The sequence below is a fragment of the Meles meles genome, chromosome X, assembly GCF_922984935.1.
Source record: "Meles meles chromosome X, mMelMel3.1 paternal haplotype, whole genome shotgun sequence".
NCBI lineage: Eukaryota > Metazoa > Chordata > Mammalia > Carnivora > Mustelidae > Meles > Meles meles.
This window is the reverse complement of record NC_060087.1, coordinates 26,019,769-26,091,857: the sequence shown is the minus strand read 5'-3', so window position 1 is coordinate 26,091,857 and position 72,089 is coordinate 26,019,769. Positions and strand designations below refer to the sequence as shown.

At 39.2% G+C, this 72,089-nt stretch overlaps 1 pseudogene; it reads right to left on the bottom strand.

Annotated features, from left to right (window-relative positions):
* Window positions 1-34,735: 34,735 nt before the first annotated feature.
* LOC123934576 lies at window positions 34,736-60,147 on the bottom strand (annotated as a pseudogene).
* Between the last annotated feature and the right edge of the window lie 11,942 nt (window positions 60,148-72,089).

Below are 72,089 nucleotides of genomic sequence, written 5' to 3'. Positions count from 1 at the left end.
CAGGTGTCCCTCACTGTTTTAAACTTTAGACACAAAACTCTAAGTGGTTATGTAAAATGTGAAAATTCTGATTCTTCTTTATATTTACCTTACCTACCTATGTATCTATCTTTGTATCTATTTATCTATCTTCATATCTACCTATCATCTATCATCTATCTATTTATTACTATTCTTGTTTACTTTGAATCTACTGTTTGACCACAAGAATACTTAACGCCATAGGGTTGCAAACAAACACTGTGCCCAAAGCAAGCTTGAAAAATTCGAAATTGTAATGAAATTACTCAGGAAACAAATATGTGTAAGTGAGTACACATGTGTCAGGGATGACAGCACACTGGAGAACACTGAGTTTCCCTTCTTAACTTCCATGTGGAATAAAATGTATATTAAAAATATATACATGCTGTGGTGATGAGCACTGGGTTTTAATACACAACTAATGAATCATTGAACACTACATCAAAAACTAACAGTGTACTAATGTTGGCTAAGTGAACATAATAATAAAAAAAAAATATATAGGGCGCCTGGGTGGCTCAGTGGGTTAAGCCGCTGCCTTCGGCTCAGGTCATGATCTCGGGGTCCTGGGATCGAGTCCCGCATCGGGCTCTCTGCTCAGCGGGGGGTCTGCTTCCCTCTCTCTCTCTGCCTACCTCTCTCTCTACTTGTGATCTCTCTCTGTCAAATAAATAAATAAAATCTTTAAAAAAAAAAAAAGTATATACGTGCTACATTGAAGCGAACGCATATATTACTGAAACTCAGCAGTATCCACAGCAATTGCTTAAAACTTAGGGACACCAAAGGCTTTGCCATTGTTTACAATTGCTGGCACACGGTGATAATAAAAAGCAGGTTGGTTTTAGTCGGCTGTATCACTGTTTGGGTTCTTTATAGATCTGCACTCCCTTTCGCCTACACTCAGGGTGAGCTGCTCCCACAACCCTGCCCTTGTTATGCCACTGCTATCCAGGTACCCGGCCTGTGCCCAATAAGTAACTGCTTGATCGAATGGACCCGAATAAACCCAGCTAGAGCATTCAATTGCTTCATATGGTTGAATGAAAAAATAAATATTAAAAATAAGAAATATATAGGTTGCTAAGTATATCAGCTCCACTGGTTTAATCAGAATGAAAAACGAATATGACAAATGCATGCAGTAAATTGGCAGCATCAAAATACAAGTCATATCTAGTTAAAACTAATCATTAGGATTCAATTTTTGAAGTATCCTGTACTTCACTGTAGCATTGGCCAGGGTCACCATCAAGTGAACTATAAGTTATCAAAGTTTATTACTTCATTCGCAAAATAACTATGAAATGGCAGCTTAGGCAATTTGGACAAGTGGCATTTTGCTCAAAGACATTTTCTTTTTCAAAGACATTTTGACTCAGCTTCTTCGGTTACCTTAGCTTAGAAGGGTAGATAACAGGGTTATAAATATGGAAGGCAAAATGAGGTAGAGATGCAGTGTTCAAATTAGTCATGCCACTCTTGGCTTCTTCCTTCTTCCCTCCATATTGTTTAATTTAAGGACAGCAATATGTTCTAGGAACAGAAAAACAGGGTGATACTATTGTGAGCACTTGCAGCCAGTGAATAATGGTTGTTTAGGGTTCATTCCATTTGAATACACAGAGAGGTTATCACCCATATTGTTTGATCACTTTCAGTGAGTTTGCCCCAGTTGCTAGCTTAAATTCCAGAACTGGCCCTATTTATGCTGGGGTTATGAAAAAAAATTACAGATACACAGGATACTCATGAGAAAGTGTTCTGGTTAGTAGTTTGTAAAGAGAAGTAGTAAGCAGAATTTCTGGAACAGCTCTGTAGAGGGATTGACCCAGGTGTCATACACAGCTTCATGCTTCCCCTTGACCCTTCTTTCTCTGCATAGGGAACAGGAGTAATAACACCATTTTTATTTTTAGCAACTTAACCAGCAATGTCAGAAGCCTGCAGAGAAGCTTAGGCAATAACGGTATTTGTGTCAAGGCAACATTAAGGGGTAAAGTTCCAAGTAAACACAAATGAATAACATATATTTATATAGCTAATATATTAGATTAATAAATAAAATTATACATGTTGTCTATGGTACCATCATCTTGTAGTGCTCATGGATTCCAGGTTATGTGGCCTTTGTTGAAGGCAGAGGGTGGAGGGTGCGTTTTTAAGGGCAAGGCCTGGGAGAGGCTAACATTACTTCTAACAACATCCCACTAGCCATTGCTGAATCACACAGCCACAACGTAGACTAAGAAACATAGCCTATTCCTAAGGCCAGAAATACAAAAAAGAAATGGGAGTTGTTAAAAATAATTATGGGTCTTGGCCCTGTAAGTTTATCACCTGATTTCCTGGTTTTCAATTTTACAAAATATACACTGATTTCTTACTATGGAAGACAAAGTTGTCAATCAAAAACAATTTTCCCCTTAATTACCACTACCTCCAATATTGTCTCTCCTTTCACACTTCCCTTTTTTTCCAGTCCTCTAAAAAAAAAAATTGTGGTCCTAAGGCCAGAAATACAAAAAAAAAAAAAAAGGGAATTGTTAAAAATAATTATGGGTCTTGGCCCTGTAAGTTTATCACCTGATTTCCTAGTTTCCAATTTTACATAATATACCCTGATTTCTTACTATGGAAGACAAAGTTGTCAATCAAAATTTTCTCCTTATTACCACTACCTCCAATACCGCCTCTCCTTTCACACTTCCCTTTTCTTCCAGTCCTCTAAAAAAAAGTTGTGGCTTCTAAAAAATTGCTGGCTAAATATGTATTTAATATGGACATATTTATGATGAAATAAATAGTGTTTATTGATGAGTCACAAAGCATACTTTGATATTTCTTCTGTTGTACCTACTTCTGTTTCCCCTGGAGTTCATAATTACTGTATTTTCTTTGTTTTTTTAGCGTAATATGGACTACTTGCTGATTTATCTCTAAACTCATAACAGAAGTTTAATTTCTTCTCAGTACTTTCAAATACATCAAGCAAATTACCAGTATCATTTTTTAGAGTGTGGAGAGCTAGCCCTTCTGGAATGTTCCGTCTTCCTACTCCAATTTGGAGTGATTGTTCCATAGGTCTGCACAATACCATCCTGAAACAATCCTTCACTATTTTCCTGGAAAATCACCTTACATCCTTCCTGTGTGAGATCCCCTGTTTCCTGCATCAAATATCTTTTTTTCCTGTCTTATTTCCTTATCTTGGTGAAGCATCGTCTATTAGCTTCCAGAGAAGTTGCCTTTAAAGTACATTTTTAGACACTGCTTATCTGAAAATGCCTTTATTCTCCCTTCCTCCTCAATTAGTAGATTGGCAAGTTAGAGAATTCTAGTTAGGAAATCACTTTCCCTCAGAATTTTGCATGTAATTCTCCACTGTCTCCCAAATTGTAGTTCTGCTTTCACAAAGTCAGATGCCATTCTCACCTTCAATCTATGTCATGCTACCGGTTTGTTTTCTTTTTTCTGTTTTGTTTTTTTTGTTGTTGTTGTTTTTAGCTCTGAGGGTTGTTAGAACCTTTTCTTTTCCCATGGCATTCTGAAATCTTGTACTCATGTATCACAGTGTGGGTAATTTTATACCTATAGTATTTGGGCATTCATCTGGAAACCTGCATCCTTCAGTTTTGCAGATGTATTCTCATATTTTTTTATTTTATTTTTTTTTTAAAGATTTATTTATCTGACAGATAGAGATCACAAGTAGGCAGAGAGGCAGGCAGAGAGAGAGGAGGAAGCAGGCTCCCAGCTAAGCAGAGAGCCCGATGCGGGGCTCGATCCCAGCACCCCGGGATCATGACCTGAGCTGAAGGCAGAGGCTTTAACCCGCTGAGCCACCCAGGCGCCCCTCTCATATTTTTTTAAAGATTTTTTTTATTTATTCATTTGACAGATAAAGATCACAAGTAGGCAGAGAGGCAGGCAGAGAGAGAGGAGGAAGCAGGCTCCCTGCCAAGCAGAGAGCCCGATGTGGGGCTCAATCCCAAGGCTCTGGGATCATGACCTGAGTCGAAGACAGAGGCTTAACCCACTGAGCCACCCAGGCGCCCCTCTCATATTTTTATTTTTATATTTCCCTTACTCTGTTCACTCTGTTTCAGTGGTTCTCTCTTTCTTTTTATAAGATGTCAGATATCCTTAAGTAACTTTGCAATTTTCTTTTCTCTCCTCTTTTCTATCTGTTTTCTTCTGGTTCAATGTCATGGAGAATGATCTCAACATTGTCTTCCAACATTTCTACTGAACATTTTTCTTCTTTTCTTTCTTTTTCCCCTACAAAATATTTTTCTTTACTTCAACTATCTACATTTCATTTCCAGGGGCTCTTTGTTATGCTCTGAATTATAAAAATGTCATCCTGCTCTTGTTCTGTGGAAGCCAACTTCTCCTATGTATCTGAGGAGGCTACTTACAGGTATTTAAGAAGTCTTCTTATGCTCCCTCCCTTGTAACCATTTGTTTTTGGTCCATGGCTTTTATGTTTGTGGCTTCCCTCGAATGTTTAGTAATTCTTGGCTGATGATTATATATACAACATACTGGCACTGAAGTGGTGGCTGATGGCTCTGCATGTATGGGTAGAGGTGGGCTTGTCTCTATGCTGATTTGGTACATTTTACTTTCACCACCAGTGACTTTTCAGCCAGATCTTCACAGTGTAATCACCTGAGTGCCTTTAAAAGTCATAATTCACAAGGTATTATATTCAGATACACTAATTTCATTGTTTTGGAAGGAAGCCTGAGTATTGGAATTTTAAAAAGCTCCCCAGAGGGGAACCTGGGTGGCTTAGCTGGTTGAGCATCCAACCACTGCTTTTGGTTCAGGTCATGATCTCAGCATCGAGGCCCACATCAGGCTCCACACTCAGTGGAGTCGGCTTCTCTCCCTCTGCCCCTCTCCACCCCACTCGAATAAATTTTTTTTAAATGAAAACTCTCTTAATTATATATAATTATATATAGTTATATATTAATATATAATAATTATGGGTTATAATTATATATAATATAATATATAATTATATATAATAATATATAATGTATAGTTATATATTAATTAATTATATATAATTAATATAGCAACCACCAACCTGTTCTCTCTTTTTTCGATTCCACATGTAAGTGAGATCATACAGTACTTGTCTTTCTCTGTCTGACTTATCTCTCTCTGCATAATGCCCTTAAGGTCCATCCATGTTGTTGCAAACACATATATGAAAACTTTGTTTCCAATACTGCTATTATAAATGACACAGTAATAATAAAGCTGCATATATGACATTTAACACATGTCATAAAATGTATGCTTTCCACTAATCTCATTTAACATCTAAATGTTCTTAATAGAGATAGAACAACATTCTTTCTTAAGACTATATATTTATTTAGAGAGAGTGTACGAGCAGGGGGAGGGGCAAAGAGAGGGAGAGAATCTCCAGCAGACTCTGGGCTGAGCATGGATCCCCAATGCAGGGTTCAATCCCACACCCCTGAAGTCAAGGCCTGAGCAGAAACCAAGAGTCGGATGATTAATTCACTGAGCCACCCAGGAATTCCCCACTTTTTAAAAAATCACTATGGCTGTAGCACGGTGAATAGACTGTGGAAGGTAAGACTGTAAGCAGAGAAATGAGTAGGAGGCTACTGCACTAGTCCAGGTAAGAGAATGAGGGTAACCTGGTCTGAAGTGATGGCAGAGGCCCAAGTTGGACATTTTATTTGAAATAAATTAATTGGCCAACAATGCCATTAGATACACAAAACAAGACTTAAGAAGTGAAATATGTATCAGAAACTCATATTTGGAAGCCATTGGCAGATAGATAGACACTGACCCTGGACATTGGATGGAGCACTATGGGGTACTAATTGGGCACCCATGGGTTGAGATTGGAAGAGGCCTTAAGGCTGCACTCCGAGAAAGGACAACATTTGTTCTATGGGGAACAGAGAATAAGTTATCTAAGGAGAATAGAAGGAAAGAGTCAGAGAAGTAGAAATAAAATCAGGAGAACATATTGTCATGATCTCCAAGGAAATTGTGCTTGAAAAAGGAGGAAATAACCAACTGACATTTATTTTTCATTTCCAAAAAAATACTAAGAAAAAGTCCTCTTCTGCACTTTATTCAAGGCTTTCACAGTCCACTTAACTTTTTTTTATGTCACTTTTTTGGGGGAGTTGCAACTCTGATTTAAACATGTGGTGATTCAAGTAATTGTGTCTCCCAATGAGAATGTAAACTCCATGAAGGCAACAGTAACAGATCCAGTAGGTATAGTAATTGAGGTCATTGGTTACCTCACCAGAGGGAAGAGATGAGGGGCTGATAGCCAGATGGAATGGGTAGAGAAGATGATAGATGAGAACGTGGGAAGCAAGTACAGATAATAGTCCTGAAAAGTTTGGCCATGAAGGAGGAGAGAGATGGGGCAGTAACTGGAAAGTGAAGTGGGACTGGATGAGGCAGAGAGTTATTTGCACCACCAAAAAATGTTCTGACTGTGATACATGATTCATAGAGCTAACTGCTCTGTCCTGGAAATTCTTTTTTTTTTTTTTTTTTACAAAGTAGGAAGAACCTGACTGTTTATGTGAGCACTGGAAATTCTGCCACTCTGAGCATCTCCTTTGCATCCTATATAACAATTAAAATGGTAGAAGACATGGAAGACTAAATTTGCATCCTTTCCCTGTGGTGACAGTGCAACTAGATGTAGTTAACTGTTAGAGGTCTGGGGACAGCGTGTGTGTAATTGTCTCTGGAGGGGTATGCTAAGGACACTGGGGCTAGTCCAGTTACTCCCACTATCCTAAAATCTAACCATCCAAAAGCCCCAAATGCTTTTTTTATTCACTTGTAATGGATAGACTGTAAGTAAATATATTTGAGATCATCCTAAATTTTCTAATAATCTTACAATGTTAAAAGTCCTCACTTGAATTTTGAGTAAATTTAAAGGTAATTGATTACTTTCATGTGAAGAGTTTCCTTTTGAGCATCAAGCTGAAATCAGGATTATAAGTACATGGAGGAAGAAAGGAGACAGTGTGAGTTTTTTCTCTTTCCACAGGAGTATCTGACTAATTTTGAAGCTAAAATCTATGTTTCTGTGTTCTGATGACCGTAGTTGTTAAACATTCGGTAGGGAGCAAAGCTGCAGGAAATGATCTCTGGAAGGGTAAGAATAACTGAATGTAGTTAATCCCTCATGAGTGTGAAGTCTGTGCCTGCTCATTGTAAATTTAGCAGGGAGGAGCCCACTGCAAAAACATTTGACCTGTTTAGAATGAACTGGATTCTGTCTTTGAGGCTCATGAGAACTTTATATTCCCAAAATGTGTATCATCTTTAGCTCTTTTTTGAGTTCATTCACCTCCACCACTTTTTCAAAGGATATATTCTTCAAACATTTTCCTCTGCAATTACTCACGACTAGCAAATTCTTGGTGAAGAGAAAAATAGCTATATGCTCAGACTGGTTTCAACTTCACTTAAATTATTTTCCGAATTGCTTATGTATCCTGTCAACCATGACTGTTCCCCTTCAGAAACCATTATTATTATACTTTTTGCTCTCTGGAGATGGAGATATTAAAGCTACAGATACTATTAGAACAATTTTGACAAAAGTATTCAGCCTTCATTCCCAGATTTGCCAACAGTGAATCTGAATTTGATCATTTTCTTTCTTTACTTTTCTGCTGTTGTATGCTTCAAAGACTTGGAGATTATGCTACTTGTTACCCGGACGTCCTTGAATAAGCTACGCTAATGAACCCTGTTCTCTAAAAATTAAAGATAATAATATCGACCTCATGGAATTTCTAAGTGAAAAAACTGTGTCTAAAATAATTATATCTTGGCTCCTGAAACATATCAAGAATTTCCTAAACATTTAGCTCAAGATGGATTATTTCCTGGAAAATAATAAACATGCTTAACTGTGTTATTGATCCTAAAATAATATATGCTCACTGTGGAAAACTTGATAAATAAAAAACCATAAATTAAGACTGTCTGTTATATGATTAACTACATATGTTAATCATGATTAACTACATATGTTAATATGCAGTTATATTTGTTAATAACTACATATGTTAATCATGATTAACAGATGGGTGTGTTAAATGGAAAAAAAAAGTAGGTGAAATCCTGAGCCCTACAACCTAGCACTGAAGTGGTCAAGCAACCATGTTATAGCCAGATATATGTGTCTGGTATAAAAATAGGCATATGCTGCGATAAGGTGATAAAGTTAGCCCTTTAAAATTTCTACATTTTATCTATATGTATATTTCTGTATCTTTAAATACATCTACATCTTCATCTGCATCTTCAGGGATAATATGGTTTAAAGTGCCAGGCAAATCTTTCGGTGAAGACTGAAGGTTTTCTCCTGGTAGGAGTACTGATTTTTTCAACTTGCGTCCCGTGTATTCTTTGCAGCCCCATGCAAGGCATATTCTCTCCTCTGTTCTGGACAATTCAGAGAAATGAAAGGGCTACCTTACTGCAGCCTTTCTGTCTAAAGGTGCTTTTGAAGAGATTGGGATTACCAAGGATGCAGTGTTAAGGGGGTTAACTACCGGGGACTTCAAGCTTGCTGTGATATCAAGAGACTATCATCGGGAAGCAGGTCTCCGCACGGTAGGCAGTGCCACTTCCCACATCCAGTGGGTTTGTTTTGACCAGTAGGAATTTCACAGGCTCCAGCTGTACGGGGGAACCTCGAGACTCAATAATTTACTTGGGGACAGCTGACTCGAGACATCGATCATTTGGGTCTCCAGAGATATCTGCCACTCATTTTGTTGTATGATCCCAAGCAGGTTATGTTACCTCTCTGAGCTGCAGTTTCCTGAAATCGAGACTCTTGCTTGCAAGCAATGGCAATTTAATGTAAAGTTGTATAAATAAAAAGGAAATGTATTGCCACTAGGATAATGGGAGGATAACTAACATCTCTTGAGAACTCTGTTTGCTGAAGCTTATTCTAAGTATAATTACTTTTTAATCTGCCCACAGTTTTATACAGCAGGTTCTACATTATTTTGTTTTTACATATAAGGAAACTGAGGCACAGAGGCAGTGCCCCAAAATATGCAGTTGTTAAGTATGAAGCTGGGACTCAAATTGATAGATGATAAATAGCTGTTGAATAAATACATGAGCTGCCAGAAAGTAACCAGCGTGAATAGATTGGTTGTCTGGAAGTAATAAAATATTTGTGAAGCTAAAAGCATGGTTCTATTTCCATATGATCCACTTTTGTTTCTGTTTCATGGTAACAGCAACATCCTTCTCCTCGCCTAACTTTGGTTTCTGGCCACCTGACAAGCCAATGTACAAAGAGGTTGTATCATGACTGGGATTACCACGTGAAGCAGGTTCTACAGATAAAGAATGAATAGCCCAATCTTATATATGAGAAACCCAGCAAAGAAATCACTCAATTTCTGTGTATCTACCATTGGAAATGCATTTGGAGGGGCACCTGGGTAGCCCAGTCAGTTAAACATTCAACTCTTGATTTCAGCTTGTGTCATGATGAGTCATGAAATCGAGCCCTGCATTGGAATCCATGCTGAGCATGGAGTCTGCTTAAGATTCTCTCTCTCTCTCCCTCTCCCCTTCCCCCACTCTCTTTCCCTCTCTCTACCAACAAACACAAAAACAAACTAAAAAAAAAACCAAAATCATTTGGGGTTCAAGGTCTTTCAATAATGACAAAAATATGTGTTGAGTTAAAAATAGCCAGGAAGACCAGCCTCTACCTGTAAAGAGATCTCTGTGTTTCATCCAACGTATTCTTGCCTGTTTACACTTTGCCTTCTTTCAAAAACAATTTGAAGCATATAACACAATTTTTAAGGTTCCAAGTCTTCTCTAAAAAGCCCACCTGTGGATGCCACACTTAGAATAGAAGATAACAGGAAGTTATCATAAAGCTAAGCTAAAATGTGTACATACTAAAAGTAGGAAAGAGATAATAGTCAATAATAACTACAGTAAAAGCATAGATTAAATTACCACAAGGGGACAGATGAACTTCCTTAGCTAAATTATAATAATTAACAACAGTATAGAATTCCCTGTGATTCAGTAGTGCAAAAATTCACTGAACAACTACTATGTATTAAATATGTTCCATCCATCAACAATTTCACCATTTTTCCTGAAGTGTCTTTTATGTGCCAGGTCCATTTCTAGGAGCAAGGGACACAACAGTGAACTGAACACATAAGATGCCTTGTCCTCATTGATCTTATATTTTTTGTGATGGAAGCAGGAAAGAAGTTACATAAGGAAGGTACACAGTATGCTAGATAGCATTAATTCTCCCAATAGTCGTCACAAGTGAGAGTTACTACCTCAAGTTTAAGAAGAACAACATATAAACTAGGTCAGCTACAATTTTTCATTTTTTCCCATTCTGTCAATGTGATGACTAAATAACATATTCCATCGGGGGGGGGGGGGGCTGGGGCTCTACAGAACTGTGGTGGGTCATGATGATGCAGCACCTTTGACCCACCCACTATAGACAACCTATGGCCCAGAGAGTTTAGCTAATGCCCAAATGTACAACAGCAAGCCTGAAAACGAGTCTTCCAGGAGCTGGGCAGAAGATAAGAGAATCTTTAAATGAAGGAGTGGTAAAAGTATCAAAGGGATGGAAAAATTTCTGCTAGATTTGGCAAGCAGGAGAATGTGAATATTTTATGAAAGCCAGGTTCAGTTGTGTGGCGGAGGCGGAAACCAGAATGCGGTAGCCTGAATAGTGAAAGAAACGTCTATGAAACTAGCTCAAATAGAATACAGGACTCAACAAAGAGAATTATGGAGTGTTTAAAAAAAAGAGTAAATGTAATTATGACCAGAGGAATGATGGAGCCCTCAGAGAAAGAGCAGACATGGAACAACTGTGAGGAATCAAATAATCAGAGAAGGGAGAGAAAAACATCAAGAAGCAAGGAACCAAGGAGGCAAAGAGGCACAAGTAGGTCAATGAAGAGTCTGTACTGTGCTTTGATTTGACTCTAGGGTAGAGAATATATTTGGGATTAGAAACCAGTAAGATTGGGAATGTGGGCTAGGAATAGGTCATGAAGCTTCTAAGATACCACAGAAATCTTACTTTATTTTATTTTCAAGAATTATTTATTTTTAGAGAGAGGTACAGAGAGAGAATGCAAGTGGGGGGAGGGAAAGAGGGAGAGGAGGAGAATCTTCAAGCAGATCCCAGGACCAAGATTGTGACCTGAGCTGAAATCAGGAGCTGGTCACTTAACCGACTGAGTCACGCCGGTGCCTTGATACCACAGAAATTTTCACAGAATTATCAAATTTAGTTTTGAAGCATTAGACATTGTGGCAAATTCTGTTTTGAAAATATTATCATTAAAAAATGAAATGGATCAGGTTTGTAGTAATAAATGTTTTTGTTAATGTGGCTCAGTGGGTTGGGCCGCTGCCTTCGGCTCGGGTCATGATCTCGGGGTCCTGGGATCGAGTCCCACATCGGGCTCTCTGCTCGGCAGCGAGCCTGCTTCCCTCTCTCTCTCTCTGCCTGCCTCTCTGTCTGCTTGTGGTCTCTCTCTGTCAAATAAATAAATAAAATCTTTAAAAAAAAAATTATCAAAAAAAAATAATCAGATTTCAACAGAGAATTGATGGATTTTAAAGCATTTTGACAGGGCACGTGAAGTATCTGCTGGGGTTAGAAGAACAAATTGTGCTACCTATCATAACAAGATGTTACCATGTGTTTCTGTAATTCTTACTGCCAATTTTTATTTCAAATCTATAGTATTTTAACACACACTATTCCTGAAACTCCTTGGAACTTAAGCGGGAGGTGGACTTATTTATATTGGAAATGTCAGCTATACAGCATTCAGTAGGATACCCCCACCCCCGAAAGGGCATTGAGAGCTAATTAACTCATCAAGCGAAGCTCACTGAATAGTAAACCAGGACCCATATCTTATTCAGTATTTCATCTTAGTCGGGATTCCACCTTGATCTACCAATGCCATTGACCCTCAGTACCTGAAAAGTGCAGCACTCAACTGAGCAACTGCTAGATTTTTCTTACAAAGTCTAGAAAGTTCGGTAACTTTTTCATATTCTTTCAAACACACTGTGGCTTTACCCAATTTTAGTTTTTTCACTGAAGAAAAGATCACTACAAACATAGGTCATAATGTTCACTTGAAGGGTACTTAAGACCTCAGAATTCTTCCCAACAACTCTCCTGATGTTACTACAATGGCAAATGCTGCCACTTGCCCATGCAACACCCATTCCCTTCTGCAGTGTTCCTTGAGGGCAAAGCACAGCTTACATCCTAAAGGCTGATAGAGGCCATTAATGCAGTTAATGCACCACACACTATACCGTCAGAGTCTCATCCCCTGTGCCTTCTCACGTCACCTATATTCTAGCCATAATGAAACTTTTGAACTGGTTAGGATGCATGGCCTTAGTACGTGTTCCCACAGCCCCCACGGCATAGCCTTTTACTGGCATGTAACTGGTGCCATAAACATGAATGTAACACTGATTCTGGGCCAGGCACTGTTCTAAGTGTTTTACAATTATTCTCTGAATTCTCCTAGCAACACTGCAAATGTCACATCCATTATTATCACACTGTTTTATAACCACTGGCTTGTTTGTTGATTTCTCCATGCTACTGTGGGGTCTGGATTATGATATGGTTAGTCATCTATGGGCCTAGTACAGTGCCTGACACAGAGGAACTATTCAATACGGGCTTGCTGAATGAATGTATTTGTTCCTCAGCTATGTAAAAAGTCATTCAGAGTGAAGGGAGGTTTAGATGGAATTGGGGTAAGAGGATGGAGAGGGTTCACACCTGTGTTTCTGAGGGGAAAAGGAAGACAGTAGGATCTGTGCTGGAAGATGCTTTGTAAACAGGGGCCTCATGTGGGCACCAGGTGCCCCAAAGGGCAGTAGAAGGAACAAAGGAGCAGCAAGCAAGAACAGAAAAAAACCCAAGCTTACCTACTTCACAGTTCTGTCCAGCATCATTTCTGAGGACAAGGCCAAGTAATTCAAGGCCAGGGAGTTTTATTTCCTAGGTTTCCAGGGAATCCAAAGACCTTCAGTCTGTAGCAAACAGAGAATTAGGCTGAGGAAACTAGACGCCACTTCTATGCTTTGGAGGGATGACAGCTAAGTTGCTGGAAGGCTGCAAGCCCTCCCCACACTGAAGACTTCTGGGGAGGACAATATGCCACCTCCCCAAACAGCCTATCTCACAGTTTGTTCTTACTGGAAGCTAACTTAGGTTTCAAGGGGAATTTTGGAGCTAATTTGAAAAACAACATTTGTAGAGTTGGAAAACAACTTATCAAAATGTTCAGTAAATCCTCCATATTTGCAGAGAATGTTTTCTTTTTTTTTTAAGATTTTATTTTATTTATTTGACACAGAAAGAGAAAGGAAACACAGCAGGAGGAGTGGGAGAGGGAGAAGCAGGCTTCCCACAGAGCAGGGAGCTGAACATGGGGCTCTATCCCAGGGCCCTGGGATCATGACTTGAGGCGAAGGCAGACGCTTAATGACTGAGCCACCCAGGCGCCCCTGCAGAGGATGTTTTCTTAAGTTCTTATAACAGAGAAGACCTCTGACGACTCACCCTGTCCGTTAATAGCAGCTAACTACAGTAACTGACTCTTCAGCCAAGTACTACATTTCACATGGGAAAGAAAAATCTCATGTAATCCTCACATGATGGCATGAGTTAGGTAGCATTATTATTTTTTAAGATTGATGTATTTATTTTAGAGAGAGGAAGAGAGAGAGCAAGTATGAGCAGGAGGGGCCGAAGGAGGAGAGAGAATCTCAAGCAGACACCATGCTGAGTGTGGAGCTTGACGCAAGGCTCGATCCCACAACCCCAGACCACAATCTGTGCCAAAACCAAGAATCAGATGCTCAACCAGCTGAGCCACCCAGGTGCCCTGAGTTAGGTAGCATTACTAACCGAATTTTGTGGATGAGAAAACTCAGTCTCAGAGAGGATGAGTCACTTGTACCATTTGCCGGATGAATACAAGATGACTTTCCCCTCATTTATTTATTTCATTCATTAATTCATTTATTAACTCTACTGTTAATAAAGCCAAAATCATTGATTAGGGCTAAGCCTAGGACTAGCTCTGGGAATTTAATTATTTCTTATCTATTTTATTTTATTTAAAAATTTTTACTAATATCTATTTTATTTTTTTTAAATTTTTTATTTATTTCTTATTTTTTTATAAACATATAATGTATTTTTATCCCCAGGGCTACAGGTCTGTGAATTGCCAGGTTTACACACTTCACAGCACTCACCATAGCACATACCCTCCCCAATGTCCATAATCCCACTCCCCCTCTCCCAACCCTGTTTGTTTTGTGAGATTAAGAGTCACTTATGGTTGTCTCCCTCCCAATCCCATCTTGTTTCATTTGGAATTTAATTATTTAAAATGATGATTTCTGAATGCCAAACCCAAATAATCTCTTGTGTAATAAAATTTCCTTCCATAAAGACAGGGGATTCATCAGGTAATTTTTTTTCTAATTTTAGCAGCCTCTCCAGGCATGGTCTATTCAGAAATTAATTGAACTGAAATGTTCACTTTTTACATGTGGGCGAGAGGTATTTTAAGAGTGATTTTCTTTGGAAATGCATATCAAAATCACCATGACATACTACTTGACACCTACTAGGATGACTATAATAAAAAAAATAGATAATCCCACATGCTGGTGAGGACGTGGAACAAAGGGAACCCTCATATATTGCCAGTGGCACCTTAAGTGGTGCAGCCACTTTGAAGAACAGTTTGGGCAATTCTGAAACATTTACATATGGAGTTACCATTATGACCTATCGGGTTTTTTTCTTTCCAAATCTTTATAATTGTATGTTTTTGTTATGTTAGTCACCATACAGTCATCATTAGTTTTTTGATCCAGTGTTCCGTGATTCATTGTTTGCATATAACACGCAGTGCTCCATGAAATCCACGCCCTCCTCCATATTTCTAAGTATAATGAAGAGAATTTTAAATGCGTGTGTACACAAAAAGTTCATCACAGAATTATTCGTAATGGCTGAAGGGTGGAAAACCACCAAAATATCCACCAACAAATGAACAGATAAACAAAATGTGGCGTAACCCTACAACAGAGTATTTTTCAGCTATAAAAAGCAATGAGGTACTGATGCATGCTACAATAAATGAGTAGACTTTGAAGATACTATGTTAAATGAAAGAAGAAATGAATGTCACAAAAGATTGCATATTGTATGATTCCATTTTTATGAAATGTTCAGAACAAGCAAATCTATGTGGATGAAAAGGAGATTAGTGCCTGTCCAGGAGTAGGGGTGGGGGATGGGGAAAATGGCAGGAGTCTACTAAAGGGTGTGGGGTTTCTTTTCAGGGTGATGAAAATGTTCAAAAATGGCTTCAAAAATCAAAAATTCAAAAATGTTAAAAAATCTACAGCTCTGTGGATATACTAGAAGACTTTGAATTGTACAGCTCAAATGGGAGAATTTATGGTATGTCAATAAAGCCATTTTTAAAAAGGTGTTTCTTCACCTTCACTCCTAACAAAACTTATTAACATTAGGTCATCTGATAAGTTACATGGCATTGATACAAGAGTCTAGTTGTATTGTTTTACTCAGTGCGACTCACATCAGTTTGTTAGGCATGAAGCAAAACAGTAAAAACAATTCTCAGTGAGGGGCAGAAAAGTTTTCTGTTTGGTTTGGATTGCAGAAGCATCAGCCCTTTTCTCAGTAACACAGAGGGCTGCTCTATCTATTACATGGGATTGTAATCAAGAACTCACACAGAGGACAAAGTTGGGAATGTTCTTTCTTCCATCTTCCTGTTCATGAGACAGCCCCATGCCTGAAATTCTAAAGCTTAGAAGGTTTAAAGCATTTTTCCTTGACCCAATGGCAGCAAAGTAATAAGTAATCACAAGAACTGATTTTGAGAAGGAAACTTCATCTCCAGGGAACCGGATCATAGAACTGACCTGACAACTCCCTTACCCCTCAATATACATCCCAGATATTTCCCAAAGAATGGGAAGACTATTCTCATGACTTCATCTTATCGACCCAATGACATCTTCTTAAATACCAAGTCCTCTTCTGTTCATAAGAATACAAGCCATTCTGAGTGTCAAAAAGATATGGGAAATATGTTTATACTCACACTTGTATGTAACCCAGCTTCAATCAGTGGAGTCTCAAGGGAGAAAATGTCTCAGTCCAGGGATGATTTGCAATTACATTTTATGTCACAGCTGGATCACTGAGTGGTCTCCAACTCAACAGCTGACGCAGTGGGAGGCATACTGAAATGAACAATGGGAACAGTTATTCAGCTCCAGGTGGGCAGAATGGAAAGCATGCTAAGAAATAAATATTCATTGCATTTTGAACGTGTGCAGAATATTCCAGATTTTCCAGAGGGGCGAGTCAGATGTCAGGGAGTTGGGCACTAGTCTGATAAGAACCGGGAGATGTTAGGGTATTCTGGGTGGTGGCATGCTTTTGAGCTTTAGGGTCTCTGGAGGTCAAAACAATAGCTCTTTATTAACAAAATATACTGAGTACTGCCATTTTTTTTTTCAGAATGTGGATTAAATGTCTCACTAAATGAGCATCGTGAATGCTTAATTTGCTTCCATGACTTTCCATGTTTTCAACCAGTCCTCCTTCATCCTTGGCTTATTGGACACTAATTTGAGAAATACTTAGTTGGAGAAATATTTGGAAGGTAAATTCATCAGGACTGTTGACTGTTTAGGCGTAGGATGAGAGAGAAATCAGGAGTCCCAGAGAGTCCTCTATTTTTAGCAGAGAGACTGCCATGTGCAAAGAAGTTTAAGTTAATTTCACAAGAAGATAGACTAGTGCCAGTGGGTGGAGCTTCTGTGGGAAAAGACAAGGATTTATCATTGTGAAATGCTGTTTCTGTGCTGGTCTCCAAGTTGGTACTTTACGTACCAATTTTCCGCTTAATGTAACGAAGATATTTCTGTAAACATAATTGTTTGAAAATAAAAGGTGGTACCTGAAGAGGGCAGAAACACCTCACAGTGAGAGGGTTCAAGGAAATGCTTGACTGCCCTTAGGGATGAGGTAGAACAATCTTCTCAAAATTTAAAGTGCTGGGAATCACCTGGGGCTCGTGTTAAAACGTGCCTGTTGATTCACTCGATTGGGCTGAGGCCTCAGATTCTGTACTTCTCTCCTTTTAAAAGATTTTATTTATTTGAGAGAGAGAGAGAGCCAACGTGAGAGAGCATGAGTGGGGGGAAAGGCAGAAGGAGAGGGAGAAGCAGATTCCCCACGGAGCACAGAGCCCGACACAGGACCCTGGGATCATGACCTGAGCTGAAGGCAGATGCTTAACTGACTGAGTGAGCGACCTAGGCAGCCTGAGGATCTGCATTTTTCTAAGAAACTCCTACGTGATGCTGCAGCTACTGGTTCACCGACCACACTTTTTGTAGCAAGGATGGCGAACAAGTTTCAACCCATCAGCAAATTAAAAACAGATATGAAATAGAATATAAGGGGAAAGTATCTGAATTCCTTGCCCACAGGAAGTACTGTTTTATGGAAAGTCTCAGGTCCAGTTAGGCTGCAGTTGGTATACAGCATCAGAATGTATGTTATGCATCTCTTTTCTATTCTGGGTCACAAGCCAAAACTCTGGAAAGCTAGGATTGTGGAGGAAACCCATACTAACAGATTGAATTAGACAACCACTTAAGCTCCCTCCTACTTTCAAATTCTGATTCTGTGCAATCTTACATCTCTTATTCAAGTATCTCATTCTAGCATTTACAGAATACTCAAACAGGTTTGAGCATCATCATGTTGGGAAGCCAAGATGCTGACCACAGCAAGGCACTGTGTAAAGGGATGTCCTTTCCCTGTGGATAGTGTTATGATGACAAAGCCCAGAGAGTCCCTGCTTCCAGAAGGATATTTCATTCTTCTTTCTGTAGTTGTTTTGACGTGGGGTCATTTGTTGAATTACTCAGGGTTGTTAACATCAATTTGTGAATTATAGGTAAAGCCATTTGGAAGTAAAATAAGAACCCAGAAGAGTTCACGTCATTTCCAAAGCTACCTTATTTGCAAGGTCATAACTGAGACTCTAAATAAATCTAGTTTGTTATTTTTTAACTGAACAAAGATTGCATTTGAAATTCAATCAAGATACAGTGTCACTTTTGTTACTGCTCTAATTTACAATCTGTACCAAAAATATCTCAGTTTAAAAGATTATATGCTTCCCAAGGGTACTAGTGTGTTGAGGAACACACACACACACACACACACACACACACACACGGTTTGTAAATTTAGGGTTGGAGCCGAGCAACTAAGGGCAAGCAAAAGCAGCTGCAAATGTAAAGAATGTTTTAATGAGGTGTTTCAGTTTTGAGTTTTAGTACTCTGGTATTCAGAAGGCCAAGTTTGTGGTCTGAGAAGTAGTCACTCATATATGACTTCTCTTGTTAGCATTAGAATCGAAAACGTTAGATTCTACCACTCCAGTTCATGTAACTTCTCTAATAAGCTCCTGGCACTATGTGAATTACATTAATTATAAAACTAGTAGATACCATATTTTAAAAACCATATAAAATATCCATTCTTTCTGTGTTTTATAGTTGTTTTCTTGCATCACAAGGTAATTTTCTTTTAAGAACATGAGCTGCTATTTCAAATAACCTGTTAGGCAAAATCAACACAATATTTACTTCTTTAGCTAAGAAATGACTAAGTCCAAGTCCAATGCAAGTGATGCCTATCAATGCTAGAAATATCTAATTTGATCTTAAGGCATTTCAATACAACTTGAATGTTTTGATGCAGAAAATGCAATGTGGAATGTTCATTATTGAAGATCAAAATGAATTAATTTGGGGAAGAAATGCCCTTAACAACATTCAGATGGAACTCAGAAACAAACTTCTCTTGATTCCTTCTCATTCAACTCCGTGCCAAGCTTTGCCTACTAAGCCCAGACTCAGTGGTGTGCCAGGTATAGTAGGAAACACAGAATAAACAAAAGGTGAGTCCTGTCTTGAAATCCCTTTCAGTTGACTTTTCTGGATTGCTAGAATTTCAGAGATGAAAGGCCAAATGGATATATGCTCTGTTCAATTGATCACATCTGCCTTTAGCTAGCAGTGAATCCAGTCTCTTCTTATTCTCAATTACATCACTCTTTGACATACCTCCAATTTGGCTAAAAATCGAATTACAGTCCATGTTCTAAGGGACCAACAATTAGCAAGCTAATAAACCGTCTCCTATTTACATTTCAAAAACTCAAGCTAATTATGTACATGTCACCTTGCTTATAGGTAAGAACCCTTTTTAGAAAAAAAATGAGACTTGTAGAGTATGCTTGAATTTCACAAGTTCCACATTTCATATCAGTGAGCTAAACTGAGTCAATATTTTCATACTAGAACATAAAACACTGTCTCATTTGAACATGTTGCATTAGAAATATTTAGAGTCAGCCTCCGGATGGACATCTTAATTGCCTTACCCTACTTCAGGCAGTGGTTATTCTTTGGGGATGGTATATGTTCTCGTTTTATAGTTGTTGTATTTACCTTTGGATGATCCAGTATTTTTGAAGGTTTTATTTATTTAAGTCATCTCTCTACCCATTGTGGGGATTGAATTCATGATTCCAAGATCAAGAGTTGCATGCTCTACTGACTGAGCCAGCCAAACACCCCGATCCAGTATTTTGAATTTCATTTGTTATTTTGAGTTCCAAAAAGAAATGGAGGCACTGAATAAATTAAAAATTAGATCTTTAGATTTAAAATAAATTTAAATTTAAATTATCACCAATAGTATTTCTTCCTTCAGTGTATTCCTAAAGATGATTTGGTGATTACAGGTAGACTCAGTCTAGTGCCAAGAAGCATGCTTATCAATGAAACTAAACCTTCACTTGAGTTGGATATACAAAAATAAGGTTAGAATCAGCTAGATCTGAATTACCATGTTCAAAGTCTAAGACTCCATGAAGATCACTGACCCAAGAAATGCCACACCTTTTTAAACTAATTCATGCTAGACTTGTTGCTGAATAATGATGACCTATCTATCCATTCCAAATACTGTGGATGCTCTAACAATCTTTCAGTGGCCTTGTACGAAGATGTAAACTTGCTGGAAGTGCCAGGTACTGGAAGAGACCAGTGGTGAAGATATTTAGGGCAGTGAAGCCTTTTAAACAATGGATTCATAGACATGTAAGTAAAAGGCTGCCTGGAAATCCATGTAAAGGAATATTTTTAAAGTAAAAACACTCAAAGCTAAGAAACAGAAAACCCATACTGAACTTCTCGCTGCCAAGACTCAATCGTTTTATGTAATTGTTAGATAAACCCTGCAATACACCACCTATTTATGTAGGTGGCTGCCAAATACATAGCAAATACATTGCTTTTTATTCTGCTTTTTCTATTTTCTCACCGTCATCTTGGTGAATTGGAAATACACATGTACCATATGTGTAAAAATAATGATTTTTATCCTCTCCAAATTTCATTTCTGAGATTTTTTTCAATTTAAGTTATACACAAGATGGAGAGGAAGCAACACAGACCTTTTTGTTATTTTCAGACTTTCCAAGTCATAATTGGAGAAACACCACTTTATCATCCCTCCCAAATAAAGGCCAATAGGAAAAATAAAGTGATTTCTGTTTATCACTACAATTTTCCAATGCCATAGAAGAAGCTTTTTTTTTCCCAGATAAGGGGCGCTCACATAACTACAACACACACACACATACACACACACACACACACACACACACACACACACACACACACACACACATACTCTGAATCGTTGCTTGGGACTTCCAAATAGTAAAACAGTAAAGTATGGCTGAACAAAATGTTCACAATAAAATGCCCTACCTAGATACAGAGTACTAAGCCAATATGAACTTAGCTGTGGTGAATTAATCTTTTTGTTTGTTTGTTTGTTTGTTTTATTCGTTTGTTTATTTACAGCATAACAGTGTTCATTGTTTTGGCATCACACCCAGTGCTCCATGCAGTACGTGCCCTCCCTATTACCCACCACCTGGTTCCTCAACCTCCCACCCCCCTCACCCCCCGCTCCTTCAAAACCCTCTGGTTTTTTTCAGAGTCCATAGTCTCTCATGGTTCATCTCCCCTTCCAGTTTCCCTCAACTCCCTCTCCTCTCCATCTCCCCATGTCCTCCGTGTTCTTTGTTATGCTCCACAAATAAGTGAGACCATATGATACTTGACTCTCTCTGCTTGACTTATTTCCCTCAGCATAATCACTTCCAGTCCCGTCCATGTTGCTACAAAAGTTGGGTATTCATCCTTTCTGATGGAGGCATAATACTCCATTGTGTATATGGACCACATCTTCCTTATCCATTCATCCATTGAAGGGCATCTTGGTTCTTTCCACAGTTTGGCGACCGTAGCCATTGCTGCCATAAACATTGGGGTACAGATGGCTCTTCTTTTCACTACATCTGTATCTTTGGGGTAAATACCCAGCAGTGCAATTGCAGGGTCATAGGGAAGCTCTATTAATTTCTTCAGTAGTCTCCACACTGTTCTCCAAAGTGGCTGCACTAACTTGCATTCCCACCAACAGTGTCAGAGGGTTCCCCTTTCTCCACATCCTCTCCAACACACGTTGTTTCCTGTCTTGCTAATTTTGGCCATTCTAACTGGTGTCAGGTGGTATCTCAATGTTGTTTTAATTTGAATCTCCCTGATGGCCAGTGATGATGAGAACATTTTTTCATGTGTCTGATAGCCATTTGTATGTCTTCATTGGAGAAGTGTCTGTTCATATCTTCTGCCCATTTTTCGATATGATTATCTGTTTTGTGTGTGTTGAGTTTGAGAAGTTCTTTATAGATCCTGGATATCAACCTTTTGTCTGTACTGTCATTTGCAAATATCTTCTCCCATTCCGTGGGTTGCCTCTTTGTTTTGTTGACTGTTTCCTTTGCTGTGCAGAAGCTTTTGATCTTGAGGAAGTCCCAAAAGTTCATTTTTGCTTTTGTTTCCTTGGCCTTTGGAGACATATCTTGAAAGAAGTTGCTGTGGCTGATATCGAAGAGGTTACTGCCTATGTTCTCCTCTAGGATTCTGATAGATTCCTGTCTCACGTTGAGGTCTTTTATCCATTTCGAGTTTATCTTTGTGTACGGTGTAAGAGAATGGTCGAGTTTCATTCTTCTACATATTGCTGTCCAGTTTTCCCAGCACCATTTATTGAAGAGACTGTCTTTTTCCCATTGAATATTTTTTCCTGTTTTGTCGAAGATTATTTGACCATAGAGTTGAGGGTCCATATCTGGGCTCTCCACTCTATTCCACTGGTCTATGTGTCTGTTTTTATGCCAGTACCACGCTGTCTTGGTGATCACAGCTTTGTAGTAAAGCTTGAAATCGGGTAACGTGATGCCGCCAGTTTTGTTTTTGTTTTTCAACATTTGCTTAGCAATTCGGGGTCTCTTCTTTTTTTTTTTTTTAAATTTCTTTTTTGCTTAAAGATTTTATTTATTTGACAGATAGAGATCACAAGTAGGCAGAGAGGCAGGCAGAGAGAGAGAGAGAGAGGAGGAAGCAGACTCCCTGCTGAGCAGAGAGCCCAATGTGGGGCTCGATCCCAGGACCTTGGGACCACAACTGGAGCCAAAGGCAGAGGCTTTAACCCACTGAGCCACCCAGGCGCCGCAATTCGGGGTCTCTTCTGATTCCATACAAATTTTAGGATTATTTGCTCCAGCTCTTTGAAAAATACTGGTGGAATTTTGATCGGAATGGCATTAAAAGTATAGATCTTTCAAAGAAACACAAGAGCAAAAGATTCATCAGGAGGAGTCATGCCAAACCATCAAGTTTCACCTATTTTTAACCTTAAAATAACACCAGATATAAAAATGACCCACTCAGATGTGTCCAAAGGCCCACTTGTTGAATCTGTTTATGATTTTATCATTTGCTACAGATGAAGAAACTGAGGCACAGAGAGGATTAACCAGGTCCTGGGGCCTGAGCACTGCCAAGGGCTGACTCGGAGGTCCGTGCTATTTCCCGCAGGATGGCGGAAATGGCAAGACCTCGGGAACTGAAGGCGGGGGAGGGTGACTAAGACATTGTGTAAACCACCACAGTTTAGACAGTTGTGGAATGTGTGTTAATGTCCGCTGCGGAACTAGGGAGATAATTGTGGGATTAATATTATATTTTTAAAGGTCAGAACGTTCCCTGAAGCACAAGGTGGGTATGAGAGAGGGAATAAGAGGCCAGACCGAACCTGGCCAGACCTCTGTGTGTTGAAACAGTATCCTGTAATATGAAGTAAATACAACAGAAAATACAAAGACCTTGATCATCCTTGCCCTCTTATCTGAAATGAGTTCATTACCGGTTATCATTTACACAAATTAATTCATATCCCTAACTTTTTCTGGATCATGAAGGTTATTCCACACTTACTACGCTTCTGCAGAGATGTGGCAACACAAAGTTTTATGTTATTTTCCATTAGGAGATAATTACGAACTTTGTAGATCCCTCTCCATTTATAATTTGTATCCTTTTAAAAGTTAACCTTAGCCTTGTACATGTTGTTTTGTTTAGTGTCCTTGTGCCTGGTTTTAATCTTAAATAAAGGGATAAGAAATACTATTTTTTTTTCCTTCAGCTGGGGAAAAAGAAAACCTGAAAAGCCACTTCACCAGACCCAAATACTGCAGCACTTTTATCCCACTTCACCAACCTCTCCCACTTGTTAGGAGCTTTGATTGGAGCTAACAAGGTTATCAGATTGTATGTCTATTGTCCTGTTAGGACTTCCTTGGCCGGCTTCCTGTAGTAAACAGCGCTGCTGGGATGCTTTGTTCAGGCGGCAGCAGCATAAGAGGGAGTGGGAGGGGAAGGTCTCGGGAGGGGGACAGAGTGGGAGAGCTGTCAAGGCCTTCCCAGAGGTGGAGCTGTAGCTACCCACAGCAGGACAGTCCGTTCTCATCAGTGCCTCAACGTGCTGACCTTAGGACCAGGTCCTCCTTGGGAGGCCTGGGAAATGCCGAGTAAAACTGCGTGCTTTGTTCTTTGGAAGTGAAATACAGACAGCAGTTAACAGCAGAAATTGAATGAAAGAGGGTCAAGAAGAAGTAAGTGGAAACAACACCGACTCTGGTCAAGGTAAAAGGAGCTCAGCACTGACTTATTTTCTTTCCTTTTTCTTCTTCTTTTTTTTTTTTTTTTTTTTTTTTTTATCAATTCTCAGTTCACATAATCACTTGCCAAATTGCTCTGGCTAAATCCTCCACGGGGTGAAGATGATTGTATTTAGTGAAGGAGTTTAAATAAAACATTGTATGAAACCTTATCTAATCAGCTAATGAAAAATAGAAAAGCATATTTGTTCCTATCTCCCCAAGGTTCTTTGGTGTCCTATTGTGTCCCTATTGCCTTTGACAAAAATGAGGATGTTGCAGTATGAATAAAAGAGTGAACTGAGTAGAAACTGAGGGCTTTAGATTCCTCTTTATGCATCGATGTAAGTTTCAGCAAACAATGCTAAATGACATTTGTCCCATATATGATGTATCAGTTTTCAACTGCTGCTGTAACGAATTACCACCAATAATGGTTTAAATGGACACAGATTTATTCTCTTCCAGGTCTGGAGGTCACAAGTCCGAAATGGGTATCAGTGGAACAAAATCAAGGTCTTGGCAGGCCTGAATTCCTTCTGGAGACCCCCAGGGGTAAATCGAGTTTCTTGCCTTTCCCACATTGTACAGATCACCTACCTTTCTTAACTGGTGGTAATCTTCCAGCTTTAAAGCCAGTAATGACCAGTCAGTTCTTTCTCACGGTACCACCTCTTTGGTTCTGACTCTTCTGCCTCCCACTTCTGCAAGAGGCCCTTGTGACAACATTGGGTCTACCCAGATAGTCTGGGATAACCTCTCTATCCTAAAGTCAGATGAATGGAAACCGTACTTCCACCTGCCACCGTACTTATCTCTTGCCACATATCCGAACATATTCACAGGTCTTAGGGATCAGGATGGAGACATCTTTGAGAGGCCAGTATTCTGCCTACCACACACAGTACCAACAGAAGTAATGAACACTACTGGGCAGTTTGTGTAGGATAAATGCGATGAAATAAATTTTCCAGAGGAGACGTGGACAAGCCAAGTCAGGCAAATTTCACACGCCCATCTATTACTCCAGGCATTCTCACATTGTTCCCTGTTTTGTCCTTCAGTTTCAATCCTTATAAGATGCAGTTTCTCGCACAATTACTGGACTGTTGTTAAGCCCAACTATGTCAGGTTTTCTCAAAACCTGTTACATAGTTACATAGCTACTGGTAAGGAAGAAGCCATTGGCAGAGATCAGTTTTCAAATAGATACATAAAACCTACCACGTGCCACTGGAGTGCTAGGTTTCAGGCCGTGTTCTGATCCTGGCCAGCACAGATGTGCCCTCATGAAACAGACGTGTCTATTTAGCACTAGAATGGTAATGTTCACAGAAGTCTGTGCTGCTTTAATCTTTACTCAAAATACCTAAGGAGGAGGAGGCAGCCGTTGTCTGAATGTAGTGTTCTTTCTAGGACATACTGTCTAACTAAAGGTGTGGTTGCCCAACCAATGGGTCTGGCAAGCAGTCTTAAATTCTTCTTTTACTCCATATTTCTCAATTATTGAATTGTCAGCGCAAAATTTTATCTCACAGAAAGATTCAACTCCGATGCAACGTCTTGATGCTTGTTTTTGAGATAGCTCATTACATGTGTCAGTGAAGTCTTCTGAGACAGATTTATGCCGACAATTTTGAGGGAGAAGCATTTTACCTGGATGCCTAAGAAACCACCTTGATTCTTGCACTATATCCCTCAAATTTATCTTCTATACTAAGTGACTTAGCAAAACACAACTTGTTAGCAGTATATATACCTGCAGGATCTGGTCCATGCTAGAAATTTCTCTACAAACTTATTTCCCACCACTTCCCACTTCATGCTTCCTGAATTCATACCAGACTTCCTATGATTCTCTACACAAGCCATGTCATGTCAAGACTTAAAACTTTTCCTTTTGTTTCCTCTAGTTGGAACACATTCCCCAGTTTCTTTACTTAGCTCAACCCCAAACATATATCAGGAATTTACTTAGGTATGGCTTCTTCTAAAATTTCCCCTAACCCTACACTTAACCCATCCTGGGTGGTGACTCCCCTCACCTTTTTTAGTGTTCATCTCCTTTTTTTTTTTTAATATTTTACTTATTTATTTTAGATAGAAAAAGAGCATGAGTGGGAGGGACAGAGCAAGAGACAGAATCTTAAGCAGATTCCCTGGTGGTACTAGAGTCCGACTTGGGGTTTGATCCCAGGAACCTGAGATCATGACCTGGGCTGAAACCAAGAGTCAGATGCTAACTGACTGAGCCACCCAGGTTCCCCAGTGTTCATCCCCTTCTTGATGTCACAAATGGTGTCTCAATCTCTTGCTTTCCTATCAGCTGGGGAGGAAGTTTAAAAGAAGAGAGTCAAGACTCAGGGATGATTTACCAGAGTAAATTTAACTGGAGAAAAGTTAAATGTACCCTTGACTGGAGAAAAATTAAATAAGAGTAAGCTTCTGCCATTGGATCAGCCATGAGTATCCAGTCTGGTTTTCAGTCTCTAAAGAACCACCGAGATGAAGCACGATCAGAAAGGTCACAAATCCAATCTCCAGATTTCCAGGAGGTACTACTTCTTTAAGATTGTTATGCACCTTTGTTAGCACTAACCTGTATCTTTCAGCTTTCAAGTGGGTTCTAATATATTAGAATTAGATCAGTAAATTCATCCTCACAGTTACTTAGAAACAGGGTCATAACTTCTTCTCTCATCTTTACTTTTTTTTTAAGTTGGCAATACTAGTTGTTTAAGTCTATCTAAAGTTTTCCCTTTAATTTATAGAATACAGGCTTGATGACAAGATATAAGTGAAAGTAGTTTCTAAATTCTTCCATCTAAACTTACCCCTTTTACTAAATGGCATGTTTGACTGGAGAAAATCCTTGGAACATCTCTCTGGTATTTGGTTTTCTCCACGGCCATTAATATCCACCTTCTAATGAGACTCCCTTTACGTGGTCACCAGACTATTGGCTAAATTAGATGAAAACTGAAATGTGTGCTTAAAGGCTGGGACTTAGTGCAACATGGACAAGCTATACCTAATTGGTGATCATTATTCTTACCTTCATTAAAATTCTCTCTTTTTAGCTTAAAGACACCCCATACTTTCTGAAGGTTACTGAGAATTTCTCTCTCATGGCCATAGAGAACATACCAGCTTCCCAGAAGAACTGATGTACTAGAAAGAACACTTACTCATTTCTGTTACAATGCGCCAACCCTGTTGGTTGACTGTGGGACAACATGGAAGCCAGGACCCTCCTTTCTCCTGCCTTGTCAGCCAGTTAGTTGGAGGAAGAGCCAAAAAGCAAGTGTGAGCACATGTGTGTGTGCACACATACATGTGTGTGAATTCTTCTGGTTTACCAAGGCACAACCTGACATTAAAAAAAATATCAGAGATCTATAACCAGCACCATAACCCAGATAATAGTTTTTAGTTATCTAAGAAATAGGAAATAAAAAACAAAAACTGATCTATGAAAACTGATTTATGTTAGGGATGATATACAGAAAAATGTTATGTGTTGAAAGAAGTAAAAAAGTGTGTGAAGTTGAAACTACTTTTATGAAATTGAATTTGTACAACTCTCCATCAAGCTTAGATGTGTGTGGGAATGACGGTTGTAAGAAATCTCTTCTATTATTAAAAAGTATAATTTATGTTTTTTTCTCATTCAAACATGCCTTGTCTTTGCTGCAACTGTATGAATAATTTTATAGTCTTGCAACACACTCATGAGTGATGGGAACATTTTGCCTAAATCCAAAATTAAAGCTTTTCTTTAGTAGAAGTATTAAACCCTGCTGGACAGCTGAATGTTACAAAGCTCTTTTTTAGCCCCTGGCAGTGAAATAGGAGATCTTTAGAAGGATTGAGATCTTCACTATGGACCTAAGAGATGTCTCTTTTATTCAAGCTTGGGAGTCAACTTCAGTCATCTTGGGAGAACTTAAAAACTTTTTCCCACTTCACAAAATGGACTATGGGGAACAGGATGAAGCAAGAAATTTTGGACAACAAGAGCTAGCTTTATGTAATAAGATTAGAGCCTTTTAAGTAAAAAGGTCAATAGGCCACATTCCAGTTACTTCAGTGAAAACCAACCATAATAAAATAAACTCTAGTTTTTCTGATATTCTGTCAACTAGAAATTCCTATTAATGCTTTCTCCCACACGGATCATTGAAAACTGATATTCTCACTAGTGACCCTGAGGCTCTGAAATATTTGAAAGCTTTCCTAAATTATCAAAGAAAGATGGAATGACTTCAGTATCATCTCAGTATTAAACATGTTTCCTACAATGTAAGGATTCAGTATTTGTATATACTGCAAAATGATCACTACAGTTATTCCAGTTAAAATTAAATGCTTTTGTTTATTTGTTTATTTTTTTAAAAGATTTATTTTTTTGACAGATAGAGATTACAAGTAGGCAGAGAGGCAGGCAGAGAGAGAGAGAGGAGTAAGCAGGCTCCCAGCCAAGCAGAGAGCCCGATGCGGGGCTCGATCCCAGGACCCTGGGATCATGACCTGAGCTGAAGGCAGAGGCTTTAACCCGCTGAGCCACCCCGGCGCCCCAAAATTAAATGCTTTTAAAACTGAGGATCCAAGTGTGCCACAGAAGTACAGTACCTTCATTTCCACAGATTATTTGACTAATGAGAAGTACAATTTTTAAATTGTACACATATTTAATGTAGCAGTTCCTTTCAGCATTTGATACAGATTTTCTGAGCAGCTACAATATACAAGAAAATGTAGTAGCCTGTGTAAAAACTACAAAAGGAATAAGACAAGGCCCTCAGGCCTTCACAACCTGATAGGGCAGAAAGGTATATCCACAGGCAAGTTTTATGAAAATATTTTTCAACAAATGTCTTTACATATGTGTAAAGCACTACCACACAATCTCGCAAATGAATTGTGAGAAACATTTTAATTTTTCTATTTTTTTTTAATTTTTCTATTTTTAAAAAAGATTTTATTTGAGAAAGAGAAGGCAAGGGAGCAGGGGGGAGGAGAAGAGAGAGAGGGACAAGCAGAGTCCGCACTGAGCTTGGAGCCCAATGTGGAGCTCAGTCCCACAACCCTGAGTTCATGACCTGAGCTAATACCAAGAGTCAGACACTTAACCGACTGAGTCACCCAGGTGCCCTAATGAGGAACATTTTTAAATATCAGTGGTCAGTATACACAGTGGTAATGACACTGCAATGCTTTATATGAAGAATTCTGTCCCACCTACCCCAGTGGTTTAGTTTTACCTTGACTTATAGGCTAATAAAACACTAGGATTTATAATTTAACATCTGATACTTGATAACTGTTAATTCCCCAAAAGGAGGGACCAGATGTTTTAACAAGGGGATACCTGTGGCAAATCGTATCCGATTTATTTCCAGGGCTGATTTTTTGAATAGTTGTCTACATAAGTATTTTCTCTTTCTGGGAACCACTGAACCCTCCCAAAGATATAGACTGCATAAAAGAGGCCAAAATTCCCAGCTAGAGGAAGGACAGTCTTCACCCAATGGCACCCAATACCTGTGTGCACCTTTAAGAATGTTACTATAAGCACACTCAAGGTGCGTGCCTCACTGAACTCCATATACAAAGCATCTGACATACCATACTTCCTTTAGCTGTATTTCTTATGAGTTCTTGATGTTGCCATACCTTAGAGGAATAATAAGAAATGGATAAAGGTTTGAGTAGATAAGAAAAATTTTAATACCTGAACTATGTTGACTCTCTAATTTTAGCTTTTAATTAAAATGTCCTCAACTGGGCGCCTGGGTGGCTCAATGGGTTAAGCCTCTGCCTTAGGCTCAGGTCATGATCTCAGGGTCCTGGAATTGAGCCCTGCATTGGGCTCTCTGCTTGGTGGGGAGCCTGCTTCCTCCTCTTTCTCTCTGCCTGCCTCTCTGCCTACTTGTGATCTCTCTCTGTCAAATAAATAAATAAAATCTTTAAAATAAAATAAAATAAAATGTCCTCAATTTATTAGCAGTTACTTTTCTCTCCTACAAAAGTCCTTATTGACTCTCTGGAATTTCTTGGTAGTCTGGTTTGTGGGAAGAAGGTTCCTGCTTTATAGCCAATGGTTGTGGTGTTATACAGTCTACCATGATTTTTCTTTAGGCGTCTACTGACCATCAGGAGGGAGATCATGTTTACAATATTTTTGCTCTGATATCATGTTCATCCACAGCCTGGTTGTTCTCTGTTGGCCTCTGGATGTATTCTCTGTCCTTTTCTGACCTTCTTTATGCTCTCAGGAGTCCTAACACTTTGAATAAAACCTCCTGGGCTCCTTTATGAATGGCTTCAGGTTGGGTTTGGCCAATGGGAGTCATCATCAGATCAGAGGGGGGAGAACAAAGAGAACAAGGTCGGGGGCTTCTTGGTTTCAGCCTTGTTTCAGGTACGGTTCTGGCAGTAACTGTTTCTGTCCACACATGCTGGCAGCACCTCTTCTTGATTCTGGTTTTCACTAGTGTCTGCTTCTTCCCTTTCCCCTTCAGCCTCAGAAGTGGTAATGGCCTTCCACCCCTGTTATACTCTGGGTGCCTCAGCATGCTTCATTTCCCCCTCAGCTCTCTATTAAGATCTCTTAGTTTTGAACCATGGGGGGGGTTAACCATATTTTCTAATGGGATACTCACTGATCCCCAGGAACAAAATAATAGGCTTTTAAAAGAATATCATTTTTAAAATAGAGAAGAAAACTTTACCACGACTACCTAGTATTCAAGTGCAAGTTATTGTGAGAAAGTAAGATTTATCACAGATCTCTAGGAGACTTCTTTGGGAGCCAGAAACAATCATACTTGCTCTCTTGTAGTTTTGTTACAGACTTTGGTCTAATCTTGCTGCATCTAGTCTCCCCAGGCCCTTAAATCCACACTGATGCCAGAGACAAGTGAATTAGACACAGGGGTAATTGCATCATTTGTCTGCTCAGAACTTTCCAAAGGCTGCCCATCATTCTCGATACTGACAAGATCCTTCGGGACCTGCTTGTTGCCTACAAACCGAGCATTATCTTCAAACACCTTCACTGCCTGGAGTTTTTGAAGCACTCTATACCTTCCAATGCTTCTACACCTAGAGTGCTCACCTCATTTGTCTGCCTGCCTTACTCTCTGAAATGTTTGCCCTGACTCCTCAAGACAGATTGAATTGTTCCTTTTCTTGTACTTCTACAGTTTGTGGTAGAGTCCTCCATTATAATATTTATTTTAGGTTCCCAAAACTGTTCCTTCATTTATCTGTCCTTCTCCAAGAATTAAGGTTCTTGGGGGACTGTGCATCTGTCATTTTCATGTCAAGCGATGTCTGGTATATCATCAAAATCTGACCCATCAGTGCTTTTCACTCTTGACTGCACATTAGAGTCAGTTACGGAGAATCCCTTCTAAAAATCCTAATGCCCTGACACCTGGGTGGCTCAGTCGGTTAAGTGTTCGACTCTTGATTTCCACTCAGGTCATGATCTTGGGGTCCTGAGATAGAGTCCCATGTCCAGCTCCACATTCAGTGGTTCTGGGATTTGGGTAAAAGTACTAATCTGGAGAGCAAAACATTCTAACAGTAAAATCAAAATTTCACCCACATTTAGACCACAGATAACTACAAATATCACTTTCCTCTGATCTGAGAAAGAGGGAAGACACAGGAAGTGGTGCTGTGGGAGGTAGGTTGCTGTGCCTTCATGGGATCAGGGTGGCTGGTCTTTGTATCATGCTCTAGAGCCTTGGGAGAGTTGCTGCCCCATTTCTGGAGGAGGGGTATGGTCTGGTTCACAGAGCCCAGTCTTTGGATACAGGATACAGTTGCAGAATACAGGGCCACCATTTGCTTTCTTAAATCTGCCTGCATTTGTAGCGCTATGGTGTCTTAGCTTCTTTTTTGATTGAGATCAGCTTAGAGGTTATGGTGATAGTAGCAAGGATGTATTTAGTGAAACAACTTCTCTGAGTTCTGTTCATGGATTGTTTAGTTTGGAGAGAGGCTGAGACAAATCCTTTCTTTCTTTCTTTCTTTCTTTTTTAAGATTTTATTTATTTCAGAGAGAGGCAAAATGAAAGAGAGAGAAAGGATGAGAGCTCATGAGCAGAGGGAAGGGCAGAGGGAGAAGCAGGCTCCGGGCTGAGAAGGGAGCCTGATGTAGGGCTCAATCCCAGGACCCTGAGATCATGACCTAAGCCGAAGGCAGACTCTTAACCCACTTGGGCCACCCAGGTGCCCCAAATCATTTTTTTGTTATGTATCATGAAATAGTGGCCCAAAAAAAGGGAGCCAACATCCTGAGGTGACCCACTACACTTGTGGCAGTACTCGGGGGGCTGAAGTGCTATACGAGACTGTCTCAATACCACCAATGTTCTTCCTAAGCAGGAAGTGACCCAACTGGGGGCTCACATGCCCCTTGTGATGCGATGTTGCATACAGAGGTGGTGTGTGACCATATACTCTGTCACATGGGGACCTGTGTAAGGAAGGAAGACCTACACTGAGGCTTCATCTCTTCCTTCCCTGGGGGCAGGGATTTACTTAACAATAACCCTTTCTCAACTTTCAATTTTATAATCTGTAAGTGTATAACCTTCCAAAGGAGACCATTTTAGAGCTAAAAAAAAAAAAAAAAAAGTCAAACTGAGGCCTCAGGCCACTGGTGAGAGCACATGTGAGCACTTCCCTTCCACAGGTATGGGCTGTGTATGGCCTGGTCTGTGGATGGAGGAGCAAACAAAATGAACTACAAAGCTATGAAATCTTAACCTCAAGTTAAGTATTTAAGGATTTCCACAAGCTGGGCCAGACAACCTACTGCAGAACGAAGGTCTACACACTTCCACTGAACAAACTGACTTTTCTCTATCATTAAGAGATGTGTAGAGAATGCCTACTAATGTACCTAGAATAGATCAGACATGCAATAATAGTAGCTACTCCTAATATTTTTCAATTAATCAGTTGCCTTCTGAAGAGTTACAAGAGTGTAAGTGAACTGCTTTCTCTAATAAGCTCCAACTTGTCAATATAACGACTTATAGGCATTCACAGTAGAATCCAGAAAATCAGTGGAGGGGGGCAGCTGAATGACTGGACATCAACAAAGAAAAGTTATAGTAAAGGGCTTTGCCAGAAGGTGCATACAAAGTACTTAAAGTTCCAAGACAAACGGTCAACTAGATTCTCTTGGGGATCAAAAATCCAAGGATGGACCTGGGACCGCATCAAAAAAAAAAAAAAAACAGATTTTTCTGGAGCTCTGAGCTGAACATGTTGGTTGAGCACTTGTTCTTCCTCTAGAATCTTAGGTAATCACAGTTGCATTTTTTCCTAGACAAGTCAATATTTTTTCTCCTCCTCTCTGTGCTTGTTATCTTTCTCAAAGGTTTTGAATGCTTTATGAGTAAGAGGTATGTTGCCCCAAATAAAACAAGCAGGTGAAAACTGAAATGAACTTCATTGTGCAACTGGCCAACTAAAGAGAGTACAATCCCCGTCCCAACCCTCCAGACATTTTCCACGTTCTGTTCATATTTTTTTTTCATTTTATTTATTTTTTCAGTGTAACAGTATTCATTCTTTTTGCACAACACCCAGTGCTCCATGCAAAACGTGCCCTCCCCATTACCCACCACCTGTTCCCCCAACCTCCCACCCCTGACCCTTCAATTCATATTTTAAGACTCACTTTAATCTCAAAGTCACATATCCATACATCTATTTCCTTTGTGTTGATTTCACTAAAATGCATGGTTTGTCAAACGAAGATGGTAAACCATTATTTACTCCATTTCCTGTAAGAACAAAGGAATGGCTTTTAACAGAAATTCATCAACCTCCTCCACCACAATTTTTTCTCATAAAATACAGGCATCAAAACAACCATGAACATATTTATGCTACACTAGTAGTCAGTACGCATAGTGCTTCAAACATGCGCAACTTGTGACAATATTCGTTATACCTGCTACTTTAGACAATTTCAACTGAAGCTCTTTCACGAAGCAAGCATGCCTGGTTTTCCTTCCTGAGTTTTTTTTTTTTTTTTTTTTTACTTTTCACATCTGACTCTTTTCCCTAGGCTTTCATCCTGAAAACCTGAATTCTATTTGGAGTACTCTGGGTTTATGCTTAAGTGACAGCACCTTAACAAGAGGAAAGAAAATTGTGCTGCATTTTCCCTCCCTTAAACTGAAAACATAATGGTGTAAAGATATTAAACATATTCTTACAAACATCCAGGTGACGTTTACCAGCGAGAATTCTCTTACTTAATGTGTGGGTATTTTACATTGTACTATTTAATCAAGATATTAATATGAACAGAAGATTGTTGATTTAAGACAAGTTTAAGATCCACTAAAATTAATTGTTCTCTGTCCTTCTGGTGGCTATAGAAACTTCGTATTTTCTTTGGACATCACTAGACGTCTTAGGCTTTTGAAGTACAACTTTAATGCTGTATGAATTTTGCCATTTTGGTAACACTGGTATGCCCTCTGCATCCACTGGAATTATTAATTCCATTCATATTAATTTTGGTTACAAATCTAACAGATGGAGGAGGGATATTTAGGTCCACATTTCACTTTCAGGCTATGTATTCTCTTTTCATAACTTGTCTGTGGAGACCACCATCTTCTGCAGCCCAACTCCAAGAGTACAATTTTTTAAAAATAATTTGAACCAAGAATTTTTATTATTGTAACTTGCATTAAAAGTGGCTGTATTTTGAGGGTGGAAACTTACTAGGAAGTGCTTCTACTGTATTCAGAATATTTTCATAACAATGGTTTTGAAGGAAACAATGCATATGTATGGGTCTTCATTAAAGCACACAATAGCTACAAAGGGCCAGAAAATCCTGAGAGATCACCGCAGGAGTAAAATACTTTTTTTTTTTTTAATATTTATTTTTATTTATTTACAGCATAACAGTGTTTATTGTTTTGGCATCACACCCAGTGCTCCATGCAGTACGTGCCCTCCCTATTACCCACCACCTGGTTCCTCAACCTCCCACCCCCCCCACCCCCCTGCCGCCCCTTCATAACCCTCTGGTTGTTTTTCAGAGTCCATAGTCTCTCATGGTTCATCTCCCCTTCCAGTTTCCCTCAACTCCCTCTCCTCTCCATCTCCCCATGTCCTCCGTGTTGTTATGCTCCACAAATAAGTGAGACCATATGATACTTGACTCTCTCTGCTTGACTTATTTCGCTCAGCATAATTTCTTCCAGTCCCGTCCATGTTGCTACAAAAGTTGGGTATTCGTCCTTTCTGATGGAGGCATAATACTCCACTGTGTATATGGACCACATCTTCCTTATCCATTCATCCGTTGAAGGGCATCTTGGTTCTTTCCACAGTTTGGCGACCGTAGCCATTGCTGCAATAAACATTGGGGTACAAATGGCCCTTCTTTTCACTACATCTGTATCTTTGGGGTAAATACCCAGCAGTGCAATTGCAGGGTCATAGGGAAGCTCTATTTTTAATTTCTTCAGGAATCTCCACACTGTTCTCCAAAGTGGCTGCACTAACTTGCATTCCCACCAACAGTGTAAGAGGGTTCCCCTTTCTCCACATCCTCTCCAACACACGTTGTTTCCTGTCTTGCTAATTTTGGCCATTCTAACTGGTGTTAGTTGGTATCTAAATGTTGTTTTAATTTGAATCTCCCTGATGGCTAGTGATAATGAACATTTTTTCATGTGTCTGATAGCCATTCGTATGTCTTCATTGGAGAAGTGTCTGTTCATATCTTCTGCCCATTTTTTGATATGATTATCTGTTTTGTGTGTGTTGAGTTTGAGAAGTTCTTTATAGATCCTGGATATCAACCTTTTGTCTGTACTGTCATTTGCAAATATCTTCTCCCATTCCGTGGGTTGCCTCTTTGTTTTGTTGACTGTTTCCTTTGCTGTGCAGAAGCTTTTGATCTTGATGAAGTCCCAAAAGTTCATTTTTGCTTTTGTTTCCTTGGCCTTTGGAGACATATCTTGAAAGAAGTTGCTGTGGCTGATATCGAAGAGGTTACTGCCTATGTTCTCCTCTAGGATTCTGATAGATTCCTGTCTCACGTTGAGGTCTTTTATCCATTTCGAGTTTATCTTTGTGTACGGTGTAAGAGAATGGTTGAGTTTCATTCTTCTACATATCGCTGTCCAGTTTTCCCAGCACCATTTATTGAAGAGACTGTCTTTTTTCCATTGGATATTTTTTCCTGTTTTGTCGAAGATTATTTGACCATAGAGTTGAGGGTCCATATCTGGGCTCTCCACTCTGTTCCACTGGTCTATGTGTCTGTTTTTATGCCAGTACCATGCTGTCTTGGTGATCACAGCTTTGTAGTAAAGCTTGAAATCGGGTAACGTGATGCCGCCAGTTTTGTTTTTGTTTTTCAACATTTCCTTAGCAATTCGGGGTCTCTTCTGGCTCCATACAAATTTTAGGATTATTTGCTCCAGCTCTTTGAAAAATATCGGTGGAATTTTGATTGGAATGGCATTAAAAGTATAGATTGCTCTAGGCAGTATAGACATTTTAACAATGTTTGTTCTTCCAATCCAAGAGCATGGAACAGTCTTCCATCTTTTTGTGTCTGCTTCAGTTTCTTTCATGAGTGTTCTGTAGTTCCTCGAGTACAGGTCCTTTACTTCTTTGGTTAGGTTTATGCCCAGGTATCTTATGGTTCTTGGTGCTATAGTAAATGGAATCGATTCTCTAATTTCCCTTTCTGTATTTTCATTGTTAGTGTATAAGAAAGCCACTGATTTCTGTACATTGACTTTGTATCCTGCCACGTTACTGAATTGCTGTATGAGTTCTAGTAGTTTGGGGGTGGAGTCTTTGGGGTTTTCCATATAAAGAATCATGTCATCTGCGAAGAGAGAGAGTTTGACTTCTTCCTTGCCAATTTGGATACCTTTTATTTCTCTTTGTTGTCTGATTGCCGTTGCTAGAACTTCTAATACTATGTTGAACAAGAGTGGTGATAGTGGGCATTTTTTTAACAGAGAAAAGCAGCTGAGAGTCGGTCTCTTTTGTTAGATGTATAGCAGCTTAGCTGATTATGTGGGATAGTAGGGACAAGCAGGGCAGTTAGAGAAATCATAATCATTGAGGTCTTTCTTTCCAGGATTTATACTAACCTGTCAAGAAGGAAAAGTCTGGTTTTTGTTCCTACATCTGTTCATATTCTGAATTCAGGAATCAGTGATATGAACTATGAAGAATGAAGAAGTGAGTAAGAACCAGTCCCAGATCTTAAGTTGTTTACAGTTTACAAGGAAAGATAAAGCATGATTATGCCATCAATATATCCTGTGACTAGCCTACTTACAAAGTAAGGTTACATTTCTTTTAAATGTGTAATAACTGCCTTGCATTCATTAACTTCTGTGACAGCGTTAGGCTTTGAGTAAATGGCAAAATTTTCATGATTCAGTTATTATCTGTTTATCTGATATTATAACTGGCCATGTATTACTAGGTTTTCTCCATCAGGATGAATTGACTTTAAAGATCTATGTTCCTTCTAATATATTACAGTGTTAATCCTCTTGAGTAAAGCAATGGTAGTGAAATATTTAAGGGAAAGTCTCTTAATTTAAAAAGAATCAGATAGAGGTGCCTGGGTGGCTCCATCCACCTTAAGGGTCTTCAGCTGAGATCATGATTCCAAGATCCTGGGACCAAGCCCCACATCAGATTCCCTGTTCAGTGGAGAGCCTGCTTCACCCTTTCCCTCTCCCTCTGCCTCTCCCCCACAATTTGTGTTCTCATTCACTCTGCTCTTTCTTTCTCTCAAAAAATAAATTAAAAAATCTTCAAAAAGAATCAGTCCAAGATACGGAAACTTAAAGGGCCACCAATGGAGAAAATGGATAAAAAAAAAAAAGATGTGGTATCTATACATAAATGGAATATTACTCAGCCATCAGAAAGGAAGATACCTTGCCATTTGTGGCAGCATAGATGGACACTGAGCCCATTATGGTAAATGAGATAAGTCAGAGAAAAACAAATAGCACATGAGATCACTTACACATGAAATCTAAAAACTCAGACTTGTAAAAAACAGAGTAAAATGGTAGTTACCCTGGGGATAGAGTAAATAAACTACAGAGATCTAATGTACACTATAATGAATATAGACAACAATATTGTACTATAATTATATAATGTTATTAGTATGGCTATAAGAGCAATCATATTATAATATATAAATGTATCAAAGTAACACACACACCTTAAATTTCGTGTTATATGTCAAATATATTCAGTAAAAATGTAAAATAATCAGAAGTTACATGCAGCTGAAAAACTGAGAAAACAAACTCTCAGTATATCATCTCTTCAATAAAACCTGACAAGACAAAGGCTATTTATTATCTTTTCAGTGTCTGAAAATAAAATTTCAATTATATTATAAGATTATCTCTACTGTTTTAGAATTTTTCCAAACATGGCTCCTTTCCAAATGTTTTTACATTTTCTTGTCCTATGGTTAATGCTTTATTCTATTTAAGGTGGCTTATTTGTGAACAGTCTATGTGATCTTAATTGAATTTTGAACCCAGTTTTATTTATTTATTTTTTAAAGACTTTATTTATTTGAGACAGAGAGAGAGAGCATGTGCACGAGCAGGGGGAGGAGCAGAGGGAGAGGAAGAAGCAGATCCCCCCCTGAACCGAAAGCAGATGATTAACCAATTGAGGAATCAATGTGCCCCTTAAGTCTAGTTTTTATTTTTATTTTTTTTTTTGAGTCTAGTTATGAAAAACCAAAGTTTTAGGTGATAAAATAAACCTCCATGATATTTGACTGTCCTTTCAGAATTTCATTAACACAAGGAAGACCAAAAAAAAAAAAACTATAAATAAGCAGAAAAATATCCGTTAAAATGGGGGAAACACCAAGGAAGTTCTTTTTACCTAGACAAACCTGAATATGCAACTATGAAACAATGCACCCAATTCTTGTCTTTTAGCTTTTTATTCTGTTGATTCTATTTTCAAACTCTACACTGAATTTCAACAAAGTGTTTCTTTTTACCAGCTTTACTAAGATGCAATTGACATATAGCGTTGTGTACGTTTAGGGTAGACAACGTGTAGATTTGATACACTTATGTATTGCAAAGTGATTACTACCATGGCATTAGCTAACACTTCCAACATGTCCCATAATTACTATTTCTTTTTTTGTGGTAAGAACATGTAAGATTTATTCTCTTCGCAAGTTTCAAGTATGTAATACAGGATTATCAGCTACAAAATATTTCTTGAGAAGTATTATGACATAAAGTAAATGCCACATTCTAATCTTGTACTGTTCATTATTTATCATAAGGTGCCATGCAAATTGGCATTCTTATAATCATGAATTACAAAAGTAAGGTATTTACTAATATTGAATTTTCAATGACAAGGTTTTCTGCAGTAAGCAAAACATTCATTTGTTTCATTTGTTTTCAACATTCAAATCAACTACAACATAACTGGATATTAATAATCTAGTACAAAATATGCATATGGTGGATAATTTCCCCACTCTTCAAGAGTTAGATTGGATTACCACAGGGAAATAATAAAAATTAGCTTTAATAGACTAAACTTTAAATGGGCAGTTACACAAGTAAATAAAATAAACCAATGAAGTAATTGCAATGCTTAATTTAGCATCTTAACTATTACAGGTACATAGTAAATATTTGCTAAATTGAAAAGAACACTATCTATTTATTTCTTTTTGAAGATTTTATTTATTTATCTGACAGAGAGAGAGATCACAAGTAGGCAGAGAGGCAGGCAGAGAGAGAGGAGGAAGCAGGCTCCCTGCGGAGCAGAGAGCCTGATGCGGGGCTCGATCCCAGGACCCTGAGATCATGACCCGAGCCGAAGGCAGCGGCTCAATCCACTGAGCCACCCAGGCGCCCCATATCTATTTATTTTTTAAGATTTTATTTATTTATTTGACAGAGAGAGAATGAGCATAAGCAGAGGGAGAGGGAGAAGCAGGCTCCATGAAGAGCAGGGAGCCTGAAGTGGGACTCGATCCCAGGACCCTGAGATCATGACCTGAGTAACCCCTCTGATGAATTCAATATGAACTTGATATAACTGGCAAGGTCCAGAAATATTTTTTAGTAGAATCTAAGTAAATAAGGTCAAGGTTTAAGGATACCTGAAGATTCACTAAACTGAAAGTAAATAAACTAAAAAAAACCTTTTTTTTTTTAAGTAGTCTAACCCAGCGTTAGAACTCAAAACCCCAAGGCATGAACTCAAAACCCAAAGGTCAAGAGTTACATGGTCTACCAACCAGGTCAGCCAGATGCCCTGAAAGTAAATAAATTTCAGAGCTCCCAAGAAGTACTTAATCTCCAAGAACTTGAAGAATTTCAGAAGGAGGAATTTACCACCAACAAATATTAGTATTTGATTTGTGGGAGAGGGTTTGCAAATGGTTGAACACTACCATGATTTCAGATACCGGCATTTTCTTGGATCAGATTTATTATATGTAAATTATCTCAAATGTTTCTGAAGTATACACTGTTAAACAGAGAGATCATCTGCTGTCAGTATATTTGATTTTAGTATTTAATATATCTCCTCAAATTTACATTTACTTTAATTTACTATTAATTTGGATTATTTGGCAAAGACTAATGAACTCTCAGCACATTTTCCCCCCTTTCAATCAGCACAGTGTGTAAATTTGGCAAGCAGCTGATTCTTAGACATGCTAGGTGGCACACCTATCTTCCCACTGTAATGATGGGTTCCACGAGGAATATACCAGATTCCTGGCTACAACTTCTTATTCTTTTTTTTTTTAAAGATTTTATTTATTTATTTGACAGAGAGAGAGAGATCACAAGTAGGCAGAGAGGCAGGTAGAGAGAGAGGAGGAAGCAGGCTCCCTGCAGAGCAGAGAGCCCGATGCGGGGCTCGATCCCAGAACCCTGAGATCATGACCTGAGCCGAAGGCAGCGGCTTAATCCACTGAGCCACCCAGGCGCCCCCAACTTCTTATTCTTAACATGAGGGCAGAACATCCTGCTTCTCTCCTGTGAGTCTATACATGGTCATTAATGATAAAAAGGCAAAAAGACTGTCCAGTTTTATCCTTTATTCCTCTTCTATCCTCTTTGCCTAGATTTACACCAGAAGTACTCCTGTGGGGCTGTCCGGATAAATGAAAGATGTCCTCTCTTTTGAGCACCATTTGGATAACTACACAGATTCTGGCTCTGACTGTGAGTAATCAGCACAAAGGGCAAATGAGTGGTTTAACGCAGGCATCAATAAAGATATCTGACTTGTACTACTATGCTACTTTAAAAACAGAATAAATGGTATCTGAGCCAAAGGAAAGTACAGCAAAAAGCTCCTTAAAAAAAAAAATAAAATAAAATTGTATCAGATTCATTCAAGCAAATATTGTTCTTTTGGTAAAAGGACAAGTTTAAGGTTAATGTGACATTATCTGTGAAATACGGAAAAACCTGTTGGCCTTGAAAGGTATATCAACATGCTGCCAGCTTTGGGTTACCTTAGTAACTAATAGACTAAGGCCTTGTGAGTATTTAGTGACCAAGGAAAGTAGAAAGCCATTTAGATGTTCTATGTGAACCTGAATTTTTTTTCATTGCATTAAAGTGGTTTGTGTTCTTTCCTTTTCTCATTTCTGAGCTTTCAGAACAGGTAAACGAAAAACGGTCTGAAATTAATTTAGTTAGAGAGTAAGAACAAAACTGGGATAAGGAAAACCAAGGCAAATAATTGTGCTTCAGACATGAATGGTAGTTTGTATGAAATCCTGACCTTTATATTAGCATTAAAATCAAGACTAAGTAACACAGAAGAGGTACCATGAAATGCTTAAGGTCATTCTTGGTGACACTTTTGGATTTAAATGAATTCTTTCACTTAAAGAAGATGAGAGCATTTTTCAGTGGTATCTTGGCATATCTGAATACTTCAAATACCAGTTTAGTGATTATCTTGTATTAATCATTAGGGTGAATAGAACATTTAAAATTGTGAATGCCTGGGAATTTATCCAGTCCAATCCCTCCTTTTGCTAGCCAGGCAATATGAGGGCTCGGAGAGGTTCCCAAGCTAGTGAGCAAAGGTAAACAAACTCACTATTGCAATGTCTGTTGCTTTTCCCTCTGCTTTGCTGCCTTTCCAGCACCATCAGAAAGCATATTAGAGCTGGCCACTGACTTATGCCTATCAGGGCACTGACCTTTTTTTTTTTTTCTTTTTTGGGGTCTCATTGTTATAGAACACTTGCTCTCCAAGCATGGTCCCAACAAAAAAAGGAGAAGCTAGCCTTTAAAAAAAAAAAAAAAAAGCTTAGTAACGTATAACATACATACCATAAAATTTATTTAAGTGTACAGTTTTAACAGTTTTTACTATATTGACAGAGTTGAGCAACCATCACTACAATCTAATTTTAGATTATTTCCATTTTTCTCTAAAGAATCCCTATACTATTAACAGTCATGCTCCTTTCTCATCCTTCACCCCAAGGAAACACTAATGTATTTTCTGTTTATATAGATTTGCCTATTCAGGGCTTTCCATATAAATAGTATCATACAGTATGTGGTCTCTTCTGTTTTTTTTTTTTTAAAGTAGGCTCCAAGCCCAGTGTGGAGCCTAACATGGGGGTCAAACACATGACCATGGGATCAAGACCTGAGCTGTGAACCAGAGTCGATGTTTAACTGACTAAGCCAACCAGGGGTCCCAATATGTGAATTTTTTTTTTCAGATAGAGTGCAAGCAGGGGTTGGAGGAAATGGGGAGGGAAGAGGAGAGAGGGAGAGAATCTTAGCCAGGCTCCATGCCCAGCGTAGAGCCCCACATGGGGCTTGATCCCACAACCCTGAGATCACGACCTAAGCTGAAGCCAAGAGTCCACCACTTAAAAGACTGAACACCCAGGTGTCCCAATATGTGGTCTTTTCTAACAGGCTTCTTTCACTTAGCATGTTCCAGCAGGCAGGCAGCAGTGTTTCATTCCTTTCTATTGCTAAATAATAGTTCATTGTATGGCTAGACCACAATTTGCTCATCAGCTGATGGGCATTTGGACTGTTTCCACTTTTTGTTATGAATAATACTGCCATGAACATGCACATTCTAGTCTTCGTGTGGACAGGTTTTCATGTCTCTTGTTTAGATTCCTATGAGTGGGATTGCTGAGGGCCTGCCAGACTCTTTACCAACATGGCTGCACCATTGCACATGTCCGCCAGCAATATAGGAGGGTTTGGATTTCTTCACATCCTCTTTTTATTACAGCTCTCCCAGCAGATACGAAGTGAAGTCTCATTGTGGTTTTGATTAGCATCTTCCTGATGATTCAGAATGTTGAGTAGCATTTCTTCTACTTACTGGCCATCTGTCTATCTCTTTTGGGGTATCATCTATTCAGACTCCCTCCTTGCACATTTTTTACTGGGTTACTGGTCTTATTGAATTTTTTAGAGTCCTTTAAGTCTTCTGGGTACAAGTCCCTTTAAGGCATATGATTTGCAAATATTTTTCCCAGTTTATAGGTTGTCTTTTCATCCTCTTGATGGTCTCTTCTGAGATGCAAAGAATTTATGCAGGGAATTACAGACCTTTAATATAATAGACTGGTCCTGGCACTTGATTTCCAAGGAAATATTGGTTATATATTGGTTATATATTGCTGCTTAACAAATGACCTCAAACTTGGCAGGTTAAAGCAGCACAAATTTATTGTCTCATAGTTTGCACCGGTCAGGAATTTGGCACATTTTAGCTGGGGCCCTCTGCTGAGGGTCTCAAAAGGCTAAACCAGGATGCTGGCCAATTACACCCACACATGGAAGCCTGGCTGAAAGTTTCCCTTTGAAGTTTCCCCAAGTTGTTGGAAAAATCCATTTCCTTAAGAATATATGACTGAGAGGGGTGCCTGAGTGGCTCGGTTGTTAAGCATCTGCCTTCAGCTCAGGTCATGATCCCAGAGTCCTGGAATTGAGTCCCTCATCAGGCTCCTTGCTCAGTGAGGAGTCTCCCTCTGCCCCCACCCTTGCTTGTGCATTGTCGCTCTCTCTCTTGCTGACAGATAAATAAAATCTTTTTAAAAAAGAATATATGATGGACATCTCTGTTTTCTTGCTTTATGTCAGCTGGGGACAGTTCCCAGCTCCTACAGGTCACTCAGATTCTTATCATATCACCTTCCCCATAGGCCATTTCATAACATGACTATTAACTCCACTGAGGGCAGAATTACAATCTCTCTCACCTTTATTATTTTTTGTAAAGATTTTATTTATTTATGTGACAGAGAGAAACATAACGAGAGAGGGAACACAAGCAGGGAGAATGGGAGAGGGAGAAGCAGGCTTCCTACAGAGCAGGGAGCCTGATGCAGAGCTTGATCCCAGGACTCTGGGATCATGACCTGAACCGAAGGCAGACGCTTAACAAATGAGCCACCCAGGTGCCTCCGTCTCTCACTTTTAAATCTCTAGGACTTCAGGAAGGAGGAAATCTGCCTTCTAAGGACTCACCTGATTAGGCCAGGCCCACCAGGGATCATCTCCCTTTTGATTAATTCAAAGTCAACTGAACCATGAAAGTTCAGTCTTCTAACTAGGGGACTCTCCTATTACATTCACAGATTCCACCCACACCAAAGTATCATAAAGATGTATACACCAATGGGTGGGAATCTTGGAGGTGATTTTAGTGTTCTGCCGACCACATCTTGAAAAGGTAACTTTTCTACTTTATTTCCATATGGAGAGATTTATATGGGAAGAATTTTAGTTATCTCATTTGTGAATTTCACTTCTATTTAGAGATTAAAAAATAACATGGAGCTTTGTACCTAAATTATGTTATACTGGCCTGATTTTTCATTTTTGAGGAAAGGTTAAGGGTGAACAAGTAAATGAGAGACTTTCAAATTGACCATGTTTCAAATAATTAGACCATATGGAAACTACCAGGGTTAAGGGTATTGAAAGAGTAGTGTTCTCAGGAAATGTCTTTATTTGAGAATCCATTTTAAAGGTAAAATACTTATTTTTCAAATGTTTATGTTAAAAGCAAACTTCTCTCACTCCCTTAACCCCTTTCTCATGCCCATTAAGCAAGCAAGGAACAGTAAAGTACATGTATATGGTGTCAGAATAAATAGTTCAGAGAAAACTGGAAATTATTATTGGAAACTGGAAAGTGGAAATAATAATTCTAGAATAATGACTACTTCTATCATTGCTGCTCTCGATAGTACATTACTTTCCCTTCTATGCTCTGGGGTTTTGAACAACTATAGAAGATCCTGATAACTGACTCATCATGGCAAACTGAAAACCCCTTTGCTATTTCTTGCTTAAAGCAATCTGATTGATAATGCTATTTGTGACTGAAATTTATTAAGAGAGTAGAACTTCAATATTTTCTTTGAAATTAAAATAGATAAATCTGTGTGGCAACGGAGAAGCTACTTAACAAGGTGGGGGGGGGATCCTTCCATGATATTTACATCTATCAAATCACCACGATGTACACTTTAAATACCTTATAATATTGTTGCTCAGTTGTATTTCAATAAAGCTAAATTCAATAAAAAGCGATTTGGGGGACACCTACGTGGCTCAGTTGGTTAAGCATCTGCCTTCGGCTCAGGTCATGATCCCGGGGTCCCAGGACTGAGCCCCACATCAGGCTCCCTGAACAGCAGAGAGTCTGCATCTCCCTCTGCCCTTCCCCCAGCTTGGGTTCTCTCTCTCTCACTCTGTCTCTCTCTCAAATAAATAAATAAAATATTTTTTTAAAAAAGTGATTTGGTCTATAGTCTGGGTACAGGAGGAAGAGTTTCGGCTTGAATCGAGGAAGAATTCCATCCTAACTGGTGGACAGTTGGGGTCAGCCTGCCATGGAAGTGTCCTGGGGAAGTGCTCTATGTGTGCCCATTGCCATGGCACAGACGTATCTGAATGCTTCTAATGAGCATGCGGCATGACCAAAGAGTCATCTATTTGTAGGAGTCACTAGAAACTTCTTGGAAGAGAATTTATTTGAAGACGCTTGTCTCAGTTGGTGTTTTTTTCCAGATTCAGGACCCGAGGCAGGGATTCAAATTCAAGGAGCTTCCTTGGGAGGTACAGATAATGTTGGTAGGAGAACAAGGTTATGAGACAGGGTGGGGAAGGTAGCCGATACCCTAAACCGATACCATGGTGGCATGGAATTCTGGAGCAGAATTCCTCTGGCAAAGAGTACACCACACATCCCCAGGGCTGCTCAATCAGTGTGAGAGCTGGGACATGTATACACCTCTCGGGAGAATCAAGGGTTGAGGGCTGCCCCCGGGAGGTATTCATTCCTCAGCGCTGCGCAGGTGCTTAGGCACAGGGTTACAGACGTGCGGAGCTGGAAGTCTACAGCGATATACATCAAGTCTCAGGGACATGGAGAGACGGGGCATGGTCAGTATCTGTTACAGGCTGAATCTAGTCTTATGTCCTCCAGGGAAGGGAAACATTCTGCCTTTTGCTTGAGTCCATTTTTCCAGTCACCGGGACACTTAGGTGAATGCTGAAATGAAAGAACCCAAGTAAAAGCTGAGAAAGCTATTTCATTAAACTCAAAACATATGGACCAGGAATAGCCCTGCTTGCAGAGCCCAACTCAACAGAAGGGAAGGAGCCCTGCGCTCTTTTCCACCCAGAATATCATGTTCCTGGCAAAGCTTTGTGATAACCTGGGAGTGAACTTGTCCTTGAGCACAGTACTCTCTTGGATTTTCCTAAACATCCTGGAAAAGTTGGTCAGGGCTAGAAAATCCATTTTTTACTGTCAAGGCAACCACATTTCCAGAGACGAGTGCGGCCTGGAGAGATGACGTAGGCCATGAAATTCACAGGAGCCTCACTCCTTACCTAGTTCTCTCCCGTGTTCATTGTGCTCTGCTTATCATCTTTCCTCTCCTATGGATCAGGTCAGAAATAATTGGACAAGAAGCAACTCTCAAGTTGTATTGTAAGATCTGTGATCAGAAGCCATCCAAGAGTAAAGAAACTGTCTGTCTGTGCACATACGGACTCATCTAGTTGCCTTTGCAGGAACACCAAGTCCTGGGCCTAACCACACTTCATTTTTTTTGTTTCTTTGGAGTTCTTGGTTTCACAGGGCTCAGCTGGAGAGAACCAGGCAGATCTCAGTCTTGCTGTCCATTTGTCTGCAAAAGTCTATCAGGTTGTACTTAATGTGCTAATAAATAGGTCATCTCCATGTGTTCTTACTCCCACCTCGGAAAAGTTATCTTCCCACTGGTCTTTTGTCCACTAGTTCTACATTTTCTATTATTAAAGGCTTTCAATCAGATTGCAGCCGTTCTACTGCAATGTCCCTCGTGACAGGCTCTGCCACTCAAGGCCCTTGATGATGGTCATGTCCTTGGCATTTATTGTCTAGCTTCCATAGATTTGGAGAGCCCTCTTTTCTAGCAGGGCCACTGTGGCCAGCACCCCAGGTGGCTAACATTCTGAAGATCGATGCCTGCTACTCTCAGCTGGGTGAGGAGAACCCAGACTTCCAGGAGCTCAGACTTCACTGCTCTCTTTAGGGTAGGGTAGACTGGAAAAGGAAAAGCCCTATTTGTTTATCCATGATGACTCCACCGTGGAAATTAGACTCATTATTCTTCCCCATGTTAATCTACCTTATAGGCTCTGTGTCACTGGATTTTCACTGAGGGGGCTTTTCATCATCTTTCCGTTTTACAGACTAGGCAACGAGGACAAGAGAGGTGAGAGAAGGACCTCAGTCAGCCCATCTAGGAAGAGCAGAGCCCAACAGAGGAACAGACTGAGACTGTTCCATCTCTCCCAGACCAAGAGCCAGACATCCCCTTAAAAAGTTTTTTTTCCCCTTGACACAGGTGTATATGGTGTACTGTGAAGCATTTCACAGTTTCTGAGTTGGATGTACTATGAACTTAAGAAAAAAAATAATGCAAAAACTATTCAGAGCTCATTTTGGGGAGAAATGTGTAAAAATGACCGGTAGAAGAGATAAAGCAAAGAAACAAAGTGAAACGAAACCAGAATGATATCTTTACTGCTCTGAGTAGGAAACAGATCAATAAGGAGCCACAGGCATGAGGTTTTGGATCTGAGATGTTGCTAGTCAATTGCTATTGAAAGTCAGACCATTTGTTGACGATACCCTTCAGCCCACAAGAAAGATTACATTGACAATGACTGCTTTTGGGACACAGAGTAAAATTAACTTCTAGGTTATCCCCGTCAAGGACCATTAAGTCCTGAACTATGAGGGACACTGTGAACAAGTCATATTTTAACCTCCCATGAGCACGCAGCCGGCAGGTTTCGCCCCCTCTCCTCCCTTCAACAAATCTGACCTTCACTAAAATTTATGGGAAAATGAAAAGGGAAAGGAAAGCTGTGGCCCTGCCAAATTCTGACCATGTTACTCATTTTAATTACTGGTATTTGGAAATTAAATGGCCTAGGGCTTGTTCGGCAATTTGTTTCTGGAAAAAAATGATTTAAGCAAGCCACAGAGTCCCAGCATCTTTTTACAGCAGGTGTTGAACAAGGCATTCATTTTTCTTTTTACGGAGTGTCCTTGTAAGCATAATAACAATTAGGAAGCAAGGCCTTCACATGGAAACCTCAGGCTCGTCCTGACATTCTTCCTCCGGCTACTTCATTGCCTATAATTCCCTCGGCCAGCTCTGCAAACGCCGGCACTTGAAAATTCCCTTTAAATAACATCCACTTTAAAGACTTTTCCCCCCCTTTTTTGTAGAAGTAAAGATTTTGAAGGATAACATGAAGAGGACTATAAAGTTAATTCAACTGCTTTTCTTGTCCTCTGGTTCTCTTCTTTAGCTTTGGCTTTAGTTACAATGCCATTAATACAATAAATTGAGGCAGTTTAAAAGAAAAGGAGGGGTAGGGGCGCCTGGGTGGCTCAGTGGGTTAAAGCCTCTGCCTTCGGCTCAGGTCATGATCTCAGGGTCCTGGGATCGAGCCCCGCATCGGGCTCTCTGCTCAGCAGGAGGCCTGCTTCCTCCTCTCTCTCTGCCTGCCTCTCTGCCTGCTTGTGATCTCTGTCTGTCAAATAAATAAATAAATCTTTAAAAAAAAAAAGGAGGGGCTACAGATGAAGTTGGATTGGACTATAGGTTTCCAGCTGTTGAACTTGGCCATCAGCTCACAGTTTCATGAGCTGGACTAGACTTAAAAAACTATTTGTTTTTTTTATTAACTTGGAAAGTTGTATGGGAAATCCCCCCAAACACCAATTGGTTTTAGGTCCTTTTTTTTTAACCTTGAAATCAATTTTTCTCATTCTAAAAAGGTGTTCAATCAAACTCAAAACACTGGGTTTGTCGCTATCCTGTTTGCTTTAAGATCCACTAATAAGTAGTTGTGTATTTCTGAAATTAAACATGAACATGAGCTAAAACAGAATCTCATCTTTTATTACCAGCATATATTTGCTCATAGAAATTCCCCAGGTAACACACAAATAGTTTACTTTTGTGCACACAGTGCATATGGCACAGTGGAACTATTAGATATGATACTTGAACTCATGTTATGTAGTCTAATATAAAATTATGGTAAGAGGGGTGGTAGCTGATGAGAACCAGCTAGGAAAAAAATATTAAAACAATATGGCATCCAGTCAGATGATAAGAGACTAGCTGAACTAACTAAAATGGAAAAGAAACTCAACATAAAACTCTAGGAAGGGGATCCTATGTTCTAACATTGACTTTTCTACCACAAACTGAAATTACGGTGCCATGCCTTGGATCCTGTAGTTGTATCTCTGCAATTCTAAAAGCAGAGACAATACTTACAATCCCAGCCAGAATAATGTTATTTTGTGTTAAATGCAGGATTACGTTTTGCCAGTTCAGTTATTATCTCTGTAGGTTTTCTTTTTAAGATGCTCAACACATTTAAAAGCAGCTTATGTATGGGAGAATCTGACATGTAAAATGAGTTGATCTGAAATGGTTTGTCAACATCAGACTTATGACTTTGACTTGAAAGATGTAAGAGGATCTTAAAGTTGATAGCTATATTTAAATGTGTAAGTGGTCCTGGTTTACTTTATTAATGTTTCTGCTCTACCAGATTCACAGGAGTTGCTTAAGTGAGGAAGACTGTGTCAGGCTGGAAGCCTTGTGAAGAATTATAAGAATCAGATATATTAAATCAGGAGATGTAAATTGAAATTCTTAAGGAAATTTAAGTAAATTTGAGGTTAATTGTGAGCTAATGAACACCAAAGAATAAGTATAAATGATTATTTATAATTTTAGAAATGTAAGCAGTATAAGATTTGTAACTGAACTTACATACTTGAGAAAATCTGAGTTCTAAATTTTTTTAACTTAACCAAAACATTTAAAAAATATATAGCTGCAAAAATTTTCTTCAGAGAACAAAAAAGTTACACCCTTAGATGTTTAAAAAACTAAAGTAAGATTGTTTGATGAACACTGATTTTTATATGCATAATTATATTGCAAGTTTTGTTAAGGACGTGGACTATAACTGACACTTTTTCAGCAATCTCTCCTATTACTTTCACTACCTATCACCTGTGAGGAGATAAGAGCTATTCTGTGTATTTGTTGAGACTTGAAATTAGTCAAATAATCAAATGACAATTGTCACTCTTTGTATTGTATGATAGAGAAAATCGTTCAGTTGAAAGGCTGTGTTTACTGAAAAGCAGATGTGAGGTGAAGTTGAGGTCACTGACATTTTCCATGTAGGACTCTCACAAAAAGGACATACACAAGATGGCGAAAAACTCTGAAGGTGATTCTTCCTCCTCACCATCTGAGATTGAGTAATAAGAAGGAGATAAAATTAAGAGAGAAGAGGGGATGCAGGACAGGAAGAGAGAGACAAATATTATTGCCTTCGACAGAAAGTGGGAGTCAATATTCTCCATAGTTCTTTCCAAGTCAGACATATCTTAATGCCAAGGAGGAAGGTGGGACAGCAGCACTCTGAAGTAGATACACTGAAAAGTTAAGCAACGGCCAAACGTCACCATCAGGAAGGCACAGCACTGGGACTCAGCCCCAGGTAGCCTATCCTTAGCCATTTCAAGATGTCATTGATAAAGAATTTATTGGGTAATTACTATGGGACAAATCGCAGGGGACAGTAAGCTCTCTGAAGAGAAGTGAAGCCCACAAAAGTTACAGAGAATGACAGAGTGGGGGAGACAGGAAGAACAAGATGGTCTTAGAGGTCTTAGAAGACCTTTCTGAGGAGATTAGCAGAGATCTGAAAGAAGAAAAGGAGAGGGCCATGGGAAGGTTAGGAGGGACACGTCCTGGTTGATGGCCTGCCAGGGAGAGTTCCTCAAGTGGGAGCAGGTGCAGTGTCCAGGATTACAAGGCAGCCAGGGCAGAAATGAGGAAGTGAAGAGCTAAGGAGTAGGAAATAGTCTCAGAGCTGGCTAGGGACCAAGTCACCCAGAACCTACAGCATGTCATATAGATCTTGTGTCAAAAGAGTGATGGCATTTGTAGCTATTCGTTCGTGACTGTGTGTTTTAAGGAAAGGGTAGGACATTTATTAGCCAGTCTGTAAATATTTGGAGAAGAAACCAACAGGAAAATTCCTGGTGTCAATGCCATGTGAGGACGGGTGATGTGTTTTAGGAAATGAGACAGCAGAGCCAGGGCTCTTGGGGGAATTTGAGCAAATTGTATCTACTGAGAAAATTAAAGTCAATGATAGAAAATTGGCAATTTACAAATATAACTGATGATTGCTTTGTGGAGTAAAGTGCATTTTATCAGAAATAACTGAAAGTAACAAAGTGATTAAGAAGAATTATGCAAGGATTGGTTTCAACAAAAGCTACTCATCTCTAAGTAATAAAGTACTATTAAAATTGCTTTCTTCACTATTGTTAATTAAAATTATCTGCAAAGTTTCATTTGCCTGCCATTTGTTATTATTTTTTCTCTGGGTCTCTAGGCTCTACCCTCTGACAAAAGTCAGATTTCTGTCTGTCCAACCCTAACATGTAGGATTTCCCTTCCAGGGGCGCCTGGGTGGCTCAGTGGGTTAAAGCCTCTGCCTTCAGCTCAGGTCATGATCCCAGGGTCCTGGGATCGAGCCCCACATCGAGCTCTCTGCTCCACGGGGAGCCTGCTTCCTCCTCTCTCTCTGCCTGCCTCACTGCCTCATGATTTCTGTCAAATAAATATTTTTTAAAAAAATAAAAAAAAGAATTTCCCTTCCAGTGGTTCTCAATAGGGACACATTTCTCTTCCTAATGGCTATTTGTCACCATGACTATGGGTAGGGTCATTACAGGGCAAGAACTTGACTGCTAAATGTCTTGCCCTCTGAGGGATGGTCCCCTTCAAAGAATTGTTCTTTCCCCAATGACAATACTACACTAGTTGAAAGCACTGCACACATTTTGAGAATCTTTTTAATTTACTAAGGAATATGGATTTTCCTCACCTGATGAACTCCTAGAGAAGGAGATTTCCTACCCAACATCTTAATAATTTTAATAATTTTCCCACAGTCCATTTTAGGTGGCCTCACATCAGTAGCTTCTTTTAGTTCTCTATCTTATCAGTTAGAAAACGGAGTGGTTTTTCGAAACCAGATTATAGGGGTAATATTATTGGAAATATTTGACCTCATTGGACAGCCATTTTTATGTCTGCATGTATTATACAGCTCCCTACAGAAAGGGAAATCCATTCTACATAAAATGGTCAAGTAAATATTCACAACGTGGTTTTATTACAGGCAATAGGTTTTCATCAAAAACGAAGGATTCAGGCGCATGGCTGGATACATATGTGTGGTCATTTGTTTTCTAATAGCTGGAGTTCTGTGCTTTCTGCCTGATTGATTAGTAGTCAGAACAGACTGGCAGGTAAGAAATGGATGATTAGACAAATTCTATACAAGAATTAATATTCAACATCCTCCAGCATCTAACCATTAACATAATTAGCTAACATGGCTCCCCCAGGTTTTACAACTTACAGGGCCATAATGGGTACCATTTTCACTTATTAACATGCAGACGAATAACTCATGGGCATATTTTCTTGACCTTGATTCTTTTTTTCTTTCCCAAGTTGCCAATGGCAGGCCAAGTAATTTATAGAGAGACATTCCATGCCAAGGAAAGTAGCAAGGCTGAACTGCAGCTCTGTTCCTGTTTGGTATATGAGATTTGTTTGGGGTTTTAGATTTTAGAAAGCACTTTCACCCACATTGCCTTCATTGCTTCTCACTACAGTCCTATAATCTAGGCAAGGCAAATACCACTGTTACTAAATAGTGTTTCGAGGAGGTGATATATAACTAATGTATTAGCAGGTTAAGCGATTTTGCAGAGGTCACTCGGCTGCTAAGGGTGAGCTCAAAAGAAAGTGTTTCAATTCCCAATTTATTCCCTCTGTACTTTTTAATTCCATCATAGAAAGAAAGCAGACTGGGAGAAGACACCCTGCACTGTGTATCTAGATACAATGTGGATGAGATTTTATGTACCCAGGTCTAGAGATTACTGGTAATTTCCCCAAGTGTGTGAAAAATATTTAAGTAGATTTTCTCACTTTTTTGGACCTTTTAATACCTTTGTCTCTGTCTTAAATAAAAATCAAAACTCATTTCATCCTATTGCAGAAAATACAAAGCACCATTTTAAGTTCTGTGATCTGAAGATATTTAAAAATTAAAAGCCATACAAAGAATTAATGATTTCAGAGTGGGGTGACAAGTCCAACTAAAAGGCCAGTAATAGTCCACAAAAGGTTTCTTTGGATGAAAAAGAAAGGTCTGCAGGAAAGTTGGCCTTATATTCAGCCTGGCTCAGCCAATTCATTAAACACCACAGAAACAACAAAGTTATGTTATTTTTTCCCAACTGATGGTGAGTGTCTTTTTCTCCTTTTTCCCTATTTTTCAGGTGGACTTGGCAACCTAGAAATCCTAATATACCTACCAGATATAAATATATGGTTTGACTAAAGCTATTAGTTACAGACACTCCATTTCAGAATACCAAGCCTGACTCCTTTAGTTAAGGGAATTATACAAATGTGTCCCTTGAAAATGAGTATTAGTTTTTAAGTGTGGGACTCAATTTATAAAAAGAAAATTAAACTTAAGTTTTAAAGAAATATGTGAAAAGAGTATACCTTCATATTTGAGGAATGAAGACACAGCAAAAAGACAAGGACAGGTTTAATTTTAAGAATGAGTAACTTAAAATGATGTTTAATTTTTCTGAACATTAAAACATGGGTTTTATTAGCAATAAAATCTCAGAAGAGGGCATTACCCAGGGAAATTATTGACCATGTGAAGTTAATGGACCTCTCCCTTGCCTTGGGCTATGAAACCTTTTAGCTAGTCATCCATCAATCTTGGAAAATGCCTTACCAGGATCATTAATGCACAAGAAAGTTGAGAAAAGGGTGATGTAGGAAGAAAAAAGATACAAAAAGGATACAAACTTTCCATCTAAGGAATCATCACTAGGAATGTTTATAGAAATGGACTACCAAGCTAATATGGGGGAATTCTTGGCCCGCTCTCTCCATACACACACTCGTATACACATGTGTATATATATATATATATGTAACTTTCTTCTTTTATACCTTTGATATATGTATTTATCACTTAGGTACTTATTTATCAAGCTAGTATGGAGATATTCTCTAACATATACACATATTTACATGTACATATACATATCTATGACTTTCTTCTTTTATATCTTTGAGACCCATACCTACTAAGATGAAGATTTATCCAAAGAGAAATAACTTCTGAATGTCACTTTACCAAAATTCAAATGAAATTATTTAGACTCGATTAGTCCTACAAAATGTTTTGATGCTAGGCCAGGCAGGGAGAAGGGAAGGATGGAGGGGTGCAAGGCAGAGGTGAAGGACCTGGGAGAGAAACAGCTCTCCATAAAGAAAGAAGCAGCAAGCTGGGGCGCATGCACCAGCCAGCGCTCTACTGAGGGTTCTCCCCACCCGTATGTTGTTGAGACGGTATGATGTGACATTAGCAACTAAAGGGGTTAATCTTACTTTGCCTATTACATTTTCCTGGGTCTCAATGATCTGGGTTTGTTTTTCATAAACGATTAAGAATTTTACTTCATAGACCATTTTAGAAGCATAAAAATGCAGGACACACCAGGATTTTCAAATTATTTATTCAGGTCAGCCTGAGAACTCCAAAGGGCGTTCAGAATGCTTCCTAAAGTAATTTGTTATTTCCCATGTTTTACATTTACTATTTTATGTTGAATGGGTAAAAGAAGAACCTAATAAGAATTACTGTTATAATATTACAAAACAAAAATGCAGAATGACTGATAGCTAAAGTTCAATTACAGTCTTTGAATAAATCCTTTTTATTCTCATTGAGAAAAGGCCAAAAAAGGAAAGGCCCATTTAAAGCAAAATAACAGTTACACAGCCAGCATTTATTATCATTTACAATGGGCTTATGACCCTGCCAAGAAATACCAAAGGCATATAAAACATGGTCTTGCCCTCGGGCAGCTCACAGTATGTTTTGGTAGGGATGATTAATGTTCACAAAAAAATGATGACAGCGTGCTAATACTGTGAATTTTTAATCTGCTATAGAAAGTGAAAGTGCCTGGGTGGCTCAATCAGTTGAGTAGTTGGCTCTTGATTTTGGCTCAGATCATGATCTCAGGGTCCTGAGTTCAAGTCCCACATCAGACTCTGTGCAGAGTTCAGGAACCTGCTTGTCCCTCTCCCTCTGCTCCTCTCCCTGCCCTCTCATTCTCTCTCTCTAAAAGGGATAAATCTAAAAAAAAAAAAAAAAGTAAAATCTTAAAAATCTTAAAAAAAAAAAAAGAAAGAAAGTGAAATGAGAGGGAAGTCAATGAAGACAGAAGAGCTGGAGCCTGTGTTGTCCTGGAAGATGGGTAGAATTTGAGTCTCTAAAGGGAAGAGAAAGGAAGCTCCAATAAAGGAAAAGGACAAACAAAAGTATTAGTGCGCTATATTTGTAAAGAATGTGTGGACACCAGAATGACCACTGCTAACTGTATGTGTAGTAAAATAAGGAGGAATAATGTTAGAAAGGTAAACTGAGGCAATAGACTCAGCTGAGATCACACCGAGACTTTGCCAAATACAGTTTGGTTATGTTTATTTTCGTCATTGCTCATTCTGAGCCTCAGTTTCCCCAGCTGTAAAATTACATGTTTACCAGGGATTATACGTAACCATGTGAGCATGTTAGCACAACTATGAAGATTATAGCAAACTGGAATTAGAGCAGAAGCACTGAGACTCTCAGGGATAAGACATGCTGAATAAGAAAGTAGCATAATTACAATAACCCCTAAGAAAAATTACTTTTTTAAATTTAATTTTATTTTTTTAATGACTCCTATTAATGACAGTTAAGGCAAACCTGCTGGCTGAAGACCAGACTCAAGAAAGCTAGCCATGAAACTGCTGTAGAAGTCTCAGGCTGACATAGTGAATTGTGGATTATGGCAAAAGCAAAGGAATGGTGAAGAAGGGTTCAACTGTAAGTTCTAGAATATTTGCCAACATTTTGGATTTCTTCAATAGGGATGTTTTAATATCATAAGACACCTACCTTGTGAAAAGATTATACACTTGAAATTAACGTAATATTGTATGTTCCCTATACTTCAGTAAAAATAAAGACTATACTTAGAAGTGGATGGATAGGTATCCTCTCTGGAGCTATAAACTGATGATAATATTTTATTCTTAAATTGTAAATAATAGGGGCACCTGGGTGGCTCAGTGGGTTAAAGCCTCTGCCTTCAGCTCAGGTCATGATCCCAGGGTCCTGGGATCGAGCCTCGCATCAAGCTTTCTGCTCAGCAGGGAGCCTGCTTCCTCCTCTCTCTCTCTCTCTCTCTGCCTGACTCTTTGCCTAGTTGTGATGTCTGTCAAATAAATAAATAAAATCTTTTAAAAATTATCAATAATAATTCAAACTAAATAAATGTATTCCATTGGGTTTATGATAGGCACTAACTTACACAGAATACAGGGAAGATAATATTTTCCAATCTCAGAGTACACACACGCCCTCCTCACCACACACAATATGTAATAGTATTGACAGTTCCAAAGCCTAGTAGTAAATATGAAATGAATTCTCACTCAGACAGGAAACAGTGAGTACTGTGCTATAACACGTAGTATTAGCCATGAATAATTTTCCTTTGTTTTTGTTGAACCAACAAAATCATTTTAATTTAAAATGAATTCAATAAAATTAATTTAAAATGATTTCATTTAAAATGAAATCATTTTACCAATTATCAATGGTCAACCAGTAAATCAATTACTGCCCAATGAAATTACAGAATGTGGCAATCATCTGCCTTCCCAGAAATACAGAATAATGAAGAATGCTTAGAGCAATATCCAATTTTATAATAAATAATGAAATCCCTTTAATGTCTAAAAACACCTAGCTACAGTGGAGAATATTTATGTTTTAATTCCCCTTTAGCACTCCCAATTTAGGTCACTAGTAGTAAAGTGCAGTGGATAATTACTTAATTAATAATTTTGGGATTCTGAGTCTTAGAAAAACATTAGAATTGGAATCCTAAGACTTATGGTCAAGTCCTTGCTCCATCACTTACTGGCTCTGTGACTGCTCTCTGTTTGAGGTTGAGTTTTGTATTTGCCACAAAGCAGGTATTATTATATTTAATAGTGCTGGTTCTACTTTATGAAGATTATCCATACACATGAAATATCCTTCATTTTCCTTATTCTAAATTTATAGATATTTATTCCAATTTCCTACCAAAGTGGATTCCATAGATGAATGTGGTAAGAATAACCTCAAGGAGGAATAGAGATGTCTTTTGAGAAATTTGTTTTGGTGACTATCACCAGTGACCCACAATTCTTTCTAGATAAAGCATCTCAGAATAGACATTTTCCCATAGAAGACATACAAATGGCAAAAAAATAAATGAAAATGTTCTTAACATCACTAGTCATCAAGGAAATGCAAATCAAAACCACAATGAGATATGATATAACCTATGTTAGGATGACCATTACCAAAAAGACAAGAAATAACAAGTGCTGGTGAGGGAGTAGAGAAAAGGGAAACTTGTGCACTGTTGGTGAGAATGCAAACTGGTGCAACCACTATGGAAAACAGTATGGAAATTCCCCCCCCCCAAAATTAAAAATGGAAACACAATATGATGCAGTAGTTTTACCACTGGGTCTATGACCAAAGGAAATAAAATCAATATCACCAAGAGATAACTGCTCAGTGCAGCATTATTCACAACCAAAATATGAAGACAATGTAAGTGAATGGATAAAGAAAAAATGTGGTGTATATATGCAATGGAATATTTTTCAGCCATGAGAAAGAAGAAAATTCTTCCATTTGTGACAACATGGGTAGGCCTGGAGGACAATATGTTAAGTGATATAAGACAAATAATGTATAATCTCACTCATACGTGGAACCTTAAAAAAAAATCAAACCCAGAGAAGCAGAATGTAGAATGGTAGTTGCCAGGGGCTGGGGAGAAGAGTGGAAGAAATGGGGAGATGTTGCACAAACTTTTAGTTGTAAGATGTGTAAGTTCTGAGAATGTAATGTACACCATGATGACCATAGTTAATAATATTGTCTTGTATACCTGAAATATGCTGACCGTAGTTCTTAAGTGTTCTCACCACACACAAAAATGGTAAGTATATGGGGTGATGGATGTGTTAATTACCATGATTGTAAGGAGTCTGGGAAGATGATGGAGTAGAAGGACCCTGAGCTTACCCCATCCCAGTTTACAACTAGATATCATCCATATCCAAGTCAGAAACCAGGAGAGCAACCCGAAGACAGGCAGAATAAACGCCACAACTAAATATAGAGAAGAAGCTGCATCTGGAAGGTTGGGAAGGTCAGAAAGGCCGAAGGAAGTTCCCCCCAGGAGAGAGGGAGCTGTACGCATGGAGAGGGCAGAGAAATGGGCCTTCACACTAGGGGATTCACACCGGGAAGACTAATCCCCAGAACCTTTGGCTTTAAAAACCAGAGAGGATGAATTCCCTGAGTTTGTAAAACCAGTGGAACTTGGAACCTGGAGCTTTAAAAGTCAGCTGACTCAGCCCTGGTCCAGCTGGGAAGGCCAGGGATAGCTGGGTCGCCACCCTCAAAGACACGGCAACCTGGATGGAAAGGCAACATACAAATAGCAGTTGACACAAGACGTGGGGCAAACAGAAGACAGATCTGTTCATACCGATTTTGGAACATGTTGGGGGACTTCTTTGAAAATGAAGGAGCTGGCAAGGACCTTATTCCTCTCCCACCCCAAGCATAAACACAGAGTCATCTGTGGAAGGTGGGACTACAGGGACACTTGCTACCTAACCCTCCAGCAGTGTGCCACGCCCATGAGTTCTCCTGAGGACCCAGCCATTCCAAGACTGCTGGCCTCCACCCTGGGCTCAGGGCAAATTTTGTTAAAGCCCCATGTGGGCTCCATCCAGCCACCAGGAGCCCCGAACCCCCATCCCTATGCAGCCCCTGGCCACCAGGGGCACAGCTGCCACCATGGGCTGGGCATAGCTGTGCATCCGGCCACCATCAAATGCTGGGCCCAGCTGCATCTAGCCATCACTTGTGCTATTCCCAGCCACGTGACCCCAGCTGCCCAGGGGCACAGTCCCAGTCACCACTGCAAATTGGGGGATCTGGCACAGGACTAGTGGCTCAGTGCAAATTAATATTGCTAATATTGCTGTCTAGTTACTAATATTGCTAACTACTAATATTGCTAATATTGCTGTCCCAATCCCAAGTTCCCTGGAAGGCATGCCCCCTCAGAGCAGGCCTGGGTTCCACTAGCACCATGGAGAGCAAGGATAGCCCACAACAGGCAGAGAGTCGGTAGAGATGAGGCTAGTGAAAGGAAAAATGACTCAAGTCACAACAGTAGAGCATAAGCAACACACACAGGAGAGAGACTCTGCTGAAGTGCCGGCTTCCAGTGAAGGGGGGCACCACACTGCAGGGCACTCCAGCACCTCTTCATAAACTCACTACTTTCACGAGCAGAAGACACAGCTGACTCTCTTAACAAAGAAGCAGACACAGAGAGGCAAACAACATGAGGAGACAGAGAAATTTATCCAAATGAAAGAACAGGACAAAGTCATGGCCAGAAAACTATGTGAAACAGAAATAAGTAACATGCTTGATAAAGAACTTAAAGCCATAATCGTAAGGATACTCACTGGACTTGAGGAAAGAGTGGAACACTTAACAAAGAGAAATGGAACAACAAAGCAGGGAAAATAGGAACAATAAATGAAATAAGCAACACTTGATGGAATGAACAGCAGGATGGAAGAAGCAGAGGAAGGAATTAATGACCTAGAAGACAGATTAATGGAAAGCCATTATGCTGAACAGAAGAGAGAAAAAAAGAATTACACAGAACAAGAACAGACTTAGGGAATTCAGTGACTCCATTAAGCATAGTAACATTCATATTATAGGAGTCCCAGAAGAAGATAAGAGAGAAAGGGGGGCAGAAAATTTATTTGAAGAAATAATAACTGAAAACTTCCCTAATCTGGGCAAGGAAACAGACATCCCAAGCCCCAGGAGGCACAAAGAACTCCCATCAAAATCAACAAAAGCAGACACACACCAAGACATATTGTAATTAAATTGGCAAAATATAGTGATGAAGAAAAAAATCTTAAAAGCAGCAAGACAAAAAAAGTCTTTCACTTCCAAGGGAAGACCCATAAGGCTATCAAAAGATTTTTCAACAGAAACCTGGCAAGCCAGAAGAGAGTGGCATGATATATTCAACATGCTGAATGGCAAAAATCTGCAGCCAAGAATACTTTATCCAGCAAGGCTATCATTCTGAATAGAAGGAGAGATACTTTCCCAGACATACAAAAACTAAAAGAGTTTGTGACCACTAAACCAGCAAGAAATATTAAAGGGGACTCTTTGAGGGGAAAGGAGAGACCAAATGAGACAGTATAAAGATAGGAAACACAAAATCAGTAAAAAGAGTATTTCTGTAAAAAACAACAACAACAACAACAACCAGTGAAGGTACTCAAAAAATTAGAAGGATATAAAATATAATAATATACACCTAAAATGTGGGGAGGAGAGGAGGAAAGAATGAGTTCAAACTTAAATGACCATCAACTTAATACAAACAGCTATATGCAGAAGAGGTTATATACAATCTGAATGGCAACCATATATGAAAAACCACTAATAAATATGCAGAGAATAAAGGGAAAGAAACCTAAAGAAATCCAGCAAACCATGAAAGAGAGAAAGAAAAGAATGGATCAGAGAAAAACTTCAGAAACAACAATAAGACAAGTAATAAAATGGCAATAATTACATACCTATCAATAACTACTTTGAAGGTAAATGGCCTTAATGCCTCCATCAAAAGACAGAATGGATTAAAAAGAAAGTGTGACAAGGTGATATAAAGGATAAAAAAAAAAAACAAAAAACTAAGACCAGTGTCTACAAGAGACTCACTTTAGACCTAAAACCACCTGCAGATTCAAAATGAGGGGATGGAGAAACATCTATCATGCAAATGAATGTCAAAAGGAAGCTGGAGTAGCAACACTTAACACTGGACAAAACAGACCTTAAAACAAAGACTGTAACAAGATACAGAGAAAGACGCTCTATCTACTAAAGGGGACAATCCAACAAGAAGATAGGACAATTTCAAGTATGCACCAACACGGGAGCAATCAAATACAGAAAACAATTAATAACAAACATAAAAGAACTAATTGATAAAAATACACTAATAATAGGGTATTTTAACACCCTATTACATAAATGAAGAGATCATCTAGACAGATAACCAATAAGAAAAAATGGATTTGAATGACACATTGGACCAGATGGACTTAACAGCTATATTCAGAGCATTCCATCCTAGAAAAGCAGAATACACATTCTTTCCAAGTACACACAAAACATTCTTCAGAACAGATCACATATTAGCCCATAAAACCAGCCTCAACAAATTCAAGACTGAAGTCATACCATGAATCTTTTCCTACCACAACATTATGAAACCTGAAGTCAACCACAAGAAAAAATCTGGGAAGACCACAAACACATGGAGATTAAAGAACACCCTACTAAACAATGACTGGGTCAACCAGGAAATCAAACCAGAAATAAAAATCACACAGAAACAAATGAAAATAAAAACAACAGTTGAAAACCTCTGGGATGCAGCAAAAGCAGTTCTAAGAGGGAAGTTTATAGCAATACTGGCCTACCTCAAGAAGCAAGGAAAATCTCAAATTAGCAACCTAACCTTGCTAAAAAGAACAACAAACAAAACTTAAAACCAGCAGAAGGAAGGATATAATGAAGATTAGAACACAAATAAATAACATAGAAACACAAAAAAAACAATAGAACAGATAGATGAAACCAAGAGCAATCTTTTAAAAAATATTTATTAATTCAAGAGAGAGAGAGGGCATGAGCACAAGCATGGGGGGAGAGGCAGAGGGAGAGTGAGAGAGAGAATCCTCAAGCAGACTCCCCACTGAACACAGAGTCCAACATGGGGCTCCATCCCAGGACCCTGAGATCATGACCTGGACAATAATCAAGAGTCAGACATTCAAATGCCTGAGGCACTCAGGTGCCCCAGGAGCTGGTTCTTTGAAAAAGATAAATAAAATTCATTAACCTCAAGCCAGACTTATCAAGAAAAAAGAGAAAGGACTCAAATAAATGAATTTACAACTGAGAGGGAAGAAATAAGAACCGTCACTACAGAAATATAAACAATTATGAGAGAATATTGTGAAAAACTATATGCCAACAAATTGCACAACCTAGAAGAACTGGATAAAGTTGTACAAAAACTGGTTACTGAAACTGAAACAGGAAGAAACAGGAAATTTGAACAGACTGATAACCAGCAAAGAAATTGAATCCATAATTTAAAAAACTCCCAAGAAACAGAAGTCTGGAGCCAGATGGCTTAATAGGCAAATTATACTAAACATTTATTTTTTAAAAGATTTTATTTATTTATTTGACAGACAGAGAGATCACAAGTAGGCAGAGAGGCAGGCGGAGAGAGAGGAGGAAGCAGGCTCCCCACTGAGCGAAGAGGCCCGATGTGGGGCTTGATCCCAGGACCCTGGGATCATGACCTGAGCCGAAGGCAGAGACTTTAACCCACTGAGCCACCCAGGCACCCCTATACTAAACATTTAAAGAAAAAATAATATTCATTTTTCTCAACTATTCCAAAAAAAAATACAAGAGGTATGAAAACTTCCCAGTTCATTCTGTGAGGCCAGTATCACCCTGATGCCAAAACCAGATAAAGAAATGACAAAAAAAAGAGAATTGTAGGCCATGCTCCTGATGAGCGTGGATTAAAAAAATCCTCAAGAAAATACTAGCAAACCAAATTCAAGAATACATTAAAAGAATCATTTGCCACAATCAACTGGGATTTGTTCCTAGGATGCAATTGTAATTCAATATTCACAAATCAATCAACGTGATGCCTCACATCCCCAAGAGAAAGGATAAGAACCATATGATCATTTCAATGGACAAAGAAAAAACGTTTGACGAAGTACAGCATCCATTCAAGGTAAAACAGCTCAACAAAGTAGGTTTAGAAGGAACATACTTCCCCATGATAACAGGAAGGGCACAGAGTATATAGAACTCATAAATTATTTAAAATAAAGTCTTTGGGGGAGCCTGGGTGGCTCAGTGGGTTAAAGCCTCTGCCTTTGGCTCAGGTCATGATCCCAGGGTCCTGGGATCAAGCCCTGAATTGGGCTCTCTTCTCAGCAGGGAGCATGCTTCCCCTCCCCTCTCTCTCTGCCTGCCTGTAATCTCTGTCAAATAAATAAATAAAGTCTTTTAAAAAAATAAAATAAAGTCTTCTTTTACATTAACAGAAATTCCTAACTTGTTATCTTTCTCCTTTCATCTTTTAAACATTTCCTTTTATTTTTAGCTGGAATTCTCATTTTACCAGTTCTTCTTTCAGACTAATCGCAATATTGTGTATTACTTATATAATTCATAATTCCTACCAGTGTCTTCAAATTGCATTTAAGACATGGAGGTCCAGCTTTATTCGATCTGCAGTTTAGACACAAACACAGACACACAACAACAGTGACAGAAGAGCAACATTTCTATCACAGCAGTTTGTCCACTTGCCATGAATGAATGTGAAGGCAGGACTACAAGTAAAACCTCCCTCCCTCCGGTAAGAGTTGCCCAACTTGTGAGAAAATACCATGAAAGTCACATTAGAATAGGTGCGAGTTCAAAATTTATCTCATTAAAGGGAAGACACTGCAGTCTGATGCCTCGATTGGCTCATTTATAAAGAGTGTGACTGAGTGAGAGAGAGAGGAATCCTGTCACACTTGCCTCCTATATTACACACTGCCATTCGTCAAGTCAAATCTAATATAAATGAATCACATTAATCAGAAAATGTGAATTTTTACATGACAAGCTAAACGGGCATGCCATTTCCAATTAGAATAGTGATCTAAAATTAGCTACTGACACAAGCAAGTATACATGGTCAATTTGCCTGCCTGAAACTGAAAATTAAATAAGACATATTGGATAATAGATAGCCCTAGAGGGGACATGCCGCTGTAATTCACTCATGTTGCTCAGCTGATGTCACAAGCTACGGAAGGATATTCAATCTTGTGCTCATTTTGAGATGGCTGGATTTAACTCAAGGAAATACTTGGATCAATTGTCCATTGATTTGTTTCTGTGACTACTAGTGGGTGGTGAGCACAAGAGAGGATATTCGCTATTGCTCCAAAAGAGAAGTAAATTGAGATGGCAAAGAAGAATGGTACGTTGGAAGATCAGTATCTCATTACTGATATGTATCAGTACTTTTGAAATGGAGAGAGACTTGTCTTCATACAAAGACACTTAAGCTTTCGATCCATTACTTTGTTCAGTTTCACACTGCAAATAACATACACTTCACCCTTTTTACCAGTCTTTGCCAGTCGTGGTGAGAACAATGTACCTAAGTGGGCTTTGAAGAATTAAAAGTGCTTTTCATGCTGTTACTACCATTACTGTTACTTCACAATGTAACTAAGATTGATTTTTGTAAAGCTTACTTTGTAAATTGTGCCTATTTCTATATTCTCTACATCCAGTCAGGCAAGAATGTACCATTAATAGTCATATAGCAGTGGTTCTGTTAGCTGTTCTAATGTGAATAACAATTATTTACCAAATTAACGTTTTAGGTCTTGATCTCAGGCTCTAAAGTAAAATCCAGGAGGCAGGAAGTTGTGGAAAAATTTGGCTAATTTTTTAAGACTATTTTTAAGAGCAATTTTAGGTTTACAACAAAATTGAGAGGAAGTCACAGAGATTTCCTATATACCCTCTGCCCCCAAACAAGCATAGGTCCCCCTATCATCAACATCACTGACAAGAATGGTACCTTTTTTTAAAAACCGATGAAGAATCTATACTGACACATCATAATCACCCACAGCCCACAGTTTATCTTATGGTTCACTCTTGGTGTTGTATATTCTGTGTGTTTAGATAAAAGTATATTGATATGTACCCACCACTGCTTATCATACATAATATTTTTCACTGCCCTAAAAATTGTATTCTGTCTCTAGTCACCTCTCCCCACACCTCCCCACTCCTGGCAACTGCTAATCTTTCTTTTAAGTAGGCTCCACCCCCAGCATGGAACCCAATGCAGGGCCCGAACTCACAATCCTGAGATCTTGACTTGAGCCAAGATCAAGAGTTGGATGCTTACCTGACTGAGTCACCCAGGGGGCCCATAGCAACTGCTAATCTTTTTATTATCTCCATAGTTTTGTCTTTTCCAGAATGTTATACAATTGGAATCATACAGTATATAGCCCTTTCACATTGGCTTCTTTCACCCCATAATATGCATTTAAGCTTCTTCCACATCTTCTTATGGTTTCAAGAGCTCAATCCCTTTCAGCACAGAATAATATCCCATTGTCTGGATGTACCACAGTTTATTCATCCACTCACTCACTGAGAAATATCTTGGTTGATTCCAAGTTCTGGTAACTATGAATAAAGCTGCTATAAACATCAGATTCTAGGTCTTTGTTTGGACTAAAGTTTCCAACTCCTTTGGGTAAATACCAAGTAGCATGACTGCTGCATCATATGGTAAGAGGATGTTAAGTTTTGTAAGAAACCACCCAACAGTCTTCCAAAATGGCTCTACCATTATGCATCCCCCCACCACCCTCGTGATGTATAAGCATTTCTGTGCTCCACAGCCTCATCAGCATTTGTTGTGTCAGCGAATATGGTTCATTTTCACAATGGCAAAAGAGGCTTTCAGGTAAGAGGAACAAATAATTATAGTGGATAATGTAAGTTCTTCAACAGATTTTTTTTAAGTGGCACACATTCTCGCTTTCATGTTATTATCTCACATGTACATAGAACCATTTTATAAAAGAAATTGAGGTAGTGGAGCACATTTGCCATAAAGTGAACGTATTTCAAATTTATTTTGTTTTCCAAATGACGTCTACACTTTCGAAGGAAGCCTGCTGGATCACAAATTCAATAAAGCAGAATATGAAAGCATCAAGTGAGAAGACAGGCAACAAACTTGAATTATTACTTCAGAAAAAGGGGATACCCAAGCAGGCAATAAGCATATATAAGTATTCTCAACATTATTACTCACAGAAATGTAAATATAAACCTCAATCAGATACTATGAAACATCTACCTAAAATTTAAGACAATGGCAACACCCAGTATTGGCGAAGATATGGAACTGGAACTCTCATATATCACTGCCAGGAGTAGAAAATGATACGACCACTTTAGAAAAATGTTTGTCAGTATCTACTAGAGCTAAACATAATGCAGACCCTATAACCTAGCCATCACATACCGGATTTACACCCAAAAGAACGAGTACAGAAGTCAGGTACAAGAATGTTCTTAGCAGCTTTTATTTTAAAGATTTATTTACTTGGGAGGGGGCAGACTTAAGCAGTCTTAAGCAGACTCCACACTGAACACAGAGCCCAACGTGGGGCTTGATCCCACGGCCCCGAGTTCATGAACTGAGCTGAAACCAAGAGTTGGATGCTTAATTGACTGAGACACCCAGGCCTCCCTGAGCAGTTTTATAACAGCCCAAAGTAAAACCAACTCAAATGCGCATCAACAGTACAATGAATAAACAATCCGTGATATAGTCAGTGGACTACTACTCTGCTAGAGAAAAGAAGCAACTCCTGCTACACTCAGCAATGTGGCTGTGTGTCATGGATGTCATGATAATCCAAAAAAATCTGGCCCAAAAGCATAGATTCCATTTATATGAGCCCCATTACTGGTATAGGATTCCACTGACATGAATTTCAATAATGGGCAAACCAAATGTACAGTGACAGATGTCAGAAGAGTGGTTCCCTCCAGGAGTATGGGACAAGTGGCAAGGTTGTGAGGGAACCCTCTGTGGTACTGGAGATGTTCTCTATCTTGATCTGAGTGCTACTTACCCTGGTATGTATATGCACACGGACCCAAGTTCAGAGTTGTAGATTCAAGATTCGTGTGCTGGACTGTATGTATCTTACACCTCAATACAAATTTTTAAATGAACAAACAAATCTCTAAAACCATATAAAGAAGAAAACTTCATTTTGACAAAGAGTCAATATTAGCGAACAGCTGAAATTACCAGCAGTATTACTTAGCCACACTTAAAAATATCAAAGAAATACTGAAAATGGTAGGGTAGTATAGTTTTTAAAATTCTGCCAATGTGACTGTTCCATCTAGACATATATTTTCCCACAAAAAGCTTTATCTATTAAAATAGACTTGCCAACTGCCTTTTTAAGAAGAGTTTTACTTATTTGAGAAGAGCACAAGCATGAGCAGGGGGAGAGGCAGAGGCAGAGGGAGAGGCAGAGGCAGAGGAGGAAGCAGGCTCCCCGCTGAGCGGTCCCAATGCGGAGCTTCATCCCAGGACCCTGGGATCATGACCTGAGCCAAAGGCAGATGCTTAACCCACTGAGCCACCCAGGTGCCCCTTGCCAACTGCTTTGATGTCCTTTAGACATTTCAGTTCTCATTCAACATCACGTAAAAAATATCTTCATGTATATTTTATTGATCAGTATACTGATTTCTCTCCAAACGTAGTTTTATGTGTGTGTATGCGCTGTACTCGCCTAAACCTATGTGATTACTTGCAGGATTGGTTAATGGAAAAAGAGAGGTATAAGCAGATCTATAAGGTGGAGAATTCTCTTGGTACACAGGAGGCCTGACCCAATTAGGGCACAGAGTTATGTGACAACTAGTTAATGCCCAAATGCACAAAAAGGATGTCTGATTTGTAGATGGTGTTGTTTGCCTCCATATATGTTGTTGTATCCACTGATGGCTTGAAACAAATCAAAATAATGCATGTTGAGCTTTCCAAAGTATAGGCCATTCCTTGAGTTCCATAATAAAATCTCATTATTATCTCCATAGCTTTGTCTTTTCCAGAAGAGATTAACTCTGGCTCTGATAGCACCAGGCACATAATGTTAGGACAGACTAAAGAGAATACTGACTGTTTATGGGCAGGGTTCCTTACTTCACTCAGTCCATTCATTCATTATGTTTAGAATTCTGTTAAAGAATTTCTCCAAAGAACGGATTTCTATGCTTCATATAACTTACTCATTTTCATTACCTACATATGAAGGTCCCATTGTCCACTCCCTAAAGGTTTTAAAATGTGGTCACACATAAAATTTTAGGCCTAAGTCTGCACACTTTGGAAGTAGCAGAGGCTCTTCAAATTGTGGGTAACTTGAGCTTGTGAGGTCCGGAATGAGGAGGGATGAGACATGGATAATCAGTGGATACATTTAATTAGGAAAGGAGGGAAAGAGAGGAAAAGGAGGATCATGTTCTAGTCTAGCGGTATACTAAAATGCTGCTGATCATTAAAAAAATCATAGCTTTTCTACTCACCTATGATGCCACTGAAGGAGCCAAGACATATCTTTACTTCATTGTAAGACTAAGAACCTAAAACACAAGGAAAATAAGTGTTCACCCAAATTGAACACACCAACAGAGTCCCCCAAACCCTGAATTCTTCATCTCTATGCACTGCTCATATACGATACCCTGGGGAGATCCACTTTTGGTTGTATGTAGAATTGAGACTTGAAATGTATTTTAAAATACACGACACATTCCCCTGTTTCAAATTTTAATGACTTAAAGGGTCTCTTTAAAATTTTCTCTTCTGGCTCTGTCCCTCAGCCAAACTGGTCACTTTTCCAAAAGCAATCGGTGTTACCAGTTTCTTGGGGATCCTTCCAGAAATATTTAATACTTCCAAGAAAACACAGAAATGCACACATTTGCATGTGCGCACACACAGAGATTTTTAACTTCTACACAAATGGTAGCATCACACACACACACACACACACACACACACACATATTTTAAGATTTTATTTATTTATTTGACAGAGAGAGACACAGCAAGAGAGGGAACACAAGCCAGGGGAGTGGAAGAGAGAGAAGCAGGTTTCCCACCAAGCAGGGAGCCCAACATGGGGCTAGATCCCAGGACCCTGGGATCATGACCTGAGCTGAAGGCAGACGCTTAATGACTGAGCCACCCAGGTTCTCTGATATCACACATATTAATCTGTACCCTGGTTGTTCGCTTTCGTGGGAGTATATCATGGATACCATTTCCTATCAGCAGTACATACGGTTTTTATACACGCTATTTGTATGCTGCCAGTATGAGCCATCTTTCCAGTTTCAGAACTATGCAGTGAACGGAACACACACAGAAACTGGGTTTATAGAAATTATGGCTCCATCACCTACAGACTAGCTTTGAGATTTGGGTAAGGTGCCTAAATCTCCAAACTCCTCATAGTCACTCAGTGATGCTTGAGAGGTCCTCCTGCCAAGACAGTTGGGGGGCAACATGAAGAGCATAGGAGTGGGAGTCAGGCAGCCTGGTTAACTATTTCTAGGGTCTCGGGTAGTTATTTGATCTCTCCCAGCCTCCATTTTGTCTGCTCACTGATAACCACAAAGAGAAAAGTTTGCTGATCTTCCAAGTACTGTCTAAATTACCAGAAAGGAAGCACATCCACAAAATCATCATGCATGTCACGTGATAGAACATGACCGGAGCCCCACAAGTCACCCCTTTGGGCCTCTTCCTAGTTACATTTTCCTCTACAAAAAAACATGACTCTGACTTTTTAAAAAGAGATTTTATGTATTTATTTGACAGCGAGAGATCACAAGTAGGTGGAGAGGCAAGGAGAGAGGGGGAAGCAGGCTCAGGGAGCCTGACGCGGGGCTTGATCCGAGGACCCTGAGATCATGACCTGAGCGGAAGGCAGAGGCTTAACCCACTGAGCCACCCAGGTGCCCTGACCCTGACTTCTAATATTGTAATATCATCTGGCCAGTTTTCGCATTTCACAGAAATGGAATTGATAGGTATGTATTTTTTGCTGTCTGGCTTCTTTTGCTCAGCATTTGGTTTGAGGTTCATCTCTGTTGTTGAAATAGTAGTGGTTCATCATTGTCGTTGCTGTATTCTGTTATAAGTATTTGCCACTATTTATGTACTCATTTGACATCATGAACAAATGTCAATGTACTTGTGCATTGCTCGCAGGTTTTGTCCTTTATTATCATGCTGATGCCGACATTCTAGTGCATGTTTGCATTTCTATGCAGTTTAAGCCTGGGAGTAGAATTGCTGGGTCACAGGGTAAGTTTACGTTCAGAATTCTCAGGAATTGGTGGGAACTATAAGAAGTTGTCTCCAAGTTTCAGCAAGCACCAGAAACCAACTCTGGCAGATTTAAGAAAAAGGGAATTTACTGAAAGACCATTTAGTAGGTAATAAAGTCACTGGCTGGATTTGAGATAGGCTCAGGAAAAGGTGAGGAGCAAGGTGGGGGTGGGGGGAGCATGGGCTGGACCACAGCCAAGGCCACACCATGGTATCAGCGTCAGGAGAACTACGTTTCAGTCATGTCATATTCCAGATCTCAGAGCTGGCATCATCAGCACTGAACTCTTGCCACTAATACTGCATTCCTCTGGCTGTTATTGCCAGAAAAAGAAATGCCTCTCTCCCAGCTTCTTTGCCTCCCTAGTCACTGATTCCAAGTCTGGTGTGTGCACAGCGGATGGGTCCGGCCCGGGTCGCAGGTCTGGGCCACGGATACAAGGCAGCTCAGAAAGTGACTCATCATGTAGGCACTTTCCCAACAGAGGAACAAGTGAGAATTCAGATACTGGGCATTAAAAAAAATCCATTTCTAAGACTGAATGTTTCTTCCTAACTGAAGTAACTTGGGGGAAAAACAGATATGAGAGCTCCTTTTATGAGGAAATAAAACAACCTCAGCTGAGCTCTTCAAAAATCAGAGTTTTCCCCTCAACTACATATTCAGTAAATGTGA